At 45.6% G+C, this 53,012-nt stretch overlaps 2 protein-coding genes and 1 non-coding gene across 5 annotated transcripts; 2 read left to right on the forward strand and 1 right to left on the reverse strand.

The window, feature by feature from the left end:
* The first annotated feature begins 5,221 nt into the window (after positions 1-5,221).
* Positions 5,222-5,294, forward strand: Trnar-ucg (transfer RNA arginine (anticodon UCG)). The gene has a single exon. It is a non-coding gene; the product is annotated as a tRNA-Arg (tRNA).
* A 979-nt stretch (positions 5,295-6,273) lies between these two features.
* LOC135392161 (tuberin-like) lies at positions 6,274-32,433 on the forward strand. Of its 3 annotated transcripts, none has more exons than XM_064622861.1 (39): positions 6,274-6,838; positions 7,342-7,428; positions 7,504-7,614; positions 8,832-8,911; positions 9,008-9,072; positions 9,163-9,295; positions 10,076-10,124; positions 10,194-10,319; positions 11,463-11,536; positions 11,630-11,756; positions 12,657-12,800; positions 12,865-13,014; positions 13,558-13,746; positions 13,812-13,967; positions 15,164-15,259; positions 15,326-15,445; positions 15,613-15,716; positions 15,780-15,918; positions 16,366-16,488; positions 16,597-16,737; positions 17,705-17,894; positions 18,313-18,406; positions 18,483-18,585; positions 20,549-20,664; positions 23,224-23,316; positions 24,365-24,531; positions 25,063-25,234; positions 25,813-25,987; positions 26,044-26,257; positions 26,432-26,672; positions 27,216-27,400; positions 28,398-28,548; positions 28,612-28,696; positions 28,777-28,857; positions 28,939-29,125; positions 30,198-30,334; positions 30,391-30,469; positions 30,678-30,769; positions 31,640-32,433. In XM_064622861.1, the coding sequence occupies exons 1-39, from the start codon at positions 6,692-6,694 to the stop codon at positions 31,808-31,810; spliced, it is 5,094 nt and encodes a 1,697-aa protein (XP_064478931.1). In that variant the 5' UTR covers positions 6,274-6,691; the 3' UTR covers positions 31,811-32,433. The 3 variants fall into 3 exon arrangements, with proteins under 3 accessions (XP_064478931.1, XP_064478929.1, XP_064478930.1); XM_064622859.1 differs by having other exon boundaries at positions 6,275-6,838; positions 23,164-23,316; XM_064622860.1 differs by having other exon boundaries at positions 6,275-6,838; positions 13,561-13,746; positions 23,164-23,316.
* Positions 32,033-52,119, reverse strand: LOC135392163 (alpha-N-acetylgalactosaminide alpha-2,6-sialyltransferase 5-like). The gene is made up of 7 exons (XM_064622863.1): positions 51,966-52,119; positions 46,719-47,024; positions 46,548-46,646; positions 46,343-46,478; positions 46,057-46,290; positions 44,741-44,854; positions 32,033-34,807 (listed from the first exon to the last, which is right to left on the reverse strand). The coding sequence occupies exons 2-7, from the start codon at positions 47,002-47,004 to the stop codon at positions 34,594-34,596; spliced, it is 1,083 nt and encodes a 360-aa protein (XP_064478933.1). The 5' UTR covers positions 47,005-47,024; positions 51,966-52,119; the 3' UTR covers positions 32,033-34,593.
* Positions 52,120-53,012: the final 893 nt, after the last annotated feature.

The raw sequence follows: 53,012 nt of genomic DNA on the forward strand, positions 1-53,012 counted from the left end.
GAGCATACGGAGCAGGCAATGAGTGTCCTCTGCTTTTTTTATTTCGTCTTTTTTTTTTTGCTTTTTGCAGCCGAAGAGGGGAGACCACTGGTTAGTTGCAGGCGTTTGTCATTTACGAATCAGTAGGACACATATTGAAGAAAGCTGCCCCAGGTTGAGAGCAGCCGATAGTCTATCCTTGTTCTGGGCATCCTCCTTATTGCTGGCGACATATTTAAAGGGAACGGTCTGAAACGGGATAGTCATATGTGCAAAGCCACTCGAAGTCTGTGGGTGCTAAGAACGAAATTTCGCCATGGTACAACGAGAGATATTAAATTAACAGCATGTAAAACCTTAGTTCGCCCTTAAAGTATGCATCTGCAGCCTCGAATCACTACACATGCACGATATCCGAAGAAATAGCGAAAGTACAGAGATCTGCTGCCCTATAATCTTGTCTAAGTTTCGAAGCACTTCTTCGGTTACATGTCTGTTGCAAGAACTAAATTTAGGTTCACTTGCACGTAGGCGAAAAGTAAATAAACTGAAACTGCTCTTTCTCCTATACATTGGTCAGTTGATTACAAATAATAATCCACTGTTAAAATTTGTTCACATTCGACGGGAATAAATAATCAAAAATGTCATTTACTTATTTTTTAATTCATTTGCCAAAATGTTTAATACTTGACATCTATTATTATTTCACAAAGGGCTGGGGGATTAACAAGTACAGCATGTTTAGTCACTATGTGTCAGAGCGGATAAAACCGGGTCTAGGACTTTTCGGTAAAGGACATTTCGGTACAGGACCTTTCGGTACGGACATTTCGGTACACGGACATTTCGGTACATGGACCTTTCGGTACACGGACCTTTCGGTACGCGGACCTTTCGGTACACGGACATTTCGGTGCACGGCCACAACGCTGGAAGGTGGTCTTCGGCTTCTTAGTCATAAAACGGTGACTGTTTCTTTTTTTCTTTTCGAGGACCTAAAATTGCGAGTACCTAGACTATGCATTAATCATGCAATGCGTTGTTTCAGTATGTCATCCAAGGGAAATACTCGAACCATCCCATGCACAATACATGTCTTTAGATGGTCGCCGCGAAAAGTATAATTTCCAGGCATTGCCTCTGCAGGGAGTGGCAGCCATAAGGCCGAAAAATCGAATCCTCGAACAAACCGAAAGTCCAAATTCAAGGCTAAGGTTAGGTTAAATTTTCTTTATATGGTTAGTTCAAAAAGAGTGTTTACAGTTTACACGCGCTTGGACGGACATTATGTTGAAATCTTGTGCGAAAAAATTTAACAATGTCTCTTCGGCCTTCAGATAGGTCGGTGTTTTGATTTTTCGGCCCTTCGTCTGTTGGCCATTTTAATCTTTTGGCCTTTCGTGTTTTGACCTTTTGATGGGTTTCCCTCTGCAGGACACACACAAAAAAAAGCTCAAGAATGGTAGTAAATGTGGTGACGGGAGTGTAGATGTTCCCCTAAAATTGCCTGTATCGGCATACTGCAATCATCGCAAAGTAGCCTTTCTGCAGTGCCTTACCGGTGGCAACCAGAAGGGCGTAGGAAAGAATGACCCCGGAGAAAACGTTCCCGGAAAAAAGTGCCCCCGGTATAGCAGGCGGGCATTTTTATCTGGCTTATTTTGTCCTACTCTCTTTCACAGAAGACATCCCAGATGCCCGTTGTTAATGTAGGTCGTCAAAAATGTTATGTTCGTAAAAAAGGAAATGAAGAGGTTGCCGGACTTTTCAGCAAACGTATTTTCGTTGAAAGCGGTTAAAAAAGAAAAAAAGAAAGAAAGAATGGTCATGGTAATTTTAATTTACAGTGAACAACGGAAAGGAACAACGGACTGATGTTTCCGTACGTGCAAAACCTTGTAATGCCCTTCGTTATACAGGGTGTCTTTTTTTATACAGATTTTTTATGAAAAATCTATAAGAGTCCCAGATATGCCGTTTGGGTGACAATAGCCGGCAAAGAATATCTGCCGTCCCAGAGATGTTAGAAGTGAAAACAGGACGGCTGTAGCTCATACATTTTTAATAAAAAATCTGTATTGAGAACAAAACACGTTGTCATAACCAATAAGCCGAAGACCATATTCCAGCGGTATGGCCGTGTACCGAAATGTCCTTGTACCGAAAGGTCCGTGTACCGAAACGTCCCTGTACCGAAAGGTCCCTGTACCGAAAGGTCCGTGTACCGAGAGGTCCGTATACCGAAATGTCCGTACCGAAAGCTCCTGTACCGAAATGTCTCGTACCGAAAGGTCCGTATCCCGATAAAACCTATTCGGTTGTCCAACGGGTTAACGGTGAACAACCCTGACCCTTGTACTGCTTTTTGGACACTAAAAAGTGGGTTAGCATGAGGAATGTGTTTACGGGGAAGCAGATTACACAAAGTTAAATGTTCCTTAGGATAACTGCACTTAGAACTGCAGCTTTTTTTTTTTCCTTGTCTTTTTTCTTTCTTTTTTTTTGTCATTTTCGCTCCAAGTGAACCAATAAAAAAAATCTATCAAACGACCGCTGCCGTTTCGATCAAACGGCGTTCGATCAAGTGGCTTTCGACCAAATGTCCTGCGTTCGACCAAACGGCTTTCGACCAAACGGCGTTCGATCAAATGTCCCGGAACCGCCAGAAATGCCTTTTAGTATTTTTCGCAGTAACTGGAACATTCATTCTCCTTATTGATATTTTCTCATTGTTAGTATTTGTTCATATGCTCCACCTTATCAAAACTAGGAGTGGCATGAGAAAAAAAATCATGTAGTTTATATATATATATACACGTGTGGTGTAAGGTACGCTTAATATGCGCGTAAACCGTGAACTTGAAGTAGATCTGTCCTACATGTGTTACTGGAAAAAGGGCATGAGGAATATACAGGGTTTCAAAAAACGTGTTATTCGGACTTTGTAAAAAAACGGGGCGACGGAAAAATACGGGGTAAACGGCATTTGTGTGGCAACTGAATTTGCCATCTTTCAAAAATATTTTCATTTGATTTTAATTAAAATAAATTGAATTTCTTTAATTGAATTCCAAAATTTCCCAAGTCAACCTAACGTTTTTTTTTTACAGAATTAGAGAGCCCGTAGCGAACTTAGTCAGATCCACTAAGAAATCCGCTCGATATTGCAAATGGAACTGCCCAAAAAAAGTCCCGAAATTGAGGCTTCAAAGTTTCGGGTATTCAACGGCGCACCAAATCAGACGCAAAGATTCGTGGAGAGGAGGACATGCTCCTGCCCCCATGAAACATAAAATGTCCAAAAAACACAGGGCGGGAAAAAAGAGGCGGAATCATTTTTGTTTGTCGCTTATCAACGTATGGTGGAATGTCACCTGCCTTGTTATCTGCGCGTCTTGTGCTGCACGCCGGTCCGGCGATAAACTGTTCTAGCTTCATGGGGGCAGGAGCATGTCCTGCCCTCCGCGCATTTTTCCGACTGATTTGGTGCGCTGTTGAATCCCGAAACTCTGAAGCCTCAACTTCGGGACTTTTTTTGGGCAGTTCCATTTGCAATATCGAGCGGATTTCTTGGTGGATCCGACTAAGTTCGCTACGGGTTCTCAAATTCTGTATAAAAAAAAACGTTAGGTTGAATTGGGAAATTTTGGAGTTCAATTAAAGAAATTCAATTTATTTGAATTAAAATCCAATTAAAATATTTTTGAAAGATGGCAAATTCAGTTGCCACACAAGTGCCCTTTACCCCGTATTTTTCCGTCGCCCCGTTCTTTTATAAAGTCCGAATGACACGTTTTTTGAAACACCCTGTATACAGGGTGTCCCAGAAAACGTGTCATTGAATTATAATAAAAAAAACTACACCACCTAGAGTCATGCGGTCAATGGCATTTGTTCTTACTGGGTTTTTGCCACCTCCTCATGTGAATGTCGTATAACGTAAGTTTAATTATGTAAATTTTTGCGAGCTTAAGTCGGAAATTTGCCTAGTAAAGGTCACTTTTTTACCCCACCAATGTGAAGAGCGTGTCTAATTTAGTCAAATTAATGATAATTGACAGGGATATTCAGAAGCTATCCTATCGGAAAAAATAGCCGAACATCATGCTCTACGGAGGTCGCACAGGATAGCGCACGATGAATTTTTCAGCGTGATCTTTGTCAGTCCGACGAAAGGAGGTTGGAAACCCAGCCCTCCCCGACATCGCAGAAAGAGATAAAACAGGCACGGCTTATCACGTCCGACTTTCGCTGGGATAATACTTTCCCTCTCCCAATTTTAGGAACTGTTACTTTTTCTACTATCACTCTGTGGGCTGGCTTCGGAACCTCCTTTCGTCGCACTGAGAGCGATTGCGCTCAAAAAGTCATCGCGCGCTATGGTCGGGTGCTCCGAAAAGCATGATATTCGGCTATTTTTTCCGATGGGATAGCTCGTGAATATCACTGTGAATTATTATGAATTTGAGTGAATTCGGCACGCTGTTCACATTGGTGGGGTAAAAAAGTAACCTTTACTTGGCAAATTTCTGAGTTCAGTTCGCAAATATTTACATAATTAAACTTGGAGTACATTACATTCACATTAGGAGGTGGCAAAAACCTAATAAGAACAAATGCCGTTGACCGTATGATTCTAGGTGGCGTAGTTTTTTTATTATAATATTATAATTCAATGACACGTTTTCTGGGACACCCTGTATAGTAGAGTATACAAAATTTGCCTAACGCACGTTGCTTTGTGGAGCAACGTTACGGATGCCGGTGTGGAAACACATATTTCGCCTTTTTATGGTTTAAAAGAGCAACGAGGCTAGAAACCCTGTCTCATATGTCAAGGAATCACCATGGCAAATATTTTCGCTGTGTGGTGTATTGACACTGCGCAATCAAATTTACAAAAACAGGCCGAGAACGCAGCCGCGATCCTTTCTTCTCAGCTCACGCGCTGCTCCGGTCTACGTCACGAGTCACATTCTAGGGGAATACTATACGTCACAACATCCCGTCTTTCCAAGAGTTGAGGACTTTTTGAAAGGAACAGAGGCCCGTCGTTCGTTTGGAGGAGCTCATCGCAGCATACGACGCGGCAAGGAAAAAAAAAATTAAATAAATCGGAGGTCACTCGAGTGCAGGGATCCGCCAGACTTTCTCTTTGTCTTGTTAGAGAAGGTATTATTGGTTGAGGAAAATTTTTTCCATAAAATCTGGGAGATCACCTGCGGCATCTGAACCCATGGTCCGCGTGGCCTAATGGATAAGGCGTCTGACTTCGGATCAGAAGATTGCAGGTTCGAGTCCTGTCGCGGACGAATAGTTTTTTTTAAAATCTTCGTTCGACATGGGAATTTAGGTCTCATCAAGTCTTTCTTTTTATCTTTCTCTTCTTTTCTTCTTTTGGCGTGAAACCGGCGAACGTGAGGGAAAAGTTAAACAAGGTTAGCAGCCGGGTAGGTTGCGCTACATTGGTAAAAGCTACAAAATTTCCATGTGCCGGGACTATAAAAAATGACCAAGGGCAAGGCAAGGAAGCACACGCACTGAACTGCAAACTGAAAGTTCAAAAACAAAAACATGATCTAGAAACCCTTCTTCTCGTTCCGGCCCGCTCACATGTTCAAGTGGAGTTTTACCTGTACCTGTACCTGACAAAATATTGCCTATATTTCCTGAGAAGTGTATCGAGGGCTTGCCAACAAAAACATCGACTTCCTAACCTTTCGATTTCTATGGAGTCTTTACAAAAGGAGGAGGATTCACCTTCGTTTCCCTCTCCCAAAATTACTGACATAGGTAAGATTTCAGTGGGTCTGAACCAGTTTGAACCGTCGGACTCCGGCCACCTTCCCCTAGCTGTACGGCGAAAGATTCAGGAGCCATCACCCTTGTTATGTAATAATAATGGCCTTCGTAGTGTCGCTTTGCCTCGGAATATAAAATAGCATCACATTGCGACTCGTCGAAAAAATTGCAGATTTTGGCAACCTCAAACTTACCGCCAATTTGTGTCGTAGAAAATGAAAACCAGATAACGCCACAATCGTTCCGCCAACGCAACGTTGTACTTACCCGTTGTACCCTAGTGGTTGTACCTGGATTGTACCACTCCGCGTATTAAGTTAGCTGTTGCCATTTATTACTGTTAACACATAATTACACTTTAACTTCTTTTCAGATTTTCAATCTCATACACCAACCAATTTCGATATATGTTTTAATTATAGTTTTGGGTAGACTTTATATGTAACTACTATCCACAGCGTAGTTAATTGTCATACTGTGAGATTAGGATAGCGGTACGGCTAGCACGCACGATGCTTTCTGCTAAACGACGAAATGCGTAATGTGGCGTGTTGTTTTTCCGATAGCTGTAAAAACGTCTGCGGTGTCACAGATCATTTTGAGTGCTCTTTACTCAGATTAACAGCCGTGCAGTGTTGCAAATTCGATGTAATTTGTTAAAATTTAAATACGGCGTGACACTTTTGCACTCGCTCAAAATCACGTTTATACTTGTTTAGGTCCTTTGTTTTTATTGTACTTGTTTTAAAAGCGGTTGTTCCTGTTGTTTGTGTTCGCAGAGTATTATACTTGGCGTCCAGTTTCTTTGTTCGTTCCATAATATGAGTGAGGTGTATCGCCGAGTCGATTAAATTTGAGGGTGAGCAACCGGCTTGTCACACAACTGATCTGAAGTAAGGAGTACATCATGTCGAAGAACAGCAAAGAAAAAGAAAAGCCTCTAGAGAGAATTAAGTCACTGTTTGGACTGGGCAAAGGAGGATCATCGTCGTCGTCTACTTCGTTTGCGATTCCCAAAATCGAAGAATTACCAATCACTGCAGAGATTCTTAAGGTACGACTTGACTTTACTACGCTTGTGATTGTGTTACAGCTGGGACATAGAGCTCGTAACTACCAAGCAGACCAATCCCTTCCGATTTTCAAAACATGTGGCATTTTTTCAATCCGAGCTTTCGTAGCTGATTCATTTCTGAACAGTCAAAAAGCACTAACATTAAAAGTGGGTATGCCATGCATAACTACAATTATAATAAAAAAAGGAGCGAAGCGGTCTCTTTAGGCATTATCTATCATGCCTTCAGCATGTGAGCGCTGTGATCAAGTAACACCTAAGTGTCTTTTTGCAACATTTACGTGTGTGTGCAGGGTGTCACACAAAAACGTACATTGTAGCCATGTTTTTGTAGACATTAATTGATTAGTTTTTCCAAACCCCCGTTTTGCAACTCGAAGATACATTTTGCCACAGATCTTGTTGTCAGTGTCCCAGAGACCCATTTCTGTTTTTTCTTCGCGTGTGAAACATGTTTCAATTTTTTTTTCTTTTCTTTTCAGGATATCGGGAAAGAGAGCAGCACACAACATCGCATGAAAGCAATCAAAGATCTCATAGATGTCGTCCGTACCAAGCGCTTGGAAAAGGTGTGGAGCTTACGTGACTGTCTTTACATCCCTGCAGGGACTGAATTATATACGTTCAAAATTTGTTTTGCGCAGAATGCTCCAAAAACATTGTACGTCAACACGTGTGACCTATTAAACCCACGTGCTGGCACGGAAGTGCGCCACCTGGTTCTCGGTTTCTACTGTCATCTCATCCAGGGGCAGGTGAAGATGTGCTCAAATTCTTTAGCATTTGTTCGCATCCTTTGCCACAAACCCCGTAAAACACAGGACACAACTTGCGACAAAAAGTTTTCAGAGACGTACGCAATTTTGCTTATCGCATCTATCCTACGGGCGTAAAATGTGAGAGTTTGTACGCAGTTGACTGAAATGTTAGCTCGAGTGCTGATAAATGAAAAAAAGTGTGGAATAACTGTGTCAGAGAGTATATTCATTCAGAGCTTTCTTCATTATGGTGTTGTGCCATAATATCAGTATCCTCTCGTTGTGTCGATGAATATCGGTGAATATAAAGGTAGAAGTTTTCACGAATTTCGTGACGAAACTTTTTTTGCGAGCATTGCCACTACCTTTTTATTATTGCGTGTTAGCGCCAAACATTTCTATAACTGAAACGCCTCTTGAACATCAGTAGTTTATTCGCGTATCGCTTGACATTGCGGATACATGCTTCCATAAAACCATCACGTATGTCGTTGTTATGGGATTTCACTTCACGGTAAGGCCTCTATAAGCCAGCGAACATGTAGAGGCTGGCTAATTCTCGTTGTTTACTGTTGGCAGCGTCACGATCCTCCTACCTCTCCCCACGAAATATTCCGTAATACGCCCCCACACGAATTCGTGAATTATTAATACCGCAAAATTAACCGCTCTTACGGTAGCTATCGGTGCAGATGGAAGGATAAATACCATCACTCCCATCTTTGTTTACGTTATATATTACCAACCATTATGTTACGCTATCTTTGTGCGTTTATGTATATATCTTTTAAAATAAAATGCGAAGATAAAGTGTCTGAAAGCCGTAAGTTAATATAAAATAATGAATAAGTGAGCCGGAAACGGAAGTTACATGAAAGGGAGTAAAAGAGTTAGTAGTTTAATGCATTTGAATGCATTAAACTACTAACTGTTTTACTCCCTTTCATGTAACTTCCGTCTCCGGCTCACTTATTTATTATTTTATATTTTTTAAATATATATATATTTATACGTTATAGCCACATTTGTCCCAATAACTGTATGTAGTCATCGCTGTGAAGAAAGTGCGATAAAGAGACGGCCCTTTGAAGCCTACACCAGCCTACCAACTTCCTAGCATATATTGTACGCAGACACGACGCACTGATAAAGACATTTAAACTGATCTACGGCTACTGAGATCACGAATCTCGAAGACAACATTTTATTTGCAGTACGATCGACTCGATGTGTCACGAGCCCACTTCTTCGACCTTATTGTGGGACTTCAGAGTCCCGAGGACCTGCAAAAGAGGTTTGCTTTAAATTACGAGAGAGAAAAAAAACTTCTGTTTGCAAACTGTACACATTTGGGGCTGCAGTCCCGTCATTATTCTGTATTCTGTACTAGGCTGGATTTGTTCAAAGCCCTCACGGATAATGGGAAAAATGTCAGCAACTTTGAAGTCTCAGCAGGTGAGCATCTGCCTGTGATTTCGAGGGCTTTATGTGTCTTTTACTTTGAAGTACTAAGTTTAGCATTTTGTAATCTTCCGAATATTCCAGCGTTATTCCTCTTGAAATGGATGCCTGACGTTCTCAACGCTGGAAAGGCAACGGAATTTTTTTCTCTGCTCGTGAACGTAATCAAGTTCAACTCTGCGTTTCTTGACAAAGACGTCGTTACGGGAATTGTGCAGTAAGATATTTTCTGGCCTTCCTTCTTTCCTCTGCTTTCATCCAGTTCACATCATCCAGCTCATCACACCAGAGAGGATAAGAAGCTCTGTTGTGAAGTTTCTTATCATTTCTGGTGTTTAAGTATATTTGTAGATAGTATGCAGCAAAAGGCTCCCCTGTAATTTCCTTTACACCTGACGAAATGCAGTCTACTGCATGAAAGCTAGTGTCATGCAGTAAACCAAGAAAGCTTCGCTGTGCGTATCTTGCTGTGCTACGGAATCAGAATGAAGAAAAACACTATACTTTGCAAATTCTGTACAAATATCTTGTGAGTGTGGATTGAAATGTAAAATTATCACACCCCAAAAGGACGGGGTGTGATAAGTCATGTGGGTCAACTCTGCCTACAAATCTGGAGACCTCCGTCATTGGCTCATGATGTAGTGTGCCTGCATTCTTCGAAACTGTAAAGTGACAAAGTCTTCTGGCATTAGTTGTCATAAAAAAGAGATAACTTGCACAAGTATCGATAAATGCACGCGAGGCACGTTACAAAACTGAGTAATAGAAGTATGTGAAAATATATGGAGGGCAATACTTTGTGTTTGTGAAATGTGTAGGCTATGTTCTTCGCTGGCAGATATATGCCTCTGTCACCGTAGCTTGTTATGTTGTGTTGGAGTATAAACGAACAAAGTGAAAAAGGTGTAATGCCCATCTATCTGCATGGTGTTTGCTGCCTTTACAGTTAATGTACTCTCAGTATTTGGTTTTAATTTTAATCCCTCTTCCTTAGTTACACGTGCATCCTGTGTTGTCGAACAAATTCAGAAAATAGTGTTAAGGTGGGTGTTTTGCGTTACCTTGCCTCTACAAATTTTTCAATTGTGACAAATTTATACGAATTCTTTCAGCTCGGCCTCGATGTCCTCGACAGCATTGTTGGATATAGTACCATATCATCCGATATCCTCCCACATCTGGTTCCGACTGTGTGCCGTACGGTGGTGGTCGCTAACCTCTCAGAACCTAGCTATCGGGTAAGAATGGACCAGTGTCTCCAAGTACGACGCTTTACGGTGTACAATTGTTATAGTTAATATGTGGTTGTCCGAAGTGTTCTGTCTTTATTCTAGGTATACCTGTCTAATTGAATTCTATTTTTTAAAATAGAACACGTAGCTGTCTGCTTTGTTTTGAAAGATTAAATCCTCGTGATTCCATAGCGAGTAATTAATCTGCACCCTTTTACTTAGATTGCTTAGACATGTTTTTTTTTTTGTCACAGATTTTAATTAAAAAATTATTAGAAATTGCAAGATTGCATAAATTTTGCTTTCACAGGCAGGTTATATGGCCAGGTGGGCATGTTGTAGGATGGTGTATACTACTGGACGACTAATAAGCTAAATTAATTAACTTATTAATTTTCTGGGAAATGTCAGATAGCAGAATTGGAGCTACTATTCATTATTCAAATCCATCGTCCCCATTAAGCGTCCCTGAGAAGCGAAGATACCTTGAGATATAAACTCCCAAATTTTGCAAATGAGCCGAAACCAGAACTACGCGCTGCTGGAGCGCCGAAATAGAGAAAGCCGCATGTTCTGGTGTAATGGAGCACATTGGAGTAGGCGCTGGTCTGTTGGCCAGATAGACCGCAGGGCCATGATCGTGTTGTCCCTGTGCTAGAGAAGTGCATAGTTCTGGTTTCGGCTCATTCGCATAGCAAAATTCGGGAATTTGAATCTCAAGGTACGTTTGCTTCTGAGGGTGTTTAATAAGGAGGATGGATTTGAATAATAACTGGCTCCAATACTGCAATCTCTCATTTCACAGAAAGCATCCAGTTAATAAGTTAATGAATGAAATTTGGCTAATTAGTGGTCCAGTAGTATACGCTGTCCAATAGCTTGCCCGCCCTGCCGTATAACTCACCTGTGAAAACAAAGTTTAGGCAACTCTGATAGTTTTTTCATTAAAAATTTTTTAATAAAAAACTATCGGAGTTATATCGGAATCTTATCGGCGCTATCGGAAAACTATCGGACATATTTTTAATAAAAATATGTGTGAAATAAAAAAAAGCACCCTGTATACGATAGATCTGCAGACGTTTTACTATCTGTGCTGCATGTGTTGTTACTCGAATAAGTGTCGTTTTGAATTCTTATCAATCGCAGCTGATGCACAATCTCCAAGGAACGCATCTGGGACACTCTGTCGTGGAGTTCCTCTGCCGGATCCTGGAAGATAGGTTGTCCATCTTGTTTCCAAACATTAGATTATTTCACGAAAAATTCCATCTGTGACGCCTTCAGTAATCATTCCTTCTCTGGGATGGGTTTAGGATCAACTATAGAGACCACACGCTTCTCAAGGGTGCTATGTTCTTTCTGGGAGCTGGCCTGTGGGGCTCTAAAGCAGTGGCAACATTAAAGCACACACCGGCACATGTCCTGCCATCCATTGAGAAGGTTCGTTACCTTTTTCGTATCAGAATTTTTAACCTCTGTGGCGCTAAGCAGGAAGCATACTCCATAATTTTCTGCTGCTACTTAAACAGCTGCTACTTACTGCTACGCCTACTTACACAGCTCAACTTTAAAGGAGCACAGAAAGCGCCTCTTTCACTACCCTTTTTTAAACCAAGTGCCTATTAAAATGCACCATGCAAAGCAATTCATTGGACAGAGGCATCAATATAGCGCAATTCAATTTTAAAAATTGTGACCGTGCGCAACGGTGACGGTGCCCGCAACTAGCCGTCCGGATAGCTTCGACGTCATCATGGTGTAGCCCGGTGATTGGTTTAGAGAAACATTTCTGCTAGAGAGAAAGAAGCGGGAAAAACAAACGCGAAAAGCCCAATTGGAGCGTGACATCGCCGGTAACGTTTTCCGTCCTGTTCATTTCGCCATGCAGAGCGAGATATTTGACGTGGCTTTCTGCGCTCCTTTGAGCATAGAATATTTCAATTTCTTGTATTCTGTCACGTCTGTCCATCCGTAACATCACTACCCTCTCATCCTGGTACGGTGGTGGTAAGGCGTGGAGGTTCGTTAAGGTAAAAGCTACAAGTGAGCAAAGATCTATTCCACATACAATGATATTTGTGAAGTATTGACTGATTATGCTTGCAGTTTTTCTCTTGTTGGTCTGCCCATTCTTATGAGGAGTACATAGCCTGATTAGAACGCAACTATTGTAGACAATCAAAACAGAATCTGGTGAGGGCGGGTTTAAAATGACGCACTCTTTGTGCGTCTGTTCCAGTTTGTTTTCTGTCTATGTTGCCAGAGTGGATGCTATAACATCAGTAACGGAGCATTAAAGCACTCTCTCATAATAAAAGTCAACTCTGTGACGGTTCGCAGGCCCTGGACAGCAAACATGCCGCCGTCGCCTATGAAGCTGCTGTTGCGCTGCACTGGCTAATGTATAATCGACAGGCACTTCTCACTGCTCACGTGTGCAAGTTTCTCCTGGATGTCCTTGCAAAGCTCGTGTGCTTACCGGAGGTTGGTCTTCAACAGCGCACGTTAATGTTTTGTACGCGGGTGTGAGAAAGGGGCTGTTACACAGGTGCAACATGCTACAAACAGCACACAACAGCTGAGAGACTTAGTTCTCGACCTGGTTGCACAAGCCGAGGCGATGCACGACAATGGATCCTTTCAGGGTCCTGCCGACAAGCTCTTTGACATTGTGGAAAAGTGTGTACAGTTTGCACCAGTGAGTATCGTACATTAGCTCATCACTAGAGCTTTCTGCGGTGGAAAATTTACTTTTCCCGCGCAGATTTACAAATCTGCTGGATTCCACGGGCAAGAAAAAACGAACAAAAGAAAGTGGGGCATTCTTCCAAAATCGCGTGCTGACTCTTCCCGTGCACTTTTCCGGCCTTTCGTAACTTTTCAGTGAGCAAAGAAAAACTTGACTCAACTCTGTCAATCTCTCCCCAGTCACTGCAGTCACGACTGATATGGTTCAACCAGCGAAAAAAATTAATGGGATAAAATTAATTGGCAATAAATGGACAAAAATAAAGAAAGAAAGAACGAAAGAGAAACAATATATCACAGATCGATCGAAATCCTTACATAACAACATTCTGTACAACATGGAATGTTCTGCGAAAAATGGACGATTCTGAGGGATACAGCCGGTTCCGTGAGACATGGCCAAATCCGTGAAATTTCGAGGATTCACGAAAAGCTATAGGCTCTACTCATGACCAGGTTGTTGCATACCACGTGCTATGCCTTTATCGTTCAGCAGGAATCGTCTGTGCAACGTCTCATACAATATCAAGCTCACAGAGTTCAGCTTCCCGCACACAACTGGGTCAGCAACTTGTCGCAGCTGGTAGAGCGGTATTTCCAGGCGGAAACTTGCGGTCTCATTCGTGAGAAGACTTTGGACGTTCTGTCATTTGTTCTGAGCACTAACAGACACTTTTACGAGGCAAGTTTGTGCATCGTAGGTTTGTAGTACTGCAGGAAGCGCAATTGTGACCATGGTACGTCCAGGAGGAGCTGCTAGAGAACGTTATCCTTCCTCACTTTGGATCACTGGATTCAATTTCTAACCCGGTGATTGTCACAAAGGCGGTTCAACTCCTCACAGACTTCTTGCAAGACAGCGCGAGTGCACGTAATGAAGAAGTGCTGGAAATAGTGGGAAAAGTGAGGATTTTTTCTGTCTCAGAAATACCATTGTACGGGACTAATCTAGCAAATAGTATTACACATTTTGATCGTATTGTAGAGATAGAAGACTGCGTTTACCCCGCATCAAACTTTTCAGACTGATCACTGTTTTCCAGATGTTTTTTGGAATTTTTTGCGAGTGTTAGCGTCATGTAGAGAAAAAATAAAAAAATCGAGCAGCATCTCACCACATACGTTTTCAATGGCTTATAATCACACAAACAACATCATTTTTCGACTATCCTCGTGTTTGTTGACCTAGAGCAAGGGAGGCTCCGCCTCCTGGATAAGGGCCAATAGGAGGATGCAGAGGGCGGGCACTTCCCAAGCCTCTGCTCTCGCCTAAGAGATTGCACAGCGTCACCATTGTTTTGCGTGTCGTGATGCTTCTGCCACACTCTTAAAAATTAACTTCACCGCATAGCACACTCCTAGCCAACCATCATCTCGAATGGTATCATTACCTGCCCTGATTTGTTAAAACCGGGAGGTGTACGCTTTTTTTGTGACAATTATGAACAGCATAAGTGTCACAAAAAAGGCATGCGTCTCTCGTTTTCAACAAATCAGGGCAGATAATGACATAGTTCGAGATGATGGTTGGCTAGGAGTGTGCTATGTGGGGAAGTTCATTTTTAAGAGTGCATAGCGCGCCAGCCGGAGGGGTCGTCGCAAGAAGCAGACGAATGCGAGTCACCACACGCACCCGAAGCGGTAATGGTGTGCCATCTCTTAGACGAGAGCAGAGGCTTGGGAAGTGCTAGCCCTCCGCATCCTCCTATTGGCCCTTATCCAGGAGGCGGAGCCTCCCTTACTCTTGGTCAACAAATGCGAGGGTAGTCACGTTATGCATTACATAATCCTCTTCTTCTGTATGTTGGAAGTACCTGTGTGTTGTGATATGAAAATGAAGCGCACGCAGGAAAAAATGGCAGCTTTTGAGCAAGATAGGCCATAGAAAATGCAGGGGGTGAGACTTTGCTCAGTTTTTAATTTTTGCTCTACATGGCCAATAACACTCGTAAAAAATTCCAATAAGACTCGCGACAAATGGTCGCCAGTCTGCAAAGTTTGATGCACGATAAACGCAGTGTTTGTGATGCGATTGAAATGTGCAATGTTTGCTAGACTAACCCTGTAGATGTATGTACTTATATGTGGCCGTCTATCAGGTTCTGAACCATCCATCGTGGTCGACAAAGCCAGGATCAGCCGAAGAGGTCCGAGTGATCGAGACGACCGCTCAGGGGCTCATAGATGTCTTCAAAGTATGCTGCCATCTTTAAAATGGTTTTCATTTTATTATTGACGCGTGTTCCATAACGGTGCTTCAGAAAAAGATGAGGGTTGGACCTGAGAGCGCCATTTTAGCCTACAAATTGCTCACAGACCACTTGCTGCAACAGTACGGGCAACCAGAGCCTGTTGATGACTTGGCACCTGTGAGGCTTGTGGTACGTTATGCTCTTATTGATAGTGCACTGTCACTAGAGGCACTAACCTGTTTAGTTTGGGACAGATCTGCTTCTTTGCCCGCCTTCATGCAGTTCTCCAGTGACTGTACTGCGAGACTTTCATCTTGACAAAGGCGTGATACAGTCTCCTTCTGTTCTCTTTGTAGATACTGAATTTCTTGCTTTGTATCCGTCTCGATGAAGCTTGTCAGCTTGGAATCAGTGACGATGATGGCGTTCATTTCAGTCCACACCTTCTCCCTTCAACCAGGTGACACAACCATATTAAGTGTTTTTCTCGATCCACATCCTAATCATCACTCATTTTGAGCAGAGAAAGCTTGAGCGATAAAGCCAGTCAGGTTGCATCATCCCCATCTGCAGGAAGTCCAGTTGTAGAACCAGCTCAGCTCAACGTTGCTTACATGAACCTGGAAGATGCATTCAAGGCAGTGGTTGCATGTGTCAAGCTGGTACGCGTGTTTCTTTCTTTCTTTTCTTTTTTATGCTCATTGCTCGGCGTTAGTAGTACATGAAGAGAAAAACCATACTTTTAGCGATTGTAGCCATAAAAATGATTTCAGACAATCGCAGACGACACAGAGCCTTTACATGTTAACAATGTGAAGCAGAGGCGTCGTTTAATCTAGACTCCGATATTCAGACTCGTAGTTTAAAGTGTCCAGAGAGAGAAATATTTTTATTGCAAATATCTGCATCATCTGGCATGCAAAAGAAGTTTGTAGTAAATGTCTAACGAATGTCTTGCACGGTATTGCGGATCATTATCAATTTTCTCGTAAAATATCTATCGCAGAAAAACGTACGAGAACTCGTAAGAAATATGCAAAGCATGTACAAGCGTGTTGGCATTGTACTTTGCAGACCAGGTTGGATTTTCTGTCTTCTTTATCGCTCAGGAACGGGAATGGACAGTTCTGTCATCAGTGTTGCAGCATTTGCCAGGTCTGATGAAAGATAGGGGCTTGGTGCTCTGCGGACAGTGCTCCATAAAGAAGCTCTGCCTTGCCCTGTGTTCTCTTGTGAGTAAATGTTCTCAATGTGTAGCAGTACTAACTGTGACTTCACCTACCTACATAGTTAAATGGACAACCACAGTTTGACCTCACACCTAGTCCCACAAAATGCAGGTGGCCGACAAAGGCAAAAAGGCCTTCGAACAACTTCGTAGAGTCCCACCAGGGGTGGTTTCGTCTGACCTCATAGTGCTGGTTTTCCCTGTCCTCGGAGTCCTAACTATCTACCGTGGAGAACTGGACAGCTACGTTGTGGTAAGTCATTAGTGGGGAAGTTTATTCCCAGTGGTGACAGGCATGGAAACCATAAGGTGACAGGCTAGAAGGAAGAGAAAGCAAAGGATCTGCTGTAAGGAAGAGGTTTCAGAAAATATGGAAACAGAACCTGTACGTGCAAACGCCAGACTACCGACTGGATGTCAGTGTGGATAACGCTGTTAGCACCCACACAGTGCCTGTAACCTCTGCAACTGCGCTACTCGAAACAGGTGTATCCTAACACATATTAAGTACATCCACGAACATTGTATTTGTGGGAGAGAAACGTCTTTGCTTCTGAGCGTTTAGGAGATTATGGCATCTACACTCTTCCAGCAGTTAACTGCACAACGAAGGATGGCATGCCATTTTGGTTCATTAACCACTCTCAATTGTGGCTCCACCTAGCTGGACACTTGAGCTTACCTACTAGATGCACTGGATCTGCGCATGTAACCTTTGTTATCGCACCTCACCTGCACACACCGCAGGTCTTGTGATTATAGCCACTGATATCTCCCGTATCGCTGTATACTTAGAGGTATACGCAGGTTTGGTTATACCTGCAAATGAGAATTAATGTCTCTGTCTACGTCCCCCAGGTGGAGCCAAAATTGACCCAAAGAATCCAAAATGGTGTCAAAATGTGTCATTCTCTGCGTCGATAAGCCTGGAATAGCATTTTTTAGGGACAGTTGTTGATGACACAATGTTCCTGAGTGGTTTGCAACATAACATTTTCATCATGCGCATTTTTTCCCACAAATGCAGTGACCGCAAATCCGTGGATAGACTCAAGATCTGCGCGGGTGCGGATACACCTATTTCAAGCAGCGCGGTTGTAGATGCGGTCGCGAATCTGACACACGCACGTACAGTGCGGATGCAGATACTGTCAGTGTTGTCTGTACTCACCTCTGACTATATTGATAGTTTGGCCATCGTATCATCAATCATGTTTCAGAGAATGTTCATCAGCAGCCTAGAAGTGGGATTGGTATCTAAGTCTGCCTGTACCTGCATTCGAGCTCTGATGCTGGCAACACTGGAGATGCCCGATGCTATGTACAAGCTGTTCCCTGATGTCCTGCAGAAGTTGGCTCAAATCTCTGCAACAGTGGCTGTTGCTGTGCCGCTTCTTGAGTACCTGTCAAGTAGGTTACTGCCATATTGAGAAAGTGTGCCTTCTGAAAAGATGGGCTAAAATATACCTCATCTTACCTTATCTTGAAGAATGAACCTTACCAGGGTGGTACACAAACATCATTTATCAAAGTTGAAGATTTCACACATTTATCCGAGGCTTTAAAATTTAAACCTCATCCTCATCTCGCAACACTTATGCAACATATTTTAAGAAAAGATCTTCCAGGGAACAGTAGTGCAAGCGATACTTCCCTGACGACCTTTTTATCGTCCGCGCAACGCATTACTGCAATTTTCTGGAACAGTGTGGTAGCTTAAATTTGAATACGATCGTGGACTGATTTTTCAGCCTCCAAAAATGAGGACACATATAACAAAGGGAGCCATTAAGTTATCAGTGGCTTTGAGCAAGATTTCATATTTCAGATGTTATCAGAATTCCTCAGCTGTATGTCAGCTTTGTGGAAGAAGAATACAGAAAAATCTTCGCTATTGCCCTGCCTTATACAAACCCTGTCAAGTGAGTGTCTATGATTGTCGCGTGAAGTACCTAATGTCCAATAGCCTTACATGCGTGTGAATTTTCTGTATTGCAGATTCAATCACTTCACTGTTGCGCTTGCTCTGCATGTTATTGCAATGTGGTTTCTCAAGTGTCGTATCACGTTTCGCAAAGACTTTGTGTCCTATATCATCAAGGTAAGCATCACTGATCTCCTGTAACTGAGTCGTTTTACCTCGTTATCAAGAGGGCACTTTGTTATCTAAAGAAGATTGGATTTTCTTATCTGGCACACAGTTAGTCCTTCCTATGTACAGGGCCTTTAGCAGATGCCCTTTGTTTCCAACTATCTAGAAAACACTAAGTTTTTTACTAGAGGACACCTTTAATGTGTTATTCAGAACATGCTTTAGCCTTCCTATAATAAAGAGGACACTTTTTAAAAATTATTTATGTGCTGGACACTGACCTTGTCATCTGGCTCTTCTATAATGAATGAAACTGGCACCACCCATAAGATGTGGGTAATGCTATTAGGGCTGTGCGAATATTTGACACGTCGAATGCGAATAAAATATTTTTGGTATTCATATTCAATTTGACCATTTGATGTTTGTCGCTTTCGAATGAACCGAATATTGTTGAATATTCATTCGAGATCTTCCGACTGCACAAGCTGTTTGCAACCCTGCACAGACCTTCTTGCGCACGTCGGGTGTATCACTCACCAAGTCCCCGAAAAGATTACTCCACAGCTCCTCGTCGAAACGTACATGGCGAAACGTACATGGCGGATGGCTAAAATTTCACGTAAATGTTGCGTATGGAATGTCCGCGGAACATATTGCTTCATGAATAAACGTTCTTCGCAAAGGCAACACGGGGGAGCAGTACGCAAGAGCGCTGCGTTGTTTGCACTCTCGTGCGCAATCGCTATTGGCACTATGAGCTGTATGCTCTCGAATGAGTTTCACTTTAGGGCACACATTGGTCCTTGTTGTGCTAAGCTTTAAACCTCTCCGTATCAGCAACCAGGCAAGGGTACATGTTAATCACACACACAAAACCCGACACACGTACACGATATCAAACACTGTTGCAAAGGGTCAGCTGTGTTTGAGATTGTGTATGTTGTCTTCTTTCTTCCCTGTCTCAGTTTTTTTTTTCATGTGTTTCTCTTCGTGTGCTGAGAGTACACGAATGCTTCATGAATCATAACGCCAACACTGTCCAATGATGCACACTTTGACAGCTCCTACAGCACTGCATGCAAACAGGGGAGGAAAAAGAGCCGTAAGGGAGTATTTGACACACAGGCTGTCCGTTACTGTGGAGTACAGCACTAGTAATCAGGTGCTACAAATACCAGCAAGTACTACGATGCCGTTCCACAACCACCTCAAAACTGCATCCCGGTATCCTAAGCGAGTTTCTCAAAAGCAGGAACTGCGATCATCGCGGCTGCACTTTCGGGTGTCATGAGTGGGGTGGGAAAGCAATCTGTGCCACGTGAGAGAGCAGCGGTTTTGATAGGGCTCGACCTGCATTCTTTCAGCATTGTGGAAGACGAAGTGCAGCTGTGTAGGATATATTTAGCTATACCTGCCATCGTTCTCCAGTGAAAACGTGTTTTCTTCCGCTGCTAATCTTGTTGCTGTGCTGGAATACCTGCTTCCAGAGTAATCTATCCGTACTGTAGCTCGATAAGGGTGCTTCTAAGGTTATCAGTATGTCACCATATCCATGGGACTGTACGTAACGCTCTTTGCAATAAACAGAGTTGCTTAGAGTATTTGTGTCATATTTTCTCTTTAGTATTCGATTTGATACTCGACATTTTTACTATTCGCACAGCCCTACATGCTATGTCTCTATATGCTTATATGTTGCTCTCTATGCTATACTTCTAGACCCGAAAGTTTAGACACGCATGGACACACAGAGACAAAACGTCCCTCTGTTGTCCGTGTGTGTCTGCACTTTCATTTGTGGATGGAATACCAACATGCCCAACACTTAATCCTTCCACTATACTTGTATATGGTCGTGCAAAAGATGAAAATCACTTCTGAAGCAAGCGGATGAAGTACTTGCTCAAAACAGAAACATACTACGCATAAAATACTTTTCAAATACACAGTCAAAATAACATCTATACAGAACTTGAGATCAAATCTGGACCTGCACCCTGAAGACTCTTCCCTGGATGAGCTGGCACAACGAAAACGAAGTAGCAGTCTCAATGATCCTTCCTCTTCCTCTGGACAGCCACGAAGGTATGAAATCAGGTGTCTGTTTTAGTTGTTCGTGGAAGTGATTTTTGGTTGAGCTGTAGCTGCCGAATTGGATGGTGAAGTTTATCTGTGTGGGCATTCGGAAGTGGCATAGCCAAGGGGGGATTGAGGGATCATTCCCTCCCACCCCCATACACACACACACGAAATCATGCCTTTGGTGGTGCGTTTGAGAGAGGGAAAAAGGGTGAAATCCTACTACTTCATGTAAAGTTCCTGTAGAACCTTATTTTAAAATATTTTTTTTAGCTGTGTTACTGGCATTCCGTAATGCTACCAAGTTATCCCAGTGTAAGGGAGATAGCCAGAACTGTGTAACGTGCTGTGACAGAGTACGAGGATTGTTACCGGAAATGGTAACAGGAGCAAGAAACGTTAGTTACCCTGTTTTTACGGGAAACGTCAATAAAAACAGAAATGAAAATATTTTCATTTCTAGAAACCGAAACCAAAACGAGATCCAAGGGCGGTAATGATAATGGAAACCAAATTCATGAACTTGTCTTTCACTGAATTTATGCACATCATCAGCCTTTTGTAGAGATTTGCAAGTATTGTACTGAACGTAAAGCTCTCCAATCAATCCACACGAATTTCCAACTGTTGACCGCAAACGGTATCAAAAATACGTAGCTTGGAAACGAAAACAGAAATGAAACACTGGTTCTGGAACAGAAACGGAAACCGACATTGAAACTAACTTGGAGGCGAAAATGAAAACAAAAGTCCAATTATTTTTTTTTTATGTGCCAAAGACAGAAATATAATTTTCATTAACAAGCCCTACAGTTGACTTTCTGGGAGCCATATAATTTGTCCAAACTACCGAGCAGTTAGTTGCAGATTGCAGTTTCTCCAAAGCCTGTATGGAATTTAGCTAAAGAGGAAGCTCCATCACAGAGACTGCTTATCTCGGCATGTAAATGGAAATTTTGCAAGTGTCGGTAGTTCCGAGACCAACGCTGATCCTCATGATTGACGGGCACGTTCGCCTCGACACTTAGATGCCTTTTACCGTTGTCATAGCTCCACCTTTGCTGTACGCTGGTTGAGTAAGTTGACTACTGCTTTGCCATCTTGCTCACACAATTATGCTGTTAATGCGGTTGTTGGCACCGATTACTGACATGGCAACGGCCTGAATCGCATCCTGGCAGAACAGCTTTCTGACTTAACGTTGAGGATAACACATTGGTAACTCCTCGCACAAAATCCACCGGCATTATCTGTGGAACCGTCGAGTACATCCACTCATGCCTACGTGCTGGCTTCAGTGCTACGTCGGCACAACCACTGCATAACCTCCCTGATATGCCACAATCTGAAATACATATACACTCTTGTGGCTTCTTGATGATCGGAAGATGGACACTCCGAAAATGCAAATGTCGAGCTCCAGCCTAAGTGTGTACAAAACATTGAGCTATTCCTTGAAGAAGCGGTCCCGAATATTGGACTCGAAAATACGGGACTTTATCGTATTCAGTTGTGATACATCCTGGAAGGAGTTCTTTCTCATTGCCATCGCACAGGTGCAACAAGTTTGGAACCCGAGGCAGTCCTACGAGTTAATTTAAAAGTATCATTGATGCCTGGACAGCTAAAGAAAATGGCTGAATACAGTATTGACACTGAATATGAATCAACTTTTCTTTTTCTTTTTCCATAAGTTACTAAAACAAATCTTAAAAACTGAGCATTTTATTATACAATTTTTTTAGCATTCCATATATGGTATCGTTGAAAAAGGTTTTGACTTCTGTCACGCCTGCGGTATTTTTTATGAAGCGAAAGAAATACTGGACTTTATGTATATTGGTTCTGTGGAGAGTTGGATGGTGCCAGTTGGTGTCTCAAAAATCGGAAACTTTTTGTGAATTTTGAAGTGAACTTACAGTGGATTGACCCCACGTTAACCAAAGCAAAAATTTGTGTGAAACCAAAGAAGTGTGTTATCTTCCGAAACGCAATTTAGTCCAACACATTTCTATGTGTTACTATTGCATTTACAAACTTGCGTGCTCAAAAATTTGTATGTAGCCCTTCTCTGTTGTATTGTGCATACTTGAGCATGCATTTTCCTGTAATGCCTGCATTAGAGCCCCGTACACAACGAAGCATGCTGTGAATTGCACCATCGTGCCACACACTAATCATTTTATCGTGAACTAAATTTATTTGTGTCACTTCGTACGCATTTACGTCTTTTTGTATGCCTGGTTTAACATCATCGTCTATTTTTTTTTTCCAATCCATTCCTTTTCCTTCTTATGGCTCTCTGCGCTATCTATTAAACGGCTATGGCACTTTGCTATTGCACTCTGACATTATCTTACGCTTGCATTTCATCGATATCGCGCACCTTGCCCTTTTTTTACAACTTTCGCCTACCCCCCTTCTCCCCCTGTTGGTAACTATTCGCTCCTTCCCTATCCTTTTCGACCCAATCATTGCACTTGGCATGCTCCCCAAACCCTCCAGGATCGATCCTCGTCACTCAGTAGCGAGCGTAAACTACAGCCCCGGTGCATCGTCTTCCAGCGACACCGCCCTGCTCCAGGAAGAATTGCTGGAGATGTTTGTTGACCTGATGTCACAGTACTCCTTCGGCATGTGCTCGTCAAACCCCAAACGGTGAGTACCAACACCTAGAGCACTGTATGAACTGGTTCCGCAGTCTCAGTTTTCAAACTGGGTCCAGTTGGAGAATTTTGCTGGGCTTTGAACATGATGGCAGTTGATGTTTTGAGGCTAGAACACATAGAAAGGAACACATGACGAACCCTCGGAAATAGCTGGGGACGTGTGTTAGTTTAGCTCAATTGGTAGGAGGCCTGGACCGGCAATCCAGAAGATGTGAGTTCGAGTCCTACAGCTGGCTAACCTTTTCAGTGTCTTCCTTCTTTCATCATTAATTTCTTAGGCACTTGAGGCTTTGTATGTATTTGTCCCTTCTGTGTGTTCCATCCTCAGGACATCAATTGCCGTCATGTTCAACAGATGCCGTTTGCGTCGCCCCGTCGTGTGAGTGTATGTGCAAGTGAGGAAACGTGTAAGAGTGAAAGTGGAGTGAGTGAGTGAGGGAATGAGCGTATGCGCTTGTCCCTTCAAATGACGCACCCTTGGAAGTCACTGGAGAGGTGTGTTAGCTTAACTCAATAGACGAGTTCAGAAAATCCCAAGGTGCTTAGTGCCGCTTTGAACTGTGGGAGTTTACTAATGCGAAAGAAACGGGTGAAACAGCCGGCTAACCTTTTCCTTCTTTCATCACCAATCGTTCACATGATCATCCAAATGGGTTCATTGCACAAAAACAGCTCAACTAAAAAGCGAATGTTTTTGTTTGTTTGTTGAAATTTTTGTTATGGGTGTTACGAAAACAGTAATAGGCTAAGTCCCGATTGAAGGTTGGTCTTGTCATTATAAATTTGCGGGGATGTGCTTGGAAGGGTAAGGAATAGATGGCCACTACAGTCAAACTCCTTTACAACGAAACTCAGGGGACAGCAAACAAAATTTGCAGTAAAGGTATTTTCGTTAAAAAGGATGTCCATTATTGGACCTATAGGGCTCCAGCGGGACCGCAAAAAAAATTGCTGTAGTGGTATTTTCGTTAAAAAGGTGTTCGCTATAAAGGAGTTTGACTGTAGTATAGACATTTTTTTTTCCTCTCCCGTTGCAGGACACCAGCGTCTGAGCACATGGTGAAGAACGGACGCTCCATGACGTGGCTGGTGGGTCGGAAACTCGTTACTGTAACGACGAGCGGCTGCGGCAACCGTGCCTTCCGCGTCGGCATGTGTGAACGCTGCTACCGCACTTGCCGCGACTCTGCAGAAGACGACGACGGTACGTTACGTGTGCTTTGCAACTACTATAAGACAGATGCCTCAACAGTTGGTTTCCATGCATCCGATGGAGATCACGAGATAGATGGAGTTATTCCAATACGGAAGCGAAGCGATGATTTGAGCAGGCTACTGTTATGTGCAAACATAGTCTACAGTAGAGTCCTGCACAGCCACGGGCCAAAATATGCCAGTGCCCGGCCCGACAAACATGTTTCTGAGACTGGGCCAGGTCACACTGCTGATTCCACAAAATGCAGAACTATTAGTTCGTACGATCGTGTGCTTGCATCATTCCTGCGCATATATTTGCAAAAACATACAAAGGACACTGCGTTATGCGTACGATTCGACACACTCAAAGCCACTTATTGCTCCTCGCGTATTTCACAATCATGCTTACAAAGCTCGGTGAGGGGTGACCAAGAATGGTTATAAGAAACACAAACCCAGAGGTGAATGCTCTACTGTGTCAGGTTTCTGGTCTGTGTCTGACTCTGCATAGGCTTCAACATCAAACTTGTCGCAACAGATGGCGAGCAACTGGAGAAAGCTCAGCTTCGGCAACACGAATATTTGAACGACAAGCAAGGTAGGCGTAGGCATCAGTCCGACTTTCAAGGAAGATCTGTGGGACGTGCTGTACCAGGAAGAACCAAAGATGACCTTAGTCTGCGTGAAGTCACTACGGAGCAGCAGAACAGGTAGCCAAACTGTTACCCCCTAACTAGGTGTTCAAAATGTAGCTATCTGGGACGCTGATCTTGTTAGCAACCATGGTTAGACGTGTGCGCGGGTGCGGTTATGCACGTCGATTCGTGCAGGTATCCGCAATACATCGTGCTGTGCGGATAAAAGTGTAACATCTTGAAATGCACGCAGAAAATGTGAGCAGATATCCACATTTTATCCGCAAATAAGCATTAGTATCTCTGTCTGCGTCCCCCAGGTGGTGTCAAAATTCACGCATCGAATCGAAACATTTGTAATATATTTTCGTCGTTTGACTGTTTCCTACAAATACAGTGACAGTGGATGCGCGGATGCACTCAATATCCGCACGGTTGCAAATACACCTAATGCTAGTGCAGTTGTGAATGGATCTTACACACGCGGCTACAGTGTTGATGCGGATACCATCAATGTTATCTGCACTCACCTCTAACCATTGTCTCGACTCTCGTGGTCATCATTTACTGTATTTATGGAGTGGCCGAGTTCCAGGTAGAATTACGAGCCGCTTCTTTCTGTCCACAATGCCCGGTGTTTTTTGCCGACGCAGCACTGCAAACACGGAGCCAGTCCTGCCACCTGCGGGAGAGCCCGGAAAAGTTCTAACGCACGTGTGCAGCTGCTGGTGCATCGGCTGGGCCGAAATATTCGTAAGAAGTGCCACGGGCAATGTATCTTGGATGATAAGGCTGCAGAACAACATGTTTTCCAAGACCTGCAATCCAGTAAGTGTGCCGCCACGCAGCGTCTACAGCACCTCGTAACTCGGTTTCATCCGCAGGACTTTCCACTTCCGGATCTAACCTCCATCTTCCAGCACCTTCAACTTGAGGGTGACGAGCCAGAGAGACCTCCAGTCTCGAGGTCAACGTCGCTCGATTGCGGCCTTAGTGTACAAGAAGAGTCGAGAAGAGATTCGACGACATCGCACTCCAGCGATGGCCTAGATGGGGAACAATCTATCAACTACAGCAGTGCTGAAAACCTTTGCGTCAGTGAGTGATCGAGCGGCTATGATCTGTGCCAACTACCTGCCTTTCAACATCTCCTCGTCTGTTGCGCATATTGATGCACAACCTCTGTAGGGCGACGAGTATTTTTTCTGAATTATTCCCGCGACACACGTAGCGTTATTTGTGTTTCACGTCCCCTATTTCTCATTGGCACAGCGAAGCGATCGGCATCGCCTCTTCGTCGGACAAACTCCAGTCCAGAGGTGCCGGGGCACTCTGCATCCTCACCAACTACTCCCGTCGCTGCAGCAACTTCTCCACGATCTTCGCACGTCAGTATTGCCACTATGTTGCCAACTTCGAGCGTAACGTCACGACCCCTGAGCCCATCCGGCCACCCCGAAGATGAACAGACGCGACTGTCTGCGCTCAGAAAGTCTCCTCGTAAAGAAGACCGGTGAGAGCCTGGTCATGTGGAACTTGATTAATTAATTGACTAATTAATTAGACAATCTAGGAAACGCTTCGGGGCCAAACATGGTTATGGGTCGGGTGCAGCTTGACTGAGGTACACACTGAGGTACACAGCTCAGCCTTGCTGCTCTGTTGAGTATTTTGCCAGTTTGGCATTTTATTTATGCAATGGAAGGCACTGTTGGTGCAGATATACTGTTTTTTTTCTTTCTTCTTTCTTTCTTTTTTTTTTCTTCCCCCGTTACAGATTTTTAATAATAAAAATGCTCTAAGAGCAGTGCACATACAGGCTTTGCAGGCCGATTATATGACCAGCAGAACATTCTTGCGTATGAACGGTTCCTCTTCAAGCAGCAGACTGGCGAAGACTACAAGACAAAGAAGCGCATGAAGGCTTTGTCTTCTTCTTATTTTACGTATCTTAAAATTATTTGCCACTTTATTCTCGTTGCACATTTACGTCATTCACATCGCCATCATTATGATCTTTTTGAATACTGAACTATACTTCCTCGTGTTTGTCCAGGTATGAATCCATACCCGAGGAGTCTCACTCCACGGCTCGTCTGCGGCCGCTCTCCAAAGCACATCTGAAGCTCGACTTCTCCCATACCAAGTTTTCGTCAGCCGCAGGGCCAGCAACTGCCGAAGTTGTCTTACGACCTCGACAGGCACTGAGTCCACCTGCACCCCGTATGCGGAGTTCAAATTGTAAGCGACATTTTTTTAGTGAGTACGGCGCAGTCTCCGTGAATTCGAACTTGAGGGGTCCGCTCTGAATTGGAACTTGATGCATGGGAGACGTGTCGTGGCTCGCTAGGCCTTGACGCACGTCTGCGGTCACACAATGGTGGAGATATTAGAGGCTCATTCTTTCCAGAATATTTTAAATACGAGCTTACTTTCGTTTCTTAGGCAGCGGCGTTTTTTTAATTTTCACGATTTATCTGCAGAGTAACAGACTGGGCAGCATTATGGACATAAAATTTGGGGGCATAATACGTCCTCAAACGTATACTTTAGCTTTCCGACACTGTTCTTATTTGTTTTATCTTCGTTACAAACCCCGAAGTTTATCTTGGCGAACCCTGTACATTGACTCTATGGGGCATTTGACGTCTATGTTCAGCGCTATCATGGGCATGTGGATTTGGAACAGGTCTGATCGTAGTGTTCTGTGTATGCGCACTGCTGCATTTTTCAATACCGATTCACTGAATTGTAGCCCACGACAGCTCTCGCATATGTGCCACTGACAACATTTATCTTCACGTGCTTCAGACAGCGACACAAGTCCGCTTCGCGGGACGCGCTATGTTTTTCGCAGATACTGCTTCATGTCGTGGCGTGCGCAGCATGGACTAAGAACACTGACGCACATGCTGAAACGCCGTTCACTGCTTAGCGCCGGAGCAAGAAAGAGTTCGGTATAATTTCCATTGTAGCTCCGTAACGGAATCAAAGGTTTCAATTATGATAACGAGTACGAAATTAGCGTAGCCTGTACCGTAACTTGAAGTAAACTGTTTTTTGCATTTTAGTGCCCCTTTAAAACCACTAAATTCCTGGCACTCACACTCATGTTTGGGTGGCAACGGTCACGTGACACATGCAGTATCTGATGGTGCCAAGGCATGAAACTGACCAGAAAATGTGCCAAGTGGATGTTTTTGAGGTTCAAGTTTTCAAAAAACGTTTTCGTTCCCAGTGAGAAGTGACGGAGCATCGACGAAGCTTTCACGTGCCAGTTCATTCCGAGACAGGGGACACACTGTCTCAGGAATGAGCCCAGTTGCCCAGCAAGTTGCGCTTCCAAACGTCTCTTACATAGACATGTACAGGTGTGGCATGAACCCAAAGTAAGCTCCCCGATGATGATGAGCCTTGGTCATGTGACTTTTCCCACTTCTGTGTTCTTACAGCTTCGTATTCCTCCACCTGTACAACAATGCCTGGTTCAGCAAGCACGCTTCTGAACGCCCCATTTTACTCCCAGAATCCTTCGTTGTAAGTAAGGACTAAGTGAAGGGGGTCCTTATTTTCGAATCATGCTTCGTGTGCCGAGATTTTTCTTCTCTCGCCACTAGGAACGCTCTTTGACTGTGTTCGACTACCTGCCAACATACGAGACGCACAAGATTGGAGTCCTTTATGTCGGACCGGGACAGGTAGTGTTACCCGCTATCGCGTTAACGATTTAGCGAGCCATTACCGAGCCATCACTGCATCGTTCCGTCGTAATATCGTAGGCAAAGGACTCGACCGCTATCTTATCTAACCACTGCGGGTCTCAGCGTTACACCAAGTTCATACTCGGACTTGGTCGAACCATCCGCCTGCGAGAGACTGACCCAAAAATGACGTACGTCGGTGGCCTCGACTTTCAGGAATCTGACGGGAACTATGCAATCAGCTGGCAGGATGATATCATGCAAGGTGAGCTTCTCTTGTAGTGCACAGATGGGGTTATCCAGACCCTCAGTTTGGGGGGACTTTTCTTTGTCCGAGTGTGTAGTGGGGGAGGGAAGAGAGGGAAATATCCAATGGTATAAACTGACGTTTTGGGGGAATCGGCCAACTGCCCCCTCCGATTCTTGGATCCGCAACTGCCTGCAAGGCTCAAAAGCTAGGGTACCTTGTGAAGCTAGGAAAAAGTGTTGTTCAACGTAATTGTAACGGCACATTTTATGTACGCGAATCTCCGTATTTACTCGCAAAATTAACGCACCTCCTAGGTTGCCGAAGAAACGCTGGTCTGTTTATCATCCCCGCGTATTTAACGTATCGTGGCTCTGGCAGCACTGCACCGTGTACTTCAGTCCAGTATCTCGCAAAATTTGCAAAAGCGAGGCTTCTGCAAGTGGATCTATTGAGCTGCAATATTTTTCCTTCGGTAATTCATCCTCCTCCCAGGGTGAGAGGGTGAAAGAGCACACTGTCGCCTCTTGAGTCCTGGACAAAGATTAAAAGAAAACAGAAAATGCAACCCAAGATAAGGGCAGTTCCGATAGCGTCACCCGATACACGTGTTTTTGTTTTGTTTCCGCAAGTTAAACCTCATCTTCAACACATGAGGTGGCACTGTGGCAGCATCTTCGACGCATGAGGCTCCTTCACCCTCTCACATTGGGGGTGAAGGAAAGACGCGTCTCCGAAGATGCGCGATGGACAAAATAAAGAAAAAAATGGTGTTGCGTCACAAATTTTTTGCGGACAATCTACCGAATGCATTTTTGTTCGGAAACGGCTACGATATCAGGCCACCGAAAGGAACAGATGTTCTCATCGGAACAACTTCGTAGCTTTTATAATTAAAAAGTTAATTAACGATTTTTAGGTAGTTAGTCATTTCACTGTTGAGCAACATATGGCCAAGAACGTCCGCCGGCCCAGAGGTGATAGAAGTAAAAACAGATTGTCTATAGACCTTATAGTTTTTTTTTTTATAAATCTGTCACGAAAAAAAGTGAATCTGAAAAATCTGTCACGTTTTTCTGTTTCTTGACAGTTATTTACCACGTTGCCACCTTGATGCCAAACAGGGAGAAGGACAAATTACGTAGCAACAAGAAAAGGCACATTGGAAATGACCTCGTCATAATCGTTTACAATGAGAGTGGTCAAGAGTATAGCCTCAACACTATGGTTGGTTGAGCTCTCCTCTCAGAAGTGTGTCTTTTGATTGCTTCTTTTAATTCCAGGGAGAGTTCGCAAATGCTTGCGTCATCATTGAACCTCGAGGTTTTGCAGTTAATATTGTTTCTTTAAAAGGAAAGCCAGGTACGTTGTGCTTTTAACCATGGTGCTTCTTTGTGCATTTTGACTCCCTTCGGCAACTCTAAGCAAACATTGTGACTACATTGCAGACTAGCGTAAATTTCACCCTGACAGATCCATGAAATGAATCTTTCTTGTCAGGTTGCAACAAAATGCTATGCTCTGTTACATTGATTGATCGGTTCTGAGTGTCAATTATTATCTGTTACAGAAGTAATGGAGCTGTTGAAGCACAGTGATGCTCAAATTGTACCGGACAACAGTTTGTCTTTGTATGTCAGACAGCTGGCTCTACATGCCAATGTGAGTGGTTCTAGTTTTTTGACATGGGTATAATTGATACTGAATGACTGCGTTGTGTAGTAAGTATGACTACGTGCTATACATTTATGCTCTGCACACCTTAAAGGTCGTATAAGTGCCCGTCTGACAGAGGTGTTACACACTCTCTTCAAGAGGATGTCCACCCAACCATATAACTCAACTGCAAGAACAGCACCTATGCTGCTATGATAGCCTTTTATAGAAAATCTGTAATGAATACTCTATATATAATGAAAAACTCTGTAATACGGGGCTTTTTTTATGCATTGCAGAATATTTATGATAAAACTATGAGAGCTACCTAGATACCATTTTCACAGCGGGGTCATGCAGCCAGCCTGGCAGACATCCTGACGGAAAGTGTATGTGACTACTGGATTACTAACTACCCGAAATTCATAAACTCATTAATTAGATGTTTTTTTTTTTGGGAAATGAGAGATAGCTGAATTGGAGCCGGCCATTATATCGGTCCACTATCTTCTTTTAAATATCCTGAAATGAGAACATAGTGCGAGATATAAATTTTAATTTTAATTAATTAGTCATCCAGTAGTTACATGCGCTTTCCTATAGGCTGTCCGCCTGGCTGAATAACCCACCTGCAAAAATGGCATCTGTGCTGTTCCCTCAGCCTTTTTTTAAAACCCGTAAAGGATCTTGAGAAAGCACCACATGTAATATAATATAAATAGGCAAGATAATTGTATATAATAGGCAAGATAACCAAAATTAATTTGTGTGTGGATTAAAATTAATCAGGCGAGGCTTTACCTAAAAATGTCAGAGCTTACGATATATTTACTAATGAACTTTGGTCTGAAATGAGCTTCCTTTGTCTCATTACAGATTGCTGCCACAATAGTGCACAAGGCCAATTCAAAGCACGTCTATGTGAACAACTGGCACGAACGTTTGCGTCACATTAAACGTATTCACGAGAGGTTAACGGCCGGAAAGGGCGATGGTGACCGGTCGTCAGAAATGAACATGGCGGAAGACTTTATGGCCTATATGTGAGTGACAGGTGCTGTTAGATTGGACACAGCTTGGCTCTCTGGGGGATTTGGATGCTTTTTGTCTATGAAACCATCTCTAGCACCAGCCCATGGATGAGCCTGTAAATTAATTCCGGTATAGAAATTGCTTTTTTTACGAGCTTTTTAGGAACTGTGTTTCAACGCAAGTGCAAGGCAGGACGTGATGTATCATACAACTGGAATAAGTTGGAATACAGTTGGAGTAAGTCAAATATTTATAAAAGTAACGAAGTAAAGTTTTACAAAATACGCTAATGCTGTACAGAAGTGGTTGTTCCCCCGAAAATATGTTTGTGCCTCCTTAAATTTGAAAATACAAATACATGACTATAATGGTCAACTACAGTTATTGCTGGGGGCCACAAAATAATGGATCAAAATTTGAAATCATCTAGTCAATGAAATTATAAATGAGAGTTGAGATGTCAGAGTGCATGTGTTTGGAAGCACATACCTGCACAAAGTGTGTTTGTTACATATGAAATGGATGTTAGCAGGTGAAGTGTGCATATATGATGACATGCCCCAAATGTTCTTGTCATTCGTGGTGAAACTGTACAGATAGCTTTTGAAAGTGTATAATAAAGTGACCTGTAAAGAATATGACTCATTACAGCTGTTCATCCATCAATGTGTGCAAAAGACATACAAAATACGCATTAATCAATCCCCACATAATGTTGATGTAAATAAAAAGTGTTACACAATTTGTAGTTTGCATAGCAGGAAGTAGTAATAGTCTCGAGCATAAATATGTGTATGTAACAGGTAACTGTAACTGCTTGTTGCACACGCACAGTGCCTGTATTCAGCTATAGGACACGAAAAAGCCCCACTAAGAAGTAGTACATGTCAAAAATCAATAATGGCTTCTGATCTTCGTGCGAAAGAAAAGAAATGCACATAGTATAAACACATACACAAACATATGAGTAAAATAGAGCTGCGCGAATAATATTCAAAACTTGGAATTCAAATCGAGTAGGTAATGCTATTTGGATAGTAGTATCAGGAAACTTTGAGTATTCACAGCTTTCGAATATTTCGAAGATACAGTGGATCTCATTTATAATGAACTCAACGGTCAAGTGAATACTGTTCGTTATATCCAGAAGTTCATTATAAATGGAGTCTCCTTACATTGGGTTAAATATTGACGGTCATTTGCGATGTGTTCATTATAACCAGAAATTCGTTATAAGTGGGGCTGTTATAACCGAGATTTACTGTAATATGGAAATCGGCTCTATCAGCCCTTCATTGTCAAGTGAGCGGTTCCTCACAGGAAGTAGTGTTCATTCACAGAGAGCTTCAACCTGCCCACAACATGTACCAAAAAATAGCCTTTCTGCAGAACAACTTGCAAAGTTTAGTTTTTCCAGCAAACGAACTATAGGATGCACATCTCAGCGATGTAATGCTGCTTTTGATCAATTTTTATAATACTTTGTCCTGACTGAAAAGCTGTGGGCTCACCCATTAGGAGTAGCAGTTCTCCTAATGGGCACAAAGTTATGAAACTGTCCAAAGTGAGATATTCAAAATATTCAAATATTCAGGATTTTTGGGAATATTCGAATTCGATTTGCAGTGTCTGGGAGATATTCGATTTGATTTGAACATGTTGCTCTTCGCACAGCTCTACCGTAAAACATTGACAACTATTAAGTAGGGTAACCTTGACAGGGTATAGTTTGTTATTTACATTGCATTGCTTCGTTGCATCACCTTGATATCACACTGTGGCATTGTACCTAGTGATGTCGCAACTCCAACGAGGTTCAAGTTCGCAAAATTTTGCACTCTCATTTGGGAATTTTGAAAAAGTTCGCCAAAATTTGACTGCATCGTAAATATGCGTCTGTCTCATTCCCAAATTTGGAAGCACATTGTTAAGGACTTGAAAAGCTTGTACGTACTGATGTTATTTCTGTAATATGACTAAGTTTTTTTAGTAGTGTCAAAGTATGCTTATTTCAGCTTCTTCTAGCCAGGTGAAAAACCTGGAAAATACTTGTGGTGGAAAATACTAGCGAGATATCGTGGTGCGACGCGATGATGACGTCGCACAAACAAGCGTCTTTTCAATTTTCCTGTGTGTGCTGTGCTTTGTTAACATTCAACTTCAAACTCAATTTTGTCAGTTACAAAACCTCTCTCAATAATTACGTCCCTAACTTTTGATTAGAAACGACAAGTCTGCGAACCTTGGCAAATTTGACTGGAAATTAGAAATTTGGTTGAACCATGCGAACCAGTGTGGTGACATCACTAGTAATGCTAGGTTATCAACATTTACGTTTTACATAGTTTGCACATTGCTGCAACATGTTGTTCAAAGATGCTGTGCATAGCACGTTCTTTCTCAACATTACACACATTCCTCGAATCACTCTGTATGTTCGTTATGTTCACGTACCGTGTTCCTCATGGACTCTAGTAAGCACTGACACGACTTTCATAGAAAAGTAAGTGAAGAGGACTTAGGTATTGAAAATGGCACAACAGACTAGACTAACAAGGCAGGAACTGCTCCTGCAAACAGTCCCCCGAGTGTCACACATTGGTACATTCCAGTTCTTACAGTCAGTTGTCTCGTGAAACATTTCTACTACGATGGAGCATATTAGGATGACCTTGACACAGGCAACATATCCTGGTGTCTGAAGAAAGTGGGGAAGCTCGAGTCTCCAGTTGGTGTTTGTTCCCTTCTGCCCCCACTCCCTCCCTAGACTCAAAGATGTCTAATTTCTACTAAAACAGTCACTGTTTTTTCCCTCGTGGCCACGGTGGCGCAAAGAAATGGGCCGAATGTTCAGTAAGCCATCCGCGGAGTGCCTTGCGGTCGGAGAGGCTAAGATGTGAGGAATCAACTTCAACAGGGTTTTGCACAAAGCCTGCATCCAAACCATCCGTGCACTGGTCGGCTGATGAAAAATCCCAGAAGCGTGACCTCGATGTCTCCTCTTTGCTTCTTCTGCGGAACACAATTACATTTAAGGCTACTCACTTCGCGAAAAATATCTGGAATGCCTGTAAAGTTCACGAAAATTCTATGACTAAAAAATTTTGGCTTTAGTAATGTGAAGTAATGGGTGTTCTACATAATTTGAACCTTACAAATAATTCGAAAACAGCCTGTAGACTGCTGACTTGTCGATTCACTTGTATAAGTCTGTGATTAAATGTATCGCACGCATGGGATGCTGCTACAACAGATCCCTATTAGTGAGATGCAGAAGGCAATGAGTGGCGAGGAGATGTGACCAAAGGGCGTGGTGATGTATGGGGTACCTAGGTGGGAGGGGAATGATTGAGTCGGGAGACAAACAGGTATGAGGTTGAGGCACCAGTGGGATGTCGTGTACATTGTGTCCAGCACCTCACTCCTGCCTCAACTTCATACCTGTCCGTCCTCTCACTCAACATTCCTCTGCCACCTAAGCCTCCCCCAAACATCGCTATGTCCTTTAGCCCCATTACCCTAACGTTTTCCATTATGTCCAGCACCCCTACTTCTGCCTCAACCTCGTACTCGTCCGCCCTCTCACTCAACATTCCTCTGCCACCTAAGCCTCCCCCAAACATCGCTATGTCCTTTAGCCCCATCACCCTAATGATTTCCATTGTGTCCACCACCCCTACTTCTGCCTCAACCTCGTACTCGTCCGCCCTCTGACTCAACATTCCTCTGCCACCTAAGCCTCCCCCAAACATCGCTATGTCCTTTAGCCCCATCACCCTAATGTTTTCCATTTTGTCCACCACCCTTCTTCTGCCTCAACCTCGTACTCGTCCGCCCTCTCACTCAACATTCCTCTGCCACCTAAGCCTCCCCCAAACATCGCTATGTCCTTTAGCCCCATCACCCTAATGATTTCCATTGTGTCCACCACCCCTACTTCTGCCTCAACCTCGTACTCGTCCGCCCTCTGACTCAACATTCCTCTGCCACCTAAGCCTCCCCCAAACATCGCTATGTCCTTTAGCCCCATCACCCTAATGTTTTCCATTGTGTCCACCACCCTACTTCTGCCTCAACCTCGTACTCGTCCGCCCTCTGACTCAACATTCCTCTGCCACCTAAGCCTCCCCCAAACATCGCTATGTCCTTTAGCCCCATCACCCTAATGATTTCCATTGTGTCCACCACCCCTACTTCTGCCTCAACCTCGTACTCGTCCGCCCTCTGACTCAACATTCCTCTGCCACCTAAGCCTCCCCCAAACATCGCTATGTCCTTTAGCCCCATCACCCTAATGTTTTCCATTGTGTCCACCACCCTACTTCTGCCTCAACCTCGTACTCGTCCGCCCTCTGACTCAACATTCCTCTGCCACCTAAGCCTCCCCCAAACATCGCTATGCCCTTTAGCCCCATCACCCTAATGATTTCCATTATGTCCAGCACCCCTACTTCTGCCTCAACCTCGTACTCGTCCGCCCTCTGACTCAACATTCCTTTGCCACCTAAGCCTCCCCCAAACATCGCTATGTCCTTTAGCCCCATCACCCTAATGATTTCCATTATGTCCAGCACGCCTACTTCTGCCTCAACCTCGTACTCGTCCGCCCTCTGACTCAACATTCCTCTGCCACCTAAGCCTCCCCCAAACACCGCTATGTCCTTTAGCCCCATCACCCTAATGATTTCCATTATGTCCAGCTACCCTACTTCTGCCTCAACCTCGTACTCGTCCGCCCTCTGACTCAACATTCCTCTGCCACCTAAGCCTCCCCCAAACATCGCTATGTCCTTTAGCCCCATCACCCTAATGATTTCTATTATGTCCAGCACCCCTACTTCTGCCTCAACCTCGTACTCGTCCGCCCTCTGACTCAACATTCCTCTGCCACCTAAGCCTCCCCCAAACATCGCTATGTCCTTTAGCCCCATCACCCTAATGATTTCCATTATGTCCAGCACCCCTACTTCTGCCTCAACCTCGTACTCGTCCGCCCTCTCACTCAACATTCCTCTGCCACCTAAGCCTCCCCCAAACATCGCTATGTCCTTTAGCCCCATCACCCTAACGATTTCCATTATGTCCAGCACCCCTACTTCTGCCTCAACCTCGTACTCGTCCGCCCTCTGACTCAACATTCCTCTGCCACCTAAGCCTCCCCCAAACATCGCTATGTCCTTTAGCCCCATCACCCTAATGATTTCCATTATGTCCAGCACCCCTACTTCTGCCTCAACCTCGTACTCGTCCGCCCTCTGACTCAACATTCCTCTGCCACCTAAGCCTCCCCCCAAACATCGCTATGTCCTTTAGCCCCATTACCCGAACGTTTTCCATTATGTCCAGCACCCCTACTTCTGCCTCAACCTCGTACTCGTCCGCCCTCTGACTCAACATTCCTCTGCCACCTAAGCCTCCCCCAAACATCGCTATGTCCTTTAGCCCCATTACCCTAACGTTTTCCATTATGTCCAGCACCCCTACTTCTGCCTCAACCTCGTACTCGTCCGCCCTCTGACTCAACATTCCTCTGCCACCTAAGCCTCCCCCAAACGTCGCTATGTCCTTTAGCCCCATCACCCTAATGTTTTCCATTGTGTCCACCACCCCTACTTCTGCCTCAACCTCGTACTCGTCCGCCCTCTGACTCAACATTCCTCTGCCACCTAAGCCTCCCCCAAACATCGCTATGTCCTTTAGCCCCATCACCCTAATGTTTTCCATTGTGTCCACCACCCCTACTTCTGCCTCAACCCCGTACTCGTCCGCCCTCTGACTCAACATTCCTCTGCCCCTAGGCCTCCCACCAAACATTGCTATGTCCTTTAGCCCCATCACCCTAATGATTTCCATTGTGTCCACCACCCCTACTTCTGCCTCAACCTCGTACTCGTCCGCCCTCTGACTCAACATTCCTCTGCCACCTAAGCCTCCCCCAAACATCGCTATGTCCTTTAGCCCCATCACCCTAATGATTTCCATTATGTCCAAAACCCCTACTTCTGCCTCAACGTCGTACTCGTCCGCCCTCTGACTCAACATTCCTCTGCCACCTAAGCCCCCCCAAACATCGCTATGTCCTTTAGCCCCATCACCCCAATGATTTCCATTATGTCCAGCACCCCTACTTCTGCCTCAACGTCGTACTCGTCCGCCCTCTGACTCAACATTCCTCTGCCACCTAAGCCTCCCCCCAAACATCGCTATGTCCTTTAGCCCCATTACCCGAACGTTTTCCATTATGTCCAGCACCCCTACTTCTGCCTCAACCTCGTACTCGTCCGCCCTCTGACTCAACATTCCTCTGCCACCTAAGCCTCCCCCAAACATCGCTATGTCCTTTAGCCCCATTACCCTAACGTTTTCCATTATGTCCAGCACCCCTACTTCTGCCTCAACCTCGTACTCGTCCGCCCTCTGACTCAACATTCCTCTGCCACCTAAGCCTCCCCCAAACGTCGCTATGTCCTTTAGCCCCATCACCCTAATGTTTTCCATTGTGTCCACCACCCCTACTTCTGCCTCAACCTCGTACTCGTCCGCCCTCTGACTCAACATTCCTCTGCCACCTAAGCCTCCCCCAAACATCGCTATGTCCTTTAGCCCCATCACCCTAATGTTTTCCATTGTGTCCACCACCCCTACTTCTGCCTCAACCTCGTACTCGTCCGCCCTCTGACTCAACATTCCTCTGCCCCCTAGGCCTCCCACCAAACATTGCTATGTCCTTTAGCCCCATCACCCTAATGATTTCCATTGTGTCCACCACCCCTACTTCTGCCTCAACCTCGTACTCGTCCGCCCTCTGACTCAACATTCCTCTGCCACCTAAGCCTCCCCCCAAACATCGCTATGTCCTTTAGCCCCATCACCCTAATGATTTCCATTATGTCCAGCACCCCTACTTCTGCCTCAACGTCGTACTCGTCCGCCCTCTGACTCAACATTCCTCTGCCACCTAAGCCTCCCCCCAAACATCGCTATGTCCTTTAGCCCCATTACCCGAACGTTTTCCATTATGTCCAGCACCCCTACTTCTGCCTCAACCTCGTACTCGTCCGCCCTCTGACTCAACATTCCTCTGCCACCTAAGCCTCCCCCAAACGTCGCTATGTCCTTTAGCCCCATCACCCTAATGTTTTCCATTGTGTCCACCACCCCTACTTCTGCCTCAACCTCGTACTCGTCCGCCCTCTGACTCAACATTCCTCTACAACCTAAGCCTCCCCCAAACATCGCTATGTCCTTTAGCCCCATTGCCCGAACGTTTTCCATTATGTCCAGCACCCCTACTTCTGCCTCAACCTCGTACTCGTCCGCCCGCTGACTCAACATTCCTCTGCCACCTAAGCCTCCCCCAAACATCGCTATGTCCTTTAGCCCCATCACCCTAACGATTTCCATTATGTCCAGCACCCCTACTTCTGCCTCAACCTCGTACTCGTCCGCCCTCTGACTCAACATTCCTCTGCCACCTAAGCCTCCCCCAAACATCGCTATGTCCTTTAGCCCCATTACCCTAACGTTTTCCATTATGTCCAGCACCCCTACTTCTGCCTCAACCTCGTACTCGTCCGCCCTCTGACTCAACATTCCTCTGCCACCTAAGCCTCCCCCAAACATCGCTATGTCCTTTAGCCCCATCACCCTAATGTTTTCCATTGTGTCCACCACCCCTACTTCTGCCTCAACCTCGTACTCGTCCGCCCTCTGACTCAACATTCCTCTGCCCCCTAGGCGTCCCCCCAAACATCGCTATGTCCTTTAGCCCCATCACCCTAATGATTTCCATTGTGTCCACCACCCCTACTTCTGCCTCAACCTCGTACTCGTCCGCCCTCTGACTCAACATTCGTCGGCCACCTAAGCCTCCCCCAAACATCGCTATGTCCTTTAGCCCCATCACCCTAATGTTTTCCATTGTGTCTAGCATCCCACTTCTGCCTCAACCTCGTACTCGTCCGCCCTCTGACTCAACATTCCTCTGCCACCTAAGCCTCCCCCAAACATCGCTATGTCCTTTAGCCCCATCACCCTAATGTTTTCCATTGTGTCTAGCACCCCTACTTCTGCCTCAACCTCGTACTCGTCCGCCCTCTGACTCAACATTCCTCTGCCACCTAAGCCTCCCCCAAACATCGCTATGTCCTTTAGCCCCATCACCCTAATGTTTTCCATTGTGTCCACCACCCCTACTTCTGCCTCAACCTCGTACTCGTCCGCCCTCTGACTCAACATTCCTCTACAACCTAAGCCTCCCCCAAACATCGCTATGTCCTTTAGCCCCATCACCCTAATGTTTTCCATTGTGTCTAGCACCCCTACTTCTGCCTCAACCTCGTACTCGTCCGCCCTCTGACTCAACATTCCTCTGCCACCTAAGCCTCCCCCAAACATCGCTATGTCCTTTAGCCCCATCACCCTAATGTTTTCCATTGTGTCTAGCACCCCTACTTCTGCCTCAACCTCGTACTCGTCCGCCCTCTGACTCAACATTCCTCTGCCACCTAAGCCTCCCCCAAACATCGCTATGTCCTTTAGCCCCATCACCCTAATGTTTTCCATTGTGTCTAGCACCCCTACTTCTGCCTCAACCTCGTACTCGTCCGCCCTCTGACTCAACATTCCTCTGCCACCTAAGCCTCCCCCAAACATCGCTATGTCCTTTAGCCCCATCACCCTAATGTTTTCCATTGTGTCTAGCACCCCTACTTCTGCCTCAACCTCGTACTCGTCCGCCCTCTGACTCAACATTCCTCTGCCACCTAAGCCTCCCCCAAACATCGCTATGTCCTTTAGCCCCATCACCCTAATGTTTTCCATTGTGTCTAGCACCCCTACTTCTGCCTCAACCTCGTACTCGTCCGCCCTCTGACTCAACATTCCTCTGCCACCTAAGCCTCCCCCAAACATCGCTATGTCCTTTAGCCCCATCACCCTAATGCTTTCCATTGTGTCTAGCACCCCTACTTCTGCCTCAACCTCGTACTCGTCCGCCCTCTGACTCAACATTCCTCTGCCACCTAAGCCTCCCCCAAACATCGCTATGTCCTTTAGCCCCATCACCCTAATGTTTTCCATTTTGTCTAGCACCCCTACTTCTGCCTCAACCTCGTACTCGTCCGCCCTCTGACTCAACATTCCTCTGCCACCTAAGCCTCCCCCAAACATCGCTATGTCCTTTAGCCCCATCACCCTAATGTTTTCCATTGTGTCTAGCACCCCTACTTCTGCCTCAACCTCGTACTCGTCCGCCCTCTGACTCAACATTCCTCTGCCCCCTAGGCGTCCCCCCAAACATCGCTATGTCCTTTAGCCCCATCACCCTAATGATTTCCATTGTGTCCACCACCCCTACTTCTGCCTCAACCTCGTACTCGTCCGCCCTCTGACTCAACATTCGTCGGCCACCTAAGCCTCCCCCAAACATCGCTATGTCCTTTAGCCCCATCACCCTAATGTTTTCCATTGTGTCTAGCATCCCACTTCTGCCTCAACCTCGTACTCGTCCGCCCTCTGACTCAACATTCCTCTGCCACCTAAGCCTCCCCCAAACATCGCTATGTCCTTTAGCCCCATCACCCTAATGTTTTCCATTGTGTCTAGCACCCCTACTTCTGCCTCAACCTCGTACTCGTCCGCCCTCTGACTCAACATTCCTCTGCCACCTAAGCCTCCCCCAAACATCGCTATGTCCTTTAGCCCCATCACCCTAATGTTTTCCATTGTGTCTAGCACCCCTACTTCTGCCTCAACCTCGTACTCGTCCGCCCTCTGACTCAACATTCCTCTGCCACCTAAGCCTCCCCCAAACATCGCTATGTCCTTTAGCCCCATCACCCTAATGTTTTCCATTGTGTCTAGCACCCCTACTTCTGCCTCAACCTCGTACTCGTCCGCCCTCTGACTCAACATTCCTCTGCCACCTAAGCCTCCCCCAAACATCGCTATGTCCTTTAGCCCCATCACCCTAATGTTTTCCATTGTGTCTAGCACCCCTACTTCTGCCTCAACCTCGTACTCGTCCGCCCTCTGACTCAACATTCCTCTGCCACCTAAGCCTCCCCTAAACATCGCTATGTCCTTTAGCCCCATCACCCTAATGTTTTCCATTGTGTCTAGCACCCCTACTTCTGCCTCAACCTCGTACTCGTCCGCCCTCTGACTCAACATTCCTCTGCCACCTAAGCCTCCCCCAAACATCGCTATGTCCTTTAGCCCCATCACCCTAATGTTTTCCATTGTGTCTAGCACCCCTACTTCTGCCTCAACCTCGTACTCGTCCGCCCTCTGACTCAACATTCCTCTGCCACCTAAGCCTCCCCCAAACATCGCTATGTCCTTTAGCCCCATCACCCTAATGTTTTCCATTGTGTCTAGCACCCCTACTTCTGCCTCAACCTCGTACTCGTCCGCCCTCTGACTCAACATTCCTCTGCCACCTAAGCCTCCCCCAAACATCGCTATGTCCTTTAGCCCCATCACCCTAATGTTTTCCATTGTGTCTAGCACCCCTACTTCTGCCTCAACCTCGTACTCGTCCGCCCTCTGACTCAACATTCCTCTGCCACCTAAGCCTCCCCCAAACATCGCTATGTCCTTTAGCCCCATCACCCTAATGTTTTCCATTGTGTCTAGCACCCCTACTTCTGCCTCAACCTCGTACTCGTCCGCCCTCTGACTCAACATTCCTCTGCCACCTAAGCCTCCCCCAAACATCGCTATGTCCTTTAGCCCCATCACCCTAATGTTTTCCATTGTGTCTAGCACCCCTACTTCTGCCTCAACCTCGTACTCGTCCGCCCTCTGACTCAACATTCCTCTGCCACCTAAGCCTCCCCCAAACATCGCTATGTCCTTTAGCCCCATCACCCTAATGTTTTCCATTTTGTCTAGCACCCCTACTTCTGCCTCAACCTCGTACTCGTCCGCCCTCTGACTCAACATTCCTCTGCCACCTAAGCCTCCCCCAAACATCGCTATGTCCTTTAGCCCCATCACCCTAATGTTTTCCATTGTGTCTAGCACCCCTACTTCTGCCTCAACCTCGTACTCGTCCGCCCTCTGACTCAACATTCCTCTGCCACCTAAGCCTCCCCCAAACATCGCTATGTCCTTTAGCCCCATCACCCTAATGTTTTCCATTGTGTCTAGCACCCCTACTTCTGCCTCAACCTCGTACTCGTCCGCCCTCTGACTCAACATTCCTCTGCCACCTAAGCCTCCCCCAAACATCGCTATGTCCTTTAGCCCCATCACCCTAATGTTTTCCATTGTGTCTAGCACCCCTACTTCTGCCTCAACCTCGTACTCGTCCGCCCTCTGACTCAACATTCCTCTGCCACCTAAGCCTCCCCCAAACATCGCTATGTCCTTTAGCCCCATCACCCTAATGTTTTCCATTGTGTCTAGCACCCCTACTTCTGCCTCAACCTCGTACTCGTCCGCCCTCTGACTCAACATTCCTCTGCCACCTAAGCCTCCCCCAAACATCGCTATGTCCTTTAGCCCCATCACCCTAATGTTTTCCATTGTGTCTAGCACCCCTACTTCTGCCTCAACCTCGTACTCGTCCGCCCTCTGACTCAACATTCCTCTGCCACCTAAGCCTCCCCCAAACATCGCTATGTCCTTTAGCCCCATCACCCTAATGTTTTCCATTGTGTCTAGCACCCCTACTTCTGCCTCAACCTCGTACTCGTCCGCCCTCTGACTCAACATTCCTCTGCCACCTAAGCCTCCCCCAAACATCGCTATGTCCTTTAGCCCCATCACCCTAATGTTTTCCATTGTGTCTAGCACCCCTACTTCTGCCTCAACCTCGTACTCGTCCGCCCTCTGACTCAACATTCCTCTGCCACCTAAGCCTCCCCCAAACATCGCTATGTCCTTTAGCCCCATCACCCTAATGTTTTCCATTGTGTCTAGCACCCCTACTTCTGCCTCAACCTCGTACTCGTCCGCCCTCTGACTCAACATTCCTCTGCCACCTAAGCCTCCCCCAAACATCGCTATGTCCTTTAGCCCCATCACCCTAATGTTTTCCATTGTGTCTAGCGCCCCTACTTCTGCCTCAACCTCGTACTCGTCCGCCCTCTGACTCAACATTCCTCTGCCACCTAAGCCTCCCCCAAACATCGCTATGTCCTTTAGCCCCATCACCCTAACGTTTTCCATTATGTCCAGCACCCCACTTCTGCCTCAACCTGGTACCCGTCCGTTCTCTGACTCAACATTCCTCTGCCACCTAAGCCTCCCCCAAACATCGCTATGTCCTTTAGCCCCATCACCCTAACGTTTTCCATTATGTCCAGCACCCCACTTCTGCCTCAACCTGGTACCCGTCCGTTCTCTGACTCAACCATTTGGCCGCGTACCCACATGTGGCCCGGTATCGCGTATATGTGGTATCACGTATGGGGGGGGGGGGTAAATTCTTGCCGAGGTGCGGGAGAAGCCGCCTCCGCGTTCCCCGCGCCATGCGCGATTTTTCGCGGTATGCCGCGCATCGTCGGCCAGTCAGGTGGCCAACGGAGATTGCTTCACGCTCTTGTTTCCTTCTGGCCTCCCTCGCAGTCTGCAGGACGTTGTCAGCTTCGATATTTTGAGAGCCGCGGAACCCGTAGGCGGTAGTGGCTGCTCGGCGGCAAGCTCTTTCTTGCCGCCCGGCAGCCCGCAGGCGGTTGCCGCACATGTGTACCGCTTGTGGGTATGGGCCCTTCCTCTCCCACGTAGACCCCCAAACATCACCATGTCTCTTAGCCCCAGCACCCCGCGTCTGCCTCAACCTCATATACCCGTTCGTCCACCGATTCGACCATTTCCCTCTCACCATGGTCTTTTTGTGTGTGTGTGCGTTTTGTCGTAGCCAAGTCTCACTTGAACCTTGCCTACGCAAACCCGTACGTTGCTGTGCAGGCCATTTCAAGTAGTAACACTACTCACTTGCAAAATCGCGGATCCGGAACTCCATATACTTTAAGGCTGCCACACCCAACGTCACTAGAGATCTTGATGGCGTACCAGAGCGCCGAAGGCTGCGTTCCAGATAACTTGTACCTACATAAATACAAGATATGTCTCCATTCTGCACTTGTAGACGGCTCAGAACGATGTAAAGCAATCCTGTTGTTACCAAACATTTCGTATGCTCATATACGTAGCCCATCTGGCACACCTAAAAGGTTGCCTACGCTCGCGTTTACGCTCGTTTCCTCACAGTACGGGCTGGCGTTTTCACACACGTCGCCCCGTTCACATGTTTGCGTTCTTGCCGTTGCGTTCCTCTAGCGAAATATCTCCGCTTCCCTGCTCGAAGCAGCACGTCTCTGCGTAACAGCGCGCATGCGCGTATTTCTCGGATTCGATGGGACAAGTGGCTTTCGCTTGAGCCACAAACACCAGAACGGAAGGAGTGGAACCAACTTGAACTTTCTCGATGCAAGCACCGCACTCGCAAGCCATGCACCTAATAGAAGGGGAGGATATAGCGCATGCCTACTGTGTACGCGGGGAGCACACGGAAGCTTTCCCTTTCTTCCTATAGGGGACGGAGCTCGTTCATTGGAGGAACGTACACAGCAGACGGAAGGTAGTTGTTTCGCGGCGTATATCATCATCACTTCACCAGGAACCCTAGGATTCCGTGGGCACGGGGAAACGCGGATTTCGGTACTTCTCGCGGAAAAATGCGAGTTTATCATTTGGAAATTGTGAGGTCGGGTACAGATAACAGGTAACGGCTTCAGTACTCTGAAACGTACCCTACACTTCCCCCAAAGAATGGCGGCAGGAATGAGAAACAGGTAGCTGATGACCGAAATAATCACTCCAAGAGTATCTTGGAAGGCCCTATAGCTGAACGTGTAGCCCCACCCTCTTCCCGATCGCGGTTGCTGGGAAGTTTGTTCCGGCTTCAGCGCCTAAAGCAGGTGAATGTCGCTCCAGATATATTCATCTTTTCGTTGCATGCTTTGAGATAGCATTCCTCCAACACTTTTGTGTATGTTTCTTGCATGTACTAACGCTCGGTATACGCCAACTGAGCTAGAATGATAAAGCATATTAATATTACGAGCCCCTATAACGATTCTGTGTTACGGTTTATGCGTATAATTTTGACCTTGCCGGTTTACAATATGCGGACAGACCGTAAGTTATGCATGTGCCTATAACAAAACTAGGATCCCTGATGACCACCTACTAGGTGTATAGGAGGTAGGGCACGACATCATCACGGCAGGAGATAGCATATGCCTTACCCAAGCTTAGCTGCAGCCGTAGCTAGTGCGTCAGCAGCGTCGTGTTCTGCACGCCTCTTCAAGTAAAAGACGGACACGTGACCGCGAAGCCTTCCAAGTCTCACTGCGAGACCAGCATTGGAATTTGGAGTATCTCCGCGTAAATGTGCAGCTGGCGTCCCGAAGACTACGATGTGTTTTGACGCCAATGGTCCGTCGATGAGTCGGCTTGGTTTCTTCAGCAAGTCGTAAAGGCTACATAAAGGCTACAATGAGTGCATGCCGTGTTACGTCGGGTGGTGCTTACGTTGTGGCATCCAGTACTCGGAAAGTAGACTTCTTTCCGACGTCGGCATCGTAGCCAATGCTGGGTGCTCGTCCAAGTCGGATGACACAGTCCGAGGAGTCTATTGTTGAGCCCTGTTGCTTTCCGAGAAGATGGCCTGGATAAGAAGCTCATCCTGCTCACTATCCTTTGATGGTCAGACACATTAAACTGTGCCGCAAGTTACCTGAATATCCAACGAGTGAACATGTATTGCACGTGACGTTCGGAAACAGGTCCTCATGGTCGCGGCCGAGGTAGTCTGAGCTGGCTGCCGTACCATCACCTTCGACAGAAAGACAATTCAGTCGGGTTGTGTGGGGAGGGTCATGAAATTATGAAAGGAAAATGGAATTACTAAGTATTCGTCTTCTTGATATGAAATGGGGCTTGGCTAACTGATTGTTTCTCAGTCGAACGTCCAGCAGCTTCCTGTGCTGGAGGTCGACAGGCTCGCCCAGGTGGACGTGGTAGTTTCTGCCGCGCACCTGGACCACGCTGGCCCGCCTGGGCCGAAGTCCAGGCCCACCGCGGGAGCCGGACTCCGAGGTCCACGCCAGACCGAGCAAGAGGTGGGCACAACAGATGAGGCAGATAGCGGCAAGGATCAAGGAGATTGTTCTGTCTACTTTTGAAGGCACCATGGCTGCAGAAGGGGTCTTTTCTGTGGGAGAGGTGCGTTTATATAAAAATAGGGCACAGGAGCGGAGTCATTCAGAAGTACCGTATTTTCGGGTGTGTATAACGTGCATCCGGCACATCACGTGGGTGCCGGCGCTAATAGTGCACAGAAATTGTAAACTGTGCGTCACCATTAGTATCAACAGTATTCACAGCCCGTGCGTCTCAAAGTCCGATCTGTCCTCGCCTCTGTCTCGCACTCAAATCAGTTGAGACTCGTTCACACATCCAAGCCGTCCCATGAAGAAGTGGTCGCTGTGCAACTACTGGTACATGCTCACCGTCGATTATTTATTCATTCCGATATTTCCCGAAAATTACACGATTTACGCGTATGTCAAGCGTCTAGCCCGAGGCTAGGAGTTGCGTGGCATCTTACAGGAAAAACTTGGATGTCACAGCCTCTTGGCGACACTTTTTACAATGTATAAGGCGTGCCTTATACACCGGAAAATACGGATACAGAGATTTTCCTCACACCCCCTCACACGCCCCCCAAAATACTGCAACACCCCCTCCCCCCCGATACAAGACCAGAAACGCCACAAAAGCACCGTATATGCGGGGGTCACCTTCCACCCCCCACGAGATGAAAACCCTGGGAATATTCCTGTGCGGGTACATTTCGAGCAGTTGACTGCAAAATATGTGAGTCGTTGCAGAAGGTTCTCCAATGTCCATTGTTCAGAGGAACTGTGATGTCTGCTACAATTTCCACGTGGGCGGATGGACGGATGAAACAGGAGAACTACGTCTGAATTGGTCGCGTTGATTTTCGCTCGTCTCTATCGATCATTAGAAGCTAGGCTTATTAGCGATCATTAGAAAGGCTCACTTGGCACGCAAAGAGCGATCTATCACGAATGGCGGTGACAGTTGCAGACAGTGCATTATTTCCTCCAGGTACAGGTAAAGGTCTGTTATGCGACGGAATACCATTATCGCTACCGTAAGCAACTTGCGCCAGGTTGCTGACGTCATCGACCGGGTTTGAACCCACAACCTTGGGAACAGTAAGCGGCTCCACTGATCCCGGTGCGCACACGATGTTATTAGTGCGTTTTAGTGCATCGTATATTTTATCGCCTTTGCGTACGTAACGGATAGCGTGGTGGTCCCTGGCGTACTGCGCAAAGCTGTTTTGGGCCTCCGCAGAACAATCAACCCTATCTCTTATGTACAGTTCCGGTCAACCTTAATAATAACGCTAGAAAAAATTCGTTCTCATTTCCCAGCGCGATAACAGCCACCCTTCGGTGGCTGTTATCCTCCTCCAAAAATCCTCGCGGTAAACTAATGGAATAATTTTATTTAATTAAGATTTCCTCCTTGCCCCGAGGGTTGCTGCAGTCGCGCTCGGGAAGAACACCACTTTTCTTCCAGCGTTATTATTAAGGTTGACCGGAGCTGTACACACAGGTGAAAGCTTGCGATGCACTACAAAAACCCGCTCGGAGGTGGGCGGGTTTGGGGGGTTCAAACCCCCTGAAATCGCACCTTCCGTATTGCATTTGGAAGGAGGAAAGCGTGGTAAATCCTCTCCCTCACGTCAAGTTTCCAAGAACCCCTCCCGAAATATTTTTGTGGCTCTTCCTATCGACCTTCACCCGAGTCGGTTATCGTTCCAACGCAACGCCACGTACGTATTTGCAACATACATACTGCGTATCTCGGAGTAGGACACGCTGCAACTTGGAAGGCTGTCGCGATGACCTTGAAAGCATGCGAAGCTACGCGCAACCCTTTCAATGTCATTCCTCGCCATCGTTAAGGGTTAGTCATATTCTCAATGTCATTCCTATCTCTCGGCGGCGGTTTCTCCAAGACCCGCCAGCAACGGACCCGCAAAGATTTTTGGATGGCTTTCTCTGTCACACATTCATCACGTGCTGAAGACACGTTACGGGGATGAAATGCGATCGAACCTGAGAAGCATCAAAGCGCGTTCGTGTTACGCGATATGTCACGTGTCTTCCCGACCTTGGCTCTTTCATCACACGGAGATGTTTACCATGTTCTTGGACGCCAAGATCGGTTGGGTCATCAGGCAACAACTGGATTCTGGCTCTTACGTTTCCTCAACCACCGTTCGGAACTTGCTTTAGTGCTGTTTGTCCTCGATGTCACCCTCTGTGGTCAGATTCTTTTCCCCGAACCCTTCGAAAATTCGAAAGCCTTCTTCACACAAAGAAAATTAGCCGAGGCTTTCTTCAGACAAATGATTTCTTTTTTTCTTTTTTTTTTCAATTCAATGCCATTTATTGACACCAAAAAATCCCTGTAAGAGGACGGAATACCCAGTAGTTTCCCCAAAAATCATCTCCTTTTTTTTTTTTCTTAATAAACATATACCCCCTATCTCTCGGGTGGTACCGACTTCTCAGGAGGAGGTGTTTATGGGCATACGCATTGGTGGCCGAGCTGCTTTGAGCGATCTCAGAAATTTCAGGGAGAGTGAAAAAGAAGAAAACTGGGGTGTAGGGAAATGCCTGTCACGCAATGGGAGACAGAGGGTCTGTCTGCCGGAAAGCCTAGGGAAAACCTGAGAAAGCACAACCTTTCAGTTTTCAGCACGGCCTTGGAACTATGCTACCAACTGTGAGATACCAGGCCACTTCTTCTCTGTTTTACCGACGTAAACTCCATCAGCGCTATCGAAAACTAATTTTGCGGTGACGTTAGCATTGCCTTGACTTTGAGGTAAAAGACGGGACGAGACGAACGCACGACAGAGTCGCTGTCGTGTGTTCGTCTCGTCGTGTCTTTTACCTCAAACTCGAGACAATGTTGCTTACTCCTGTTATGTTCATTAATGTTGTTGCGTTCTTTAGGTGTTTCCATTCTGCGCGGAAGTTTCCGCTGTTCCTTAATCTGTAACTGAACGCAGTGGGATGATAGTTGCGTGGTAGTTACTTACGGGAATGGGAGTGTTTGTGAATGCTTTTGTAATCCAATAGTTGCGTTCCACCGAAGAGGAGCAACATAGTGGATGGTGCACCTTCCAGTGTCCCTTCATACTAATGGAGCACTCGCTCGAATGACAGAAAATATTTATTAAACTACGCTACTATACTATTAAACTATTATTATTATCTAATAAAATAATTCGAGATACAATGGCGGAAGATCTCCACTTCTATGCATACGCAAACTCGTGCAAGGTATATGAGGTTATACGGCCAGTTGACTGTAATTGCAGGCGGCGAACGAGATTTTCTTTTTCGTTCACGCTCGCCAAGACGATTACTCTGCTCAATGATACTCTACCCAAGACGACTATTGAGGTCGCAACGTGCCGAGGCTTAGCTACAACAATTTGACGTTTGCATCGCCCTAAAGTGTTGCGTTCGAGGTTAAGTGTTTCTATGTTGGGTGCTTCGTATTGCGGCAAACTTGCAAGTAAACGCAGAGAGGGTATGCCTCCTCAAAGTCAACTCCACCCTTTTATACGCAGTTATACGATTGAAATTTGAAATGCGCACCATGTAAAGCACGAGCAAACGAAATGTCCATACGAATCGTGCGAGTTTTCATGAGTCCACCAACAACACCATATGCACCGTTTCGGCACATTTTACGAGATTGACCGCGTTCGAAAGTTTTGGTGCAAGTTTGGTGGTGGTCGAAAGTTTGGTGCAAGGAATTGAAATTAGCGTACAATCACGACGTGCCTCTCTTCACACGCGTATCGACTGGTGCGGAAGACCATGCACTGTATATGGAGGTCGCTTGTATCATTGGACTCCCTTCGAGACCCGTTTAATAGCTATACGTGTCATTACGATTTCTTTTTTTACCGTTGCTTCGAGGAAGCAAGACAGGGCAGGGACGGGGGGCAATTATCTGCTGCGCTGCCCTGCAGGAATGATCGCTAGCTGCCACAATACTGTTGGACCTGTTGAAGGTTTCAAATGTCTCTGCGAGGTTTGTACGTGGATCCTGTCGTTCATTCCGAGGCCAAATTATTTATTTCTTTCTAAATATACGGAGGGTCCTTGCTGGCGTTACATGGGGGAGGGGGATACGCGGCGTACGTAAGAAAAATAACGTCGTTAAACAGGGTTCAAAACCGCAGAGATCAATACAACATCGAGGGTAATCAATTATTTGTATCAGCCATCAATAACAGCATCAAGCGATACAGCAATCAGCGGTGATACATATAAACAAAAAGCAACTCTGAGCAACATTTTTTTTTTTTTTTTAATTACATAAAAGTCAGATGTAAAAGAAGGAACGTATAAACCTTATGAACCTGAAGGGGGAACATCTACATGCTATTTGGATAAACTGTCCAATCCGATTTTCCATTAAACTCTACCCCGCCTCCACACACTCTTTCCCTGAAGTCGAGGCACCCCCTGTCTCACTCGTGCTCTCCATCTGTCGCTCATAGCCATAGTTGATTCGCGGTGTTAACGTGGAATAACAAAAAGAAAAGGCGTAGTATAAACCCTCGGGTCTTTGAAGGTGGGTTCTAGAATTAGAGCTTCAGTGAATCCGCAAGTACGTGCACAAAGCGTACAACCAAACATTCCGTGGTTCGTAAATTACTTTAGTTGCGTCGCATAATGAATGCAGCGTTATAAATGAATGTAGCTAGTTTTGTGGAGCTTCCGGAGTGGCCATCACGAACTGAGGAGCCATCGCCAGATATTTACGATAGATGCGTTCAACAATATACACGCCTTCAGGGTTGTTACTGTTGCGGAACAATTTTCCGAAATGGCGGTTTCATTAAAATGCAGCGAGAGAACGAGATTTCCTCAAGATCGACTGCCTCGGTACAATCTGAGAACTAACCACCGCAGCGCATACATACTAGTAGTATACATTTATCAGCAGACGGCTGCGTAACATCGATGCAAATAAAGGAGGCCACTCGACAATTCGCCGATATCTTATCCGATTAAAATCCACTCACAGATCGTCCTTTTCTTGTGACCGAACAGGAAGCACTCCGACCATCTGCTCTTATCACGCGCGAACGTTTGTAAATACGGCCGTCTGGCAGAGGAGAATCTCTCATTTGACTGGCGGGGAAGGCTCGTGACGTCACACGCGCGTTCTCTGCCTGACGCAATTTCATCGCTCGGTTTCATCTGGTCCCCTGGCCAGAAAGGGGGAAAGAAATAATTGAGCGGGAATTGGCGAAAAAGGCTGGCATGCGAAGTGGACGGTCCCGTGCGCCTTTTCGTTCTTTTGATGATGGTGAAATACGTATGTCGCGGCACTGCAGAAAGACTCGTTTGACTCCTTCCACCTGAGACACTGGCTGTTATCCACCAAGGGAGATTGGCCAGGGCATAACTATAGCTAAGCGTGTCTATGTTACCGAGCTATGATTGATCAGGATGATGAATTTTTATCAACGGAGACGCAGGGCGTGTGTGTGTGTGTGTCGAGAGAAAAAAAATCGTTGTCTAAAGGCAATGTTCCACGCCTTATAACCCCTGCCCGTAATGTGTTTTATTTCATTGATACAAATACAGAAGGTAACGTGCCTTTTGGCTTATTCCTCTGTAATCCGTCCTGGTAAAAAACAACGCCAGTAGCATTTTTCCGACATATCTGTAAGAAATCGCATTGTCTGTACTCCACTGCAGAAAAAGAGAGAGAGAGAACTAGGAACAGACGCCATGCAGCGAATGTAATCGCTTTTATGTTCCTCATTGAATAGTGTGCAGCTTTTATTGTTCATTAACGTCCACGTTCATTAAAAAGCAGTGACGAAAAAGCGAATGATAGCAGTTGGTCGGCTATACGATCCGTTTCATCGGCTCTCAAAAACGACTCTTGTATTTTGGGGCGCACGGAACCCCGCGAGCCATTATTTCCGCCCACGCAACCAGGGACATTTTTTTCGAGACCCGAGGATACTCTACCGGGTACAATGTTCTACAGTTTTCCGCCAAATCCATACCAAGTGGACAGCAGAAGAAGATGGGTGTCGGCGTTCGAGCGTACGTGT

Source organism: Ornithodoros turicata, chromosome 4, assembly GCF_037126465.1.
Source record: "Ornithodoros turicata isolate Travis chromosome 4, ASM3712646v1, whole genome shotgun sequence".
NCBI lineage: Eukaryota > Metazoa > Arthropoda > Arachnida > Ixodida > Argasidae > Ornithodoros > Ornithodoros turicata.

Bases quoted from the DNA above. Each gene is read 5' to 3' on its own strand.
- LOC135392161 (XM_064622859.1), top strand. From the start codon at position 6,692: ATGTCGAAGAACAGCAAAGAAAAAGAAAAGCCTCTAGAGAGAATTAAG. The intron at 9,073-9,162 runs GTGAGCATCTGC...CGAATATTCCAG, and splicing joins CAACTTTGAAGTCTCAGCAG to CGTTATTCCTCTTGAAATGG. The intron at 29,126-30,197 runs GTGAGCTTCTCT...GTTTCTTGACAG, and splicing joins GCAGGATGATATCATGCAAG to TTATTTACCACGTTGCCACC.
- LOC135392163 (XM_064622863.1), bottom strand. From the start codon at position 47,004: ATGGTGCCTTCAAAAGTAGACAGAACAATCTCCTTGATCCTTGCCGCT. The intron at 44,855-46,056 runs GTAAGGCATATG...GTATTTATGTAG, and splicing joins ACGGCTGCAGCTAAGCTTGG to GTACAAGTTATCTGGAACGC. The intron at 34,808-44,740 runs GTGAGTAGTGTT...TGTGTTCCGCAG, and splicing joins CCGGATCCGCGATTTTGCAA to AAGAAGCAAAGAGGAGACAT.